This window comes from Alligator mississippiensis, chromosome 3, assembly GCF_030867095.1.
Source record: "Alligator mississippiensis isolate rAllMis1 chromosome 3, rAllMis1, whole genome shotgun sequence".
NCBI lineage: Eukaryota > Metazoa > Chordata > Crocodylia > Alligatoridae > Alligator > Alligator mississippiensis.
The window spans coordinates 303258850-303311477 of NC_081826.1; the positions used below are offsets into that span (position 1 = coordinate 303258850).

The window sequence follows — 52628 nt, forward strand, 5'->3', positions numbered from 1 at the left end:
GGCGGCTGCGGGTGCCCCCTCGGGGAGGGCGGCTGCGGGTGTCTCCCGCGGGGGGGGGCGTGGGGTGGCTGCGGGTGCCCCCTCGGGGGGGGCTGCGAGTGCCCCCGCGGGGGGGGTGTGGGGCGGCTGCGGGTGCATCCCGGGGGGCGTGGGGTGGCTGCGGGTGCCTCCCGCAGGGGGGCATGGGGCGGCTGCGGGTGCCCCCTCGGGGGAGGGGGCATGGGGTGGCTGGGGGTGCTTCCCGGGGCGTGGGGTGGCTGGGGGTGCCCCCCCGGGGGGGGGTGCAGGGCCAGTTGGGGGTGCCTCCCCAGGGGGCTGGGGGGCAGCTGGGGGTGCCCCCCCAGCGGCTGTGGTGCCCCCCTACATCCCAGGGCAGGGCAAGCTGCTCCAGGTCCCTCATCCAGACAAGAGCCCCTGGGGGGGCAGTGGTTGGTGCCCTGCACGGCAGGAAGTGGGCCCTGGCCCTCCCCCACGCAGGACGGCCTGTACCCTGGAGCTGGGCCAGGGTGCTGGGGTGTGGAAAGGCTCCGGGAAGCTGAGGAGGAGTTTCAGGTCAAGAACAGTATTGGAGCCAAGAACACATGGGGAAAACCTGCGAGGGGCACAGACAGGCCCAGGGCCCCTGCACCCCGTGCCTCCCGCCCCCGGCGCACGCGGCAGCAGGGTGCAGCCAAGCCAGGAGCTCCCCTTGCCCGGGAGCGACCACTGCCCTCCCCGCACCCTCGCAGCTTGTGGTGGGGCTCAGTGAAGGCCTGGTGCTCCCGCTTCCTCCAGCTGTGACGAATGCTGCCGGCAACGTGTTCAGGTTCTAGGACAAGCCACTACGGACATCTGCGGATCCTATCACAGATGTCACCCAAACCCTGCACTTCTTGCACGGTTCCCAAACCTGCCTGACAATGGCTTTCCATGCCTGCGGTTTGGCCTGGCCTTCGGCTGTGGCTTCACCTGCTGCTTCCCCAAGCCCAAGGAAGGCCACGTGCCCAAAAGCTCGTCCCACGCAAGCTCTCCCTCACCACAAAGCCTGTCTGGGCGATGCTTGTGGTCTGGCACAGGCATTAGCACACGTGCTCCTTGCTTCCACCCTGGATGGCGTCCACAGCGGGGGTCTAGAGCTCTGAAGAGGGGTGCAGGGGCCTGGTGCATCAACGTAGCACACCGTTTTCTCCCAGTAAAGAGAAGCAATGGGTGCTGACGTGCTGGGGCCCAGGGCTACCTTACCAAGCTTAAGATCAAAGCAAAACAAAATGCAGTGTTAGTGGCACATAGGGGAGCGGGCTGGATTGTATGTTACATTTAGGAAGTGCGGCCAGCTGGGCAAAGATAACATTGTGTTGTGATTGTTCCAGTCAGAGCAGTGACATGCACTCCCCTTCCTGATCCTTAATACAAAAGCCCCAGGCATGTGTTACTGAGCTTGACTCTGGCCAGGGATATCTCACACCTGGCAACAGGCCCTTTTTCCTTTCCCTTTCCAACCTGGCAACTGTTTCTGACAAACAAGTTACCAGCCAAGCACAGTCATACAGAAAGTGACAGCAACCAGGAGTGACCCCTCCATGGACTTCCAGTAAGAGGAACAGCCTACATCCAGAGGCCTGGAAGGGCCAGCAGGGTCCTGTAACCCCACTTCCCAGTCCCCCCAATTGTGCCAGGAGCTGTCCCAGCTGCAGGGCTCCAGTCCCTGCATGCAACAGTTGTGGGCCAGTCAGACCTGGGTGCTGTGCTGCAGCTGGCAGCATTGTCCTTCTCTGTTGCTCCCCCAGATCCTCCTCGGGGACCCTCCCCAGGGCAGCACTCCTTCCCCAGTGCTCAGCAGCACTTAGCATCATCCTTCTCTGTCACTCCCTCAAATCCTCAGGGCACCCTCCCTGGGGCCACACTCCTTCTCCAACTCTCAGCAGCAGAGACTGCCCCAGTCCAGCTGTGGGTGCAGGGACACGGCTCCCCCCAGCCCCTGTGGGCCCAGGAGTTCCCTGCCTCCAGCACTCTCACCTGGAGGCTCCTCTCAGGCAGGAGTCACCCAGGCACCAAATAAACCTTGTTGAATGTGAAGTGTCCCAGGCGCATGGGTCACTTCTGGATGATGCCGTGGGGTGTCGCTGGCTGTGGCGCAGGCAGGCACATGGTGCTGGGCTGGGTGCAGGGGAGCCGGTGGGAGCGAGGCCTGCAGCACCTGGTGGAGCAGGACTGATGGGGTCTCGTGTCTGTAGCCATAGACACAAGGGGCATGGCCCCAGCTCATTCTCGGTCCCCTTCCTGGAGGCCTCCTGGCGCACAGCCTGGGGGCTGCATCCACATCTGCACACGTGCCAGCGCTCCCTGCAGCAGGGCGCTCAGCGCCAGGGAGCATCCAGCATCTCTCCCAGCTGCAGCCCAGCTAAGAGGCATCAAACAAACCAGGGCAGGTTCGGCCCTCGCCTCCCTGGCTGGGCCAACACGGAGCAGCCCAAAGCCCAGCCCAGGCCCTGCCCACACTTAGCTCTGCCCCTCGTGCACCCTCTCCCAGAGCAGCCTCCACACCCGTGAGCCTGCCCCCTCTACCACCTTGCTCTCCCTCAGCTGCCCCACCACAGACACCTTTGCCCAGGGCCCATCCCTACTCACAGATGCCACCCTCAGACTACGATCAGCCCACCCAGAGAAGACCCTGCCCCCAGACCCCCATGCACAGGCCTCCAAGCCTCACAGCACAGGTGGTCCAGCAGCACAGCTGAAAGCTGCTTCAGCCCAAGACCCCCAGGGAAAGGACCCTCCCCGGGCCGACAGTGCCCATGGGGCCTCTGCCCCCAGCTCCGTGCTCAGCTGCCCACTCTGCTGTTCCAAGGTGCTCCTGTCCCTGTCCCTGTCCCTGGCCTTGCTGTGGGGGCAACAGGTTCTGCCCCAGGGCTTCCTGAATTGTTCTTCCTAAGTGACCACCAGATACACATGGTCTTTGCCTTATGGGCTAATTGCATGGCTATGTTCGTCCACTGCACCATGCCCCGTGCCTCGCCAGGGGCATCCTCATGGCTGTTCTCTTTCAGTTAACCCCCTTCTGGGGCGTTCACCGAGAGCCCAGAGAGTGACAGCCCTGAGGGCTTCTCCCACAGTGCTCAGTGACATGTCCCTTTCCTTACACACCAGGCCAGGCAGTGCACTGCTGGGCGGCCTCTGCCACGGCCCGGACATGGTGGATCCTTGCACCGCCTTGTGAGACCTGCTTCCCATGACACAGCCTTTCCCATCTGGGGCTCATAGAGGCAATCCTCATCATTTCCCCACAAGCATTTTCCGCAGGCATCAGAGCAGTCCCAGTCTGTCCCCGAAGGGCTTCCCGCAGAGGCCTTGCTTGTGGTGACAGCGGGAGCAAAGATGGCTCCTCCTCTCCGCATGGCCCCTCATCCAGCCAATGAGCGACAGGCAGGAGCAGTTCTGGTCCTAGGACCTGCTTGTGAGAGAGGGGCTGGCAGAGCTGCTGGGCAGAGGGGCCGTCTGCGGCAGGCTGCTGCAACCAGTGTGGGGCAGGACAGGCCCTTCCTGCCAGCACTGAAGGCTGGAGTCAGGTGGCAAAGGCCCACGGTGGCATGGGAGTGTGGGGCGGCTGGAAGCCACTGCTGGGGCGTCTGAGGGCAGGGTCAGCCCTGGGCTGGCTGGCAGGTGTGAGGGGTGGGTTCAGGTGGCTGAGATGGGCCCTGATTAGGGGCAACTGAAGGGAGACAGAAAGGCGGCGTGGGGCCCAGGGAGCAGGGGGCACATGTGGGGCTGCCAGCACGGGGGACAATGAACTGACTGCAGCACGGATACCGCAGCGGGCCCGGGAAGGGGATTGCACCCACTGGAGGTCAAGGGTCAGGGCCTGGCCCGGGCAGGGGAACAGCCAGCTCTGGACGGGGTGGTAAAAGTGGGATGCTGGCAGCAGGTGGAGTGCGGGAAAGCTTTGGGTGGAAACCAGCTGCGGCCGCGTCCACAGTGTTTACAGTCCAGAGAGACAGGTCCTTGATCCCATCCCCCAGGAAGGACATCACTTGGAGTTGGTTCTCCAGTCCTACCGAGCCCCAGACTTCATGTGTCCCTAAAGCACGACCTGCAGGTCCACCAAGCCTCTTACCGAAAACAGCTCATTCCTGGTTCCTGGGGAGGTTGTTCTGCTAATGAATAGCACTCTGCTGCAAATGTGTCTGACATCTGGGGTGAATTTACAAATGACTCCAACCCCGTGTGAAATGGGCATGCTGCCACCCTGGAGAGTGAGCAGTGGTGAGTGGGCAGCAGGGGAGACTAACAAGCACATAACCAGGGGAGTTTTTTAGTAGAAAAGGTTTATTTGGCATCCAGGTCCAAGTGGTCATACAGGTCAATGCCTGCCTGGGCCCTGAGCTGAGAGAGCTGGAGGTGGGCAGAGATGGCTGGCACCAAGCGCCATCTCCACATGGATTGAGAGTGGGAGCGGGTGGGGCAGGGGCAGGAGCATGTGGAGCTGGGCTGCAGAGATGAGCCCACGAGGGGGAAAGGGAGAAGGATGACAGCCCTGGCAAAGAGAGATGCTGCTGAGACAGGCCTGGAGCAGCACCACAGGGGGCATTGGAGCCCTGGAGCTGCCACGTGCATGAAGTGAGGTGGCGCAGTCAGGGCCCATGGGATGCTCCCACTCCCTATGGCCAGACCCAGGTGAAGAGGTTGGTGCCAATCCTGTGGGGAAGCAAAGTCACAGAGTTGGTGCAATTTCCTGGGGGGGGGGGGGGGGGAGGGGCATAAACTCGGTCAGGCAGCCAGGGCTATGGGGTAGCCACCCCGCCCTGCCCCTGCCCACATCCAATCTGCTGCAGGTGCCCGCGTGCCGTGGCTCAGCAGGCCCCTCCACACAGCAGTGCCAGGCAGCTGTTGTGGGGCAGGCAGGACACCTGCGGTTGCACAGGGAGCAGCTGCTGGTGCCAGGAGTGCAGTGGGGAGAAGCTGTAGTGTGGAGGGGCTGCCCTGGTGAGGGGTGGCTCCCCTGCCCTGTGCCCCCCGCCCCCAGGGCCCAGCGGAGCAGACATGGAGCTGCTGAAGCAGCACCGAGCACAGCAGCCTGGCTCCGGCAGTGCAGCCCAGGCCGTGCGGGAGGTGCTCCTGGTTCTGGCTGCGAGTGTTGTCAGGGACTATGAGCCCAGGGGCTCTGCCAGGCTCCTTCCCCATCTCCTGCTTGTGCTCCTGCCCACGCAGCTCAGGGTAGGGTCAGGAGGGGACCACAGCAACACCACATCCATCTACTCTGGCCGAGGGCCCTTCCCAGCCCCCACTGCCCCTGCCCGCAAGCCATGGCCCCCGGGATCCCTGCCCAAGGAGGGGCCTGCTGCTCACAGGGTTGCGTTCCAGTTGTCCTGGCTGGAGCCGACCTTCTTCCGCAGCAGCCGCACAGTCTGCAGAGCCTCCTTCCCCTTCTTGTCCACAAAGCACTGGCCCACGAAGACGGTGGTCGAGATTGTGGGTGGTGGTCAAGTGAGCGCTCTGTGTAGGCTCTAGCTTCCCCTCCATGCTGGCCGTGCCAGCTGGGTATGTGGCTGCTGGCTAATGTCTGCCCAGGGGTCTTGCCAGGCCAGCATCTGTGGCACAGCACAAAGAGCCAGGCTGCGGAAGGGTGGGCAAGGGCCCTGGGCAGGGAGGGGACTGCTGGATGCACCACTGGGCCTGGAGCTGGTGCCAGGTATGGGGTGGCTGAGAGAGCCTGTCAGGATGAGGAAGAGGAGCCAAAAGGGGTGACCCAGGCAGAGGGGAAGTGGAGGCAGGAGCTGGGTACTGCCCAGGGCAGGTGGATGGATAGAAACCTTTGCACTGGCATGGGGCTGCCCCGGCCTTCCCACCCCACTGCACATTGGGCCATGTACTGGTGAACGACCAGGTGACGGTGAGCCCAAACGTCGGCTGCTCCAAGTTGCCTATCTGCTGGCTGCCTCTCGGGGGGACACACTGATCGGCTTGTCTGCACTGGAGACTTGGGTAAGGTACATGCCGAAGATTTTCCCAACATTGTTTATAGCCATGGTGTTCATTTCAGAGTCCAGGTCGCTCTGCCACCGCCCGAGCAGGGAGCACTGCGGAGGAGGGCTGCGGTCAGCAGAGGGTCCAACTCCTGAGCGAGGGCATCACCCCAGAGCCCCCAGCCCTGGGGACCAACCCAGAAACCAGGAGACAGAGGACAGGGGTCCTGAGCTGTGCAGGGAAGTGCCTTCTGGCATGACCCATTCCCTGGGTCTGTCCCGTTTCAGACAGCCCAAAATCTGTGCAGTCGCCTCCACAACCATGGAGCTGCTGAGGCAGTCAATACCCAGGTGTTGCGCTGGGGACATTGCTCTGATGGAGCCTCTGCCCAGCTGGTCCTGAGATCTGGGGAGCTCTCAATGGGTAGGGAAGGGCATGGGGGGCTGAAGAATCTGCCAGTGCACTGGTCTGTGCAGCGTACCCCTTTGCAAATCTGGGTCTGGCACATCCCACCAGACCTCCTAGATGGTCAGTTCATTGCCAGGCCCATCGCATGGCCCCATACACAGCTGAAACACTTTAGGCTTGTGCCCAAGCTGTCTGTGGTGCCCTGACCTCGCTTGTGGTGCCCAGACCTTGCCACAGTCACAGCCACAGAGCATCCTAGCCTACCTGTTGGGAGTCCTTCATGCTGAGTTCACACACCCCAGAGCCATCGCTGCTCCTGCCTGTCGGGGTGACTGTCCCTGCCCAGGCAGGCAGCAGCTCAGCCCGGGACTCTGGGGCACAGATCCTGTGGTACCCTAGAGCAGAGCCCCTGCAGGGGGGCAGGTCCCAGCCCCTTCCCCTCCCCAATCCAGCCCTGCCGAGCCCCGCCACCCTCTGCTGTGGGCTCCAACCTCTAGGATCTCCCAACAGTGCGTGCTGCAGCATCTCAAAACAGTGCAGAGGAAGCATGAAACCCCTGCTTCCACCAGCACTGCACCTGCCTGGTGAGTACCTTGTCATTTAAAGGGATGCTGAGGGTCCCCATGGCCAGGGCCAAGGCCAGGACCAGGATGAAGCCAATGCTCTGCATCATTGCTGGGAGCTGGAGCTGCTTGAGGGATGGTGAGTCTCTGCAGGCTGTTACCTGTCAGCACTGTGCTCCTGAGGGAGCCCTGGCACCCAGCTTGCTGGACTTACAAAGGACTTTTTCTATTCTCCTCCCCGCCCCCACGCACACACACATCTGATCTACTCAGAACTAAGCACAAAAAAAGTTGAATAGGTATCTCAGGCCATACATTCCCTGGCCCCACTATGGGAGGCCTATTTAAAGTTGATTGACTAAAACTCGGTTGCCCGGTTAGGAAATGCTGAGGCAAGAGATCGAGTCAGAGGGGGTACGGGCGACATTTGAACAATGGTTAGGGGCTCATCACAACATCCAGCCCGTGGGAGGCCTGACCACAAATGCTGCCATACTTTTCCCGGGATGACTGGTGGAAGTCCTCCCCACAATGTTTGTGGACACTCCAAGTCCTCAATCCCCTTAAGTCTGTTAAAAGACTACAGTAAGATCTGAAAGTCACGCTGAGCTGACAGGTAAAATACAAAACACTGATGCTGACTTCACAGTGCAAGCATAGCTAGGCCATCTGAGAAGAAACTATGTGGTATCCCTTCCAATATATCTTCTATATTCATAATAATTTCAAGCTGGCTCCTAGGTGTCTTGATGTTTTTCCTGGTTGTTAATCAGCTTCTTAAGATGTTCCAAACCAGATAACCCCTTGTCACTGAAAAAGATAATTCATTTAAATTGAAACTGTTTATATAACAGGATTTTCCCTGTCAATAATGGCTTGAGACCCCCTTGATTTACACAATTAAAAGAATACTTTGAAGAGGCTGGGCTAAGAGTATAAGAAAGCTGTAAAGCACCACACAGTGTGTTTCAAGAGAGAAATCTCTTTGACACCACCGCTGTTGTTCTCAAGCATCTGGGAGAAACAGATCGCATCTTCCCATCGCCTGCTAAACCTTCAACGATTGTGCTGGGAGCTTTGCCTGTCAACAAAACACCCACGTACCTTGCAACAGGGAGATCCCAGCTCGTGCTCTCTCTTTTTCTTTTTCTCTCTAGGCACAGCTTGCTGAACCTGAATTTTATTAGTTAAGCTTGAGCTAGGTTTCCCCAAAATACTCAATAAAATCAGAGTAATATTGTAATTGTTTTTGTTTGCTTTCCCTTACATGGTTATTACTACTAGTACCATCATAAAGTCCATAGACTTAGCAATGAATAATTTTTATACTCAAACTGGTGGTAACTGGGTGAATTTGTCCTTCTCTACTTTCCCTTCCCCACTCGCTCTGCAGAAACGCTTCTTTTACCTAAGCCAAAGATCCCTGTGAAGCCCAAAAGTACTGTGGGATCCACTCATCAAGAGGCTACCACTACTAGGACAGTTAGGGCAAAACATTGGGACATGCTGAGTTTGAGACATAAGGGGATCAGCTTGTATAGGCTGATTGACCCCATTTGGCTCAGATGTGCCCCAATGACCTGAATGCTGGCCCATGAGGGTGTCAGCTGGACACCCAGCCGGATTCAGAGGGATTCTGTTCACCTGTGTGCTTGTGTTCGACTGCATTTTATTGTTGCTCTTATGAACTGATTCTTGGCATATGAGGGTTTCAGCCTGTCCATACTGATCAACCCGGCCGGGTCAGGCATGTCACATTAATGTGTGTGTGTGTATTTGACTGATTTCATGCCAGGAGGAACCCAGCCCCATTGAAACTGAGTCCTGCAAGATAGCTCCATGGAGGGTGAGGACTTGCAGAAGGGAGCGATACAGCTCCGTATAGAAACACAAGTAACACAAGCAGCGCATTGATAGCATTACAAAGACCCACGTAGAATTACATTGCCAGCCATGCAGTCCCGTCCTGCATCCCTGCACCCTCGGGAACGGGCAGCCAGGCGAATGGGGCCCAGGCCGTAAAGGGGGCAGGAGACAAGGGCGCAGCAGCAGGACCCCTGGGCCCAGCAGAACATGGCAGGCAGGGCACAGATGCATGGTGGGTCAGAAAAGAGACATGAGACAGGTTGGCAGGCTTGTCTTTTATTACTCCCCCTGAACAACAACATGTGCATGTATCTCAGCACCCACCGGGCCCCCAGCAGCACAGAGCAGCTGCTCCCCGGTGCCAGCTGCGGAGATGCAGGAGAGGGGGCAGCAGCTCTGCATGTGCCGGACCAGCTCCCAGCGCTGCCCCGGGCTTCTCCCCACATGCACAGGTTGCTCCTTGTAGTCATGTGGGAAAGGTCTCTGTCAGGTGTGTACAGGATGGTTTCTTGTCTCCTTCCTCTCCAGGCTGCATCTTTCACTTTGGTTTATGGTCCTCATGGTCAAGGCTGGAGCACAGCTGGCAGCCAGGCAACGGAGCTAGTGCAGAGCCCAGGCTGATGGGATGGCATGTGGGGTGGGTCTGCACCCCTAGTACAAGAAAAGATGGAGGGGGCTGGGATACGTGCACGTGAGGGCGGAGGGTGCAGTGCCGGGGTCTGCTGCTTTCCTTATGCAATGCGGGTGAAGACGTTGCAGCCGGTCCTGCGAGGAACACCAGCATCAGGAGGACGGAGCCGGCAGGGGCCGTGCTCTCAGTGCTGCATGGCACGTGCAGGCAGCATCAGCCGTTGCAGGACCGTAGCCCCCAGGGAGGCCTGGTCCCCAGCCCCTGCTGCCTGGCACTGAGGACCGCTGCCTGGGGGAGCTCCTCGCCAACGGCCTGCCTGCCAGGGCGCCAGCACCCCAGCCCAGGGCCATGCACCACGGGGGCAGCGCCCACCACACCACAGCCCCAGACCCACGGGGCCCTCGGCCAGGCGCTCCCCAAGGGGGGCTGGGCAAAGGCACCAGAGAGCAGCAGGACCTGACGCCTCCCCACACAGCTCCAGCCTGCAGGACAGGGCACGGGGATGCCTGGGATGGCCCTTCGCACCCCACAGAGACCCAGAGCCATGCCTGCCCCACTCACCTGGTCGCTTTCCAGTCGTCCTTCTCGGAGCTGACCTCCTCCCTCAGCAGCCACATGGTGCGCAGCGATTCCTCCCCGCTCTTGTCCACGAAGCACTGGCCCACAAAGACGGTGGTCGAGTCTGTGGGCAGTGGGCAGCTGAGCGCTGTGGGCCCCGCCGTGGGCTCTGGCTCCCCATCCACGCTATCCGTGCTGGCCGGGCACGTGGCTGCCAGCTAGCATCTGCCCGGCTGGCACGTCTGCAGGGGCCACTGTTGTCACCCCAGGTGTGCCCGGGCCAAGGGTCGGGCTGTGGCCAGCCCTAGCGATGGGGACGGATCGTGGGGAGGGTGGGAGGCGGGCAGGTGATGCGGGGCCATCCCGGTGCAGCCTGGCTGTTCCCAGGCCTCTCCTGCTGTTCCAGGCCAGGGCAGAGGGCTGGAGCCCGTGCCCCAGGGATGGGCGAGGGGGAAGGGGAGAGGGTCTCCTGCAAGGGCAGCCACTGGCTGAGTGCGGGGGAGAGGGCAGGGGAAGGAGAGAGCAGACGAGGGGCAGGGCTGGGGCTGGAGGCTGCCCACCACGGCTGCCAGGCACGCACCTGAGAAGCTCTTCCAGTTGACGGTGAAGCCGAAGGTGGGCTGCTGCTCCTCACCATGCAGCTGCTGGGACCCACGCAGCAGCGCGGGCCGGATGGGCGCCTGCGTGGCCGACACGGCCGTCGTGTACTCGCCGGAGAAGCTGCCGTCTGCTTCCACGTCAAAGATGTGCACCTGGGAGCCCAGCTCGTTCTGCCACTGCCCGGACAGGACGCACTGCACGGGAGCACACGGGTCAGCACAGGCTGCACACAGCACTCACAGAAGCGGACCCCCTGCCCAACTCCCCAGGGTTGGCGCCCAGCACAATGGGGCAGCGAGAAGGCTGGCACAGCTGACCTTGCAGGGCCTTGTGAGCAGCTTTGGCACCGGGCTTCCTTCTCGCCTGGTGGGCTCATCCTTGGCCGGCTCCTGCCCCTCGCAGAGTTTTTCACCCTCTTGGCAAAGTGACTTCTAAAAGAGCAAAAGAAAACCCAGCTGCTTCCTTGGGTCAGCAGAAGCTGCAAAGGGCAACCCGGACCCCCCAGAGCAAGCACCCGGCCCCAGGCACCGCTACCCCCACCTTCTTCCATGATGCCACTCCCAGCGATGCCAGGCCCAGGGACAGGGCCAGCGGGAGACGAATTTCCCTCATCATTTCTCCAGCGTCTGCAGGTGCTAGATGTGCTGGCTGGTCCTGCTGCAGCAGGGTTGTGGCTCCTTCCTTGCCATTCGCTCACTCGCTCGAGATAGCTGGGTTGTGGGGGAATGAGCAGTCTCTCACGGGTGCTGCGGTGATGCTAAAAATGGTGTGCCCGGTGTCACAGTGAAACTGAAAGGGAAACAAAGTTGTTTCTGCAGTTGTTTATTAGTCATTTCTTGGAATTCCTCTTGTTTCCCAGCCCTGCCGACTGCTTCCAGTCCAAGCTGAAAGCCCTGACTCAGGAATGTTGTCTTAACTCAGGCAAAAGTGAACTCTGGTGTGGAGATGCATAATGGTGCCAGCCTCGATGCTCAGGAAGGCAAGAGTTTGTTCAAACTACTGCCAGCTGCCAGTGTCTCCTCAGGCACCTTCTGTGAGGACCACAACACTGGCAGCGCTGAGGGGGAGCCTCATCACTCCTCGTGCGCGAGGGGCCAGGCTGTGACCACGCTGCCCCAACCTGGGACTGTCCCTGCACCGGCCCCCTTTCCTCGGGTCAGCGTCTCCCTGGGTGCTCTCCGGGAGGACCCATGCCGGGAAGGGGCAGGACCAGCGCTGGTCTTGGCCTTGGTGCAGAGGCAGCAGGTGCCTGCAGCGTACTGAGCGAGGAGCAGGTGAGGGGAGGCAGAAGGGTGGCATGGGGCCCAGGGAGCAGGGGGCACATGTGGGGCTGCCAGCGTGGGGGACAATGCACTGGCTTCGGCGCACGTACTGCAGCGGGGCCAGGGTGAGGGTGGCACCCATGGAAGGTGAAGAGTCCGGGCCCGGGCCAGGCAGGGGAGCAGCCAAGTCTGGGCGGGGTGTTAGCAGCGGGATGCCGGCAGCAGGCAGAGTGCGGGGAAGCTTGGGGTGGGAACCAGCTGCAGCCGCGTCCGTCGTGTTTACAGCCCAGAGAGACAGGTCCTGGATCCTGTCCTCTGGGGAGGGCTGAGCCCTGCCCCTGGCACCCTGCTCTTGCCTGGCCCCACTCCGCACCTGCTCGGTGCGGAGCAGCTCCCCCGGCTCCGCCTGGCCCTGCCTCTGCCTCCGAGCGCCGCCAGGGGCACTGAACCCCATCCTGTCAGCTCCAGCCCAGGTTTCCCATCTGTTGAGATCCGTCTACATTGCTTTCTGTCCTCCAGCGTGTTCACAGCCCTTCCCCATGCCGCGCTGTGCTGTGCCCTACACAAACTTGCTCCAGAAGCTTTCTGTGCCAGCGTCCACACCATCGATACACAGGATGAGCAGCCCCGGGCCCAAGACAGCCCCTGTGGGGCTCTGCTCGAAGCCTCCCGCCATCCTGACATGGACCCAGTCAGGATTACCCTTTGCTGGCAGCCACTGAGCCAGCCGTCTCTCCCCCTTACAGGACCTGCGTCCCACCTACACTTCTCCAGTTCACATATGAGAAGGTCATGTGGGACTCTGTCCAAACCTTTCTGAAGTCCAGGTACACGATGCCCACATCGGGCCCTTGATCCACGGCATGCCTTCTTGGACACAGTAGCTACTGTGTCCCGGGAGATCAAGTTTCTTGGACACCGTTTGTTCTTAGCTGATGTGCTGCAGCAATATGACACAATTTGGGGGGGTTGCAGCACTATGTTAACCAGTTTAAGATCAAAGCAAAGCGAAATGCAGTATTAGTGGCATGTGAACAAATGGGCTGGATTATAAGTTTAGAAACCGCAACCAGCTAGATAGATAGTCAGAGGATGTTGTGTCATGACTGCTGCCATCAGACCAATTTAGTGCACTCCTCTTACTCCAATTTCTCATACGAAATCTCGCCTTCATGAGCATCCAGCCCAGCACCCTTATACATCTCTGCACCGGAGTTCACCTTCACCTGCGTTAAAACGACCACACCTGGGTCAGGGCTTTCACCTAGAACTGGAAGCAGCTGGCAGGGCTAGGAAATACACCGCGACATCTGCTACATGCACAGAAAGGAGAACTGCATGAATGGACCACAAAGCCCTTTGAAAAGGAGGGAGAGTCGTTAGTGCCTGCTGGGTGCAGAGCCATGGGCAGGGACTGTGAACGCCATCACCTCCTCAGCCGCTGCCCCCGGCAGTTGTGTTTAAGTTTGGATGGAGCAGGAAGCAAAGGGGGTGATGCCCCCACGCCGGGTCCTCCTCTGCCTGCGGGCGAAGGGCAGCAGGTGAACAGAGCCGCCGGACGCAGACGCAGACGCAGACGCAGGCCTGTCCCAGCTGACGGCACCACCCTGCTCCTGTCTCCAGACAGTTGCCCTGGCCCTGGCTCGGCCCTGCCCTGCCCTTCTCCCTATCACTGTCACTGTTGACACCAGGCACTCAATATCCAGGATGTGGGCAGCAGCTGGGCAACGCATCAGACACTTCACTTGCAGGAACTGCTCCTTCCCCCGCAGCCCAGCTGTCCCGAGAGAGCGGGAAGGACGGAGCCGCCCTGCTGCTGCAGCAGGACCAGGTGGCACGTCCGACACCTGCAGATGTTGGAGAAATGGTGAGGGAAATCCGCCTCCCGCTGGCCCTGGCCCTGAGCCCGGCATCGCTGGGGGTGGCATCGTGGAGCAAGGTGCGGGTGGTGGTACCCAGGGCCGGGGGCCAGGCGCTTGCCCTGGCGGTTCTGGGTCACCGGGAAACACCTTGTATCTGGGTCCATGAAGGCAGTTTTCCTTAAGCATTCCTGGGGATAACTGTTCTTCTGGCGTGGTTTAGTACCCACTGAGGTGTTAGGGCTTGAAGCCCACTTTATGGAAATAGGAGGCTCCCCCCTAGCTTGCTCGTATGGCTGAGGGCAGGCAAAACTTGGGGGCACCTGAACCCCAAGCCTTCAGCCTTGGGCCTGAGCATAGGATGCCCGCCAAAAGACTTTGGAAGTATCTGAAGGCCCTAGGGGGGTGGAGGATTTTTGCCAGTTGTAGGGTCATTTATGGATCTGGACTGACTCACGGATTTGGACTTGATTTGGCTGGGAACACGAAAGATTTCTTTAAAAATAAAAAATAAAAAAAAAGGTGTGGGTCCCACTTCATGGCTTCTGCTGACCCAGGGAAGCAGCCAGGTTTTCTTCTGCTCTTTTACAAGTCGCTTTGCTAAGGGGGTGGAAACCTCCATGAGGGGCAGGAGCCGGCCAAGGATGCACCCGCCAGGAGAGAAGGGAGCCCAGGGCCAAAGCCTCCAGCAAGGCCCTGCAAGGTCAGCTGTCCCTGCCCTCCTGGGTGCAGCGCCTCGCCGGTCTGGCCTCCCTGCGCTGCCTTGGGCCAGGCACCCGGATATTTCCAGCAGAGCCGTCCCGCAGCCGGTTCCACGGAGCACCCTGCTTCAGGCGGCTCACAGGGGGCACGGGTCCAGCATGGGCACTTGCCCCTGCCTCGTCCTGCTGGACACAGGGCCTGGGGCGGTGGGCAGGGCGGCCTCTCCTACGGGCACCGCTTGTGGCCCGTGCTGACCCGTGTGCTCCCGTGCAGTGCGTCCTGTCCGGGCAGTGGCAGAACGAGCTGGGCTCCCAGGTGCACATCTTTGACGTGGAAGCAGACGGCAGCTTCTCCGGCGAGTACACGACGGCCGTGTCGGCCACGCAGGCGCCCATCCGGCCCGCGCTGCTGCGTGGGTCCCAGCAGCTGCATGGTGAGGGGCAGCAGCCCACCTTCGGCTTCACCGTCAACTGGAAGAGCTTCTCAGGTGCGTGCCTGGCAGCCGTGGTGGGCAGCCTCCAGCCCCAGCCCTGCCCCTCGTCTGCTCTCTCCTTCCCCTGCCCTCTCCCCCGCACTCAGCCAGTGGCTGCCCTTGCAGGAGACCCTCTCCCCTTCCCCCTCGCCCATCCCTGGGGCACGGGCTCCAGCCCTCTGCCCTGGCCTGGAACAGCAGGAGAGGCCTGGGAACAGCCAGGCTGCACCGGGATGGCCCCGCATCACCTGCCCGCCTCCCACCCTCCCCACGATCCGTCCCCATCGCTAGGGCTGGCCACAGCCCGACCCTTGGCCCGGGCACACCTGGGGTGACAACAGTGGCCCCTGCAGACGTGCCGGCCGGGCAGATGCTAGCTGGCAGCCACGTGCCCGGCCAGCACGGATAGCGTGGATGGGGAGCCAGAGCCCACGGCGGGGCCCACAGCGCTCAGCTGCCCACTGCCCACAGACTCGACCACCGTCTTTGTGGGCCAGTGCTTCGTGGACAAGAGCGGGGAGGAATCGCTGCGCACCATGTGGCTGCTGAGGGAGGAGGTCAGCTCCGAGAAGGACGACTGGAAAGCGACCAGGTGAGTGGGGCAGGCATGGCTCTGGGTCTCTGTGGGGCGCGAAGGGCCATCCCGGGCATCCCCGTGCCCTGTCCTGCAGGCTGGAGCTGTGTGGGGAGGCGTCAGGTCCTGCTGCTCTCTGGTGCCTTTGCCCAGCCCCCCTTGGGGAGCGCCTGGCCGAGGGCCCCGTGGGTCTGGGGCTGTGGTGTGGTGGGCGCTGCCCCCGTGGTGCATGGCCCTGGGCTGGGGTGCTGGCGCCCTGGCAGGCAGGCCGTCGGCGAGGAGCTCCCCCAGGCAGCGGTCCTCAGTGCCAGGCAGCAGGGGCTGGGGACCAGGCCTCCCTGGGGGCTACGGTCCTGCAACGGCTGATGCTGCCTGCATCCACTCTCACTGACACTGGGCTTCCCCACAGGACCAACTCCAACTTTTTCACCCGCATCAAGTGAGCAAAAAAGCAGGACCCCAGCACCGCAGCCCCTGCCCCCTGTCCCCACAGTTCCACATGCATGCGACCCAGCCCCGGGGCTCTTCCTCCCATGCACACTCGGCCTGCATTCGTCCTAGGGGTGCAGACCCCCTCCCATGCCATCCCATCAGCCTGGGCTCTGCACTGGCTCCGTGCCTGGCTGCCAGTTGTGCATTCAGCATGGCAAGCACCCGCGCTACCTCGCACTGTGGGCTCGGGCAGTGCACTTGTCCACTCTTTAGCTTGAAGATGCTCGGAGCACCGAGTGGTGCCACTAAGTGCCTGGGCTGTGGCTGTGCTGGAACAGACACGTCTGCACACAAGGCTTGTAGGTAAGTTGTTAATGAGCAGCCTTGACTGTGAGGACCATAAATCAAGGTGAAAGACGCAGGCTGGCAAGGGAAGGAGAGAAGAAACTGTCCTGTGCAGACCTGGCAGAGATCGTTCCCGGATGACCAAAAGAAGCCCCTGTGCATGTGGGGAGAAGCCGGGGGCAGCACTGAGAGCTGGTCCGGCACGCAGAGCGGCTGCCCCCTCTCCTGCGTCTCCCCGGACGGCACCGGGGAGGAGCTGGTCTGTGCTGCTGGGGGCCCCGTGGGCGCTGAGATACATGCACGTGTTGTCATTCAGGGGGAGTAATAAAAGACAAGGCTGCCAACCTGTCTTATGTCTCTTTTCTGACCCACAGCGTGTCTGTGCCCTGCCTGCCATGCTCTGCTGGGCCCAGGGGTCCTGCTGCAAGTGGGGCACAAGTTACAGAGTTTGTCCCTGGCTGGGGATCTCTCCCTATGTGGACATCTTGGACTTGCCCACAGGTCCCTTTCACTTTCTCTTTTGCTGTTTGTCTCCTGGCGGCTGTTTCTGAGAAGCAAGATAATAGCAAGGACAGTCATAAAGTGACAGTAACTGTGAGTGACCCCTCCATGGACTTCCAGTAAGGGGAACTGCCCACGTCACAGATCCCAGCCACACCTGCCTGGCAGGGGCATAAAAGGGGTCTTGCAGGGAGCCCAGGCATAGGTCCCTGCCTGCAGACTCACCAAACCCACAAGCAGCTCCAGCTCCCAGCAGTGATGCAGAGCATTGGCTTCATCCTTGTCCTCGCCCTGGCTGGGGTGACCCTTGGCATCCCTTTAAATGACAAGGTACTCACCAGGCAGGTGCAGCGCTGGTGGCAGCAGGGGTTTCATGCTCCCTCTGCACCATCTCAGCCTGCTCCAGCATCCACCGCCAGCGGATCCTAGGGGTTGGAGCCCAGAGCAGGGGGTGGTGGATCCTGGCAGGGCTGGATTGGGGAGGGGAAGGGGCTGGGACCTGCCCCCCTGCAGGGGCTCTGCTCTAGGGTACCACAGGATCTGTGCCCCAGAGTCCCGGGCTGAGCTGCTGGCTGCCCGGGCAGGGACAGTCACCCCGACGGGCAGGAGCAGCGATGGCTCTGGGGTGCGTGACCTCAACGTGAAGGACTCCCAACAGGTAGGCTAGGATGCCCCATGGCTGTGACCGTGGTGAGGTTGGGGCACCACAGATGAGATCAGGGCACTACAGACATCTTGGGCACAAGCCTAAAGTGTTTCGGCAGCGTGTGGGGCCATGCAACAAGTCTGGGCTGGTGGGATGTGGGACGCAAGAGGCCTGGTGAGATGTGGGATGTGCCAGACCTGGGTCTGCACATGGATGCGCTGCACAAACCAGTGCGCTGGGAGGTTCTCCAGCCCCCCACGCCCTTCCCTACCCATCGTGAGCTGCCTGAGGCTCAGGACCAGCCGGGCAGAGGCTCCATCAGAGCAATGCCCCTAGTCCTTCGCCTGGCCTTTGCCCTCCTCAGCAGCTCCATGTCCCTGGAGACAACTGCACAGATTTCGGGCTGTATGAAATGGGACAGACCCAGGGAACAGAGTACAGCCAGAAGGCGCTTCCCTGCACGGCTCAGGACCCCCGTCCTCTGTCTCCTGGTTTCTGGGTTCGTCCCCAGGGCTGGGGGCTCTGGGGCGATGCCCTCGCTCAGGAGTTGGACCCTCTGCTGACCGCAGCCCTCCTCCGCAGTGCTCCCTGATCGGGCTGTGGAAGAACGACCTGGGCTCGGAAATGAACATCACGGCTGTAAACAACGTTGGGAAAATCTTCGGCACGTACCTCACAAGGGTCTCCAGCACAGACAAGCCGATCGGTGTGTCCCCCCTGAGGGGCAGCCAGCAGATGGGAGACCAGGAGCAGCCGACGTTCGGGTTCACCGTTGCCTGGTCGTTCTCTGGTACGTGGCTCTGCATGCGGTGGGGTGGGGTGGGCTGGGGTGGGGAGGCCGGGGCAGCCCGTGCCAGTGCAAAGGCTGGGGTCCTTCCGCCCGCCCTGGGCAGCACCCAGCTCCTGCCTCTGCTCCCCCTGCCCCCAGGTCACCTCTTTAGGCTCCTCTTCCCCGTCCCAACAGCCTGTCATAGCCACCCCATGCCTGGCACCAGCCCCAGAGGCGCACCCAGCAGTCCCCTCCCTGCCCAGGGCCCTCTCCTGCCCTGCCACTGCCCGGCTCTTGGTGCTGTGCCGTGGAGGCCAGGCTGGCAGGACCCTGCAGTCTCTGGTCCAGTCCAGTCCAGTCCCTGCTGTCACGGGCACCTCGGCAGATCAGCCCTGCTGCCAGCTCACCTGGCTCCAGGGGTCCGTGCCCCGCTGCTCCACCACCCCACAGCCCCTTCCCTGCCCTCCCACTTGCACCCACCCTGGTGCGTGGTGCTCGTGGCTTCCCAAGCAGCTGCGGCCACACATGCCCCGTTGGACCCCAGGAACCCCCTCCTCCCTGCCTGGATCCTCTCCGTCCGGGTCCTGGGACGCTGTGGTCTTGGCTGCAGCAGCATTGGCTCTCGTTCCAACCTCTGCCTGCCCACAGACTCAACCACCGTCTTCGTGGGCCAGTGCTTCGTGGACGACAAAGGGAAGGAGACTCTGCAGACCATGTGGTTGCTGCGGAAGAAGGTCGACTCCAGCCAGGACAACTGGAAAGCGACCCTGTGAGCATCCTGGGAACCATGGCTTGGGGGAAAGGGAGGGTTGGGAAGGGCCCCTGGTCAGAGCAGGCGGACGTGGTGCTGCCGTGGTCCCCTCCTGCCCCTGCCCCTGCCCCTGCCCCTGCCCCTGCCCCTGCCCTGAGCTGTGCGGGCAGGAGCACAAGGAGGGGATGGGGAAGGAGCCTGGCAGAGCCCCTAGGCCGTGGCCCCTCACAATTCTCACAGCCAGGGCCAGGAGCAGCCCCCACACGGCCCAGGGTCCACTGCCGGGGCCAAGCTGCTGCGCTCGGCACTGCTTCAGCAGCACCGTGTCTGCTTCGCCGGGCCCTGGGGGTGGGAGGCACGAGGCAGGGGAGCTACCCCTCGCCAGGGCAGCCCCTCCATGGTGCAGCTTCCTTCTGCTGCATTCCTGGCACCAGCAGCTGCTCCCTATGCAGCCGCAGGTGTCCCGCCTGCCCCACGGCATAGGCCTAGTGCGGGCACCTGGGCTCCCTGCTGAGCCACGGCACACGGGCACCTGCAGCAGGTCGGATACGGACAAGGGCAGGGCTGGGCAGCTGCCCCGCGGCTGTGCTGGGAGCTGGCAGGGCTGGTGTGTGGCTCCCATGGGAAATTGCAGCAGCTCTGTGCCTTTCCTTCCCCACAGGGTCGGCACCAACCTCTTCACCCGGGTTTAGCCGTAAGGAGTGGGAGCATCTTGCGGGCTCCAACTGCGCCTCCTCACTTCGTGCCTATGGCAGGGCATCAGTTGGACCCGGCTCCCCAGTCTCGCCTCTGCACCCCGGCTCCACGCACCCCTCCCCTGCCCTGCCCTGCCCGCTCCCACTCTCACTGCACGTGGAGACAGCGATTGGTGCCACCAGGCTCTGCCCACCTCCGGTGCTTTCAGCCCACAGCCCAGCCGGGCATCCACCTGTGTGACCACTCGGCCCTGGGTGCCAAATAAACCTTTTCCACTGAAAAACCTGCCTGCTTGTGTGCCTGTGAGTCCCCGTGCTGCTCACACTCCGCTGCTTACTCTCCGGGGTGGCGGCGTGCCCACTTCACACGCGGTTGGAGTCACTTGTAAATTCACTCCAGATGTCAGACATATTTGCAGCAGTGAGTGCTGTGCATTAGCAGAACAAGCTCCCCAGGATCCAAGAACCAGTCGCTTTCGATAAGAGGTTTGTGGACCCGCAGACTATGCTCTAGGCAGACACGAAGTCCAGGGCTTGGTAGGACTGGGGAACCGGGTCCAACTGATGCCCTGCCTGGGGGACGGGATCGAGAACCTGTCCCTCCGGACCAAAAACACTACGGACACAGCCGCAGCTCATTCCCTGCCAGAGCTTCCCCGCTCTCCGCCTGTTGTCAGCACCCCTCCCTTGCCGCTCCGTTCAGACCGCGGCTGTTCCCCTGCCTGGGCCAGGCCCGGGCTCTTGGCCTCCCGTGGGCACGATCCCTTTCCTGGCCCCGCTGCGGTACACGTGCCGTAGTCGGTGCATTCTCCCTCGCGCAGCCAGCCCCGCATGTGGGACTGCAACAGGGACATGGGGCTCCCAGTACAAACCAGGACGAGACTCACTGAAGCAGCCCTGGACAGGTGGCGAGGTAAGAGATGCTAGCCAGAGAGCAGGAGGCAGGGGGAGGAAGGAGCTGCTGAGCGCTGGAGGCCAGGGGTGCCAATGGGCAGAGCCAGGTAAGGGCTTGCTCGGGGAGGCAGCAGAGAAAGGGAAAGGAAAGCGAGGGTGCACAGTGGTGGGCAAAGTCCTGGGAGGAACTGAGGCCTCCCACAAGGAGGGGGAGAGACAGTGGGCTAGGAAGCCCGGGAGCGAGGGGCAGTGCAGTGAGGACCCAGGGGTGGGTTACCGGGGCGGGCTTCATCTGCCCTAGGAAACCGGCTGTAGGACTTAACACGGGGTTGTAGGAGTTAAAGACTCGACACGGGGTTGTAGGAGTTAAAGACTCGACACGGGGTTGTACGAGTTAAAGACGTGTACCTTTTTTTCCTTCTGCGCCCCGAGGTGTGCGTGTGTGGCATTAATGTGGGAGCTGGGTTTTCGGTTTGTTTTCTCATTGGAGGACCAGAAAGGGACTAGCAGGGGAAGCTTGGGGGGCCCAGTCGTGCTGGAGAGGCACGGAGAGGCTCAAGCCTGCCGTGCTGGGCCCAAGCTGAAAAATAGCCAGAGGCAGGAACCAGGGCCAGGAGCCCCGCGCCCAGCTCAGAAACCCACAGGAAGGGAGAGGGGAAATCTGTCTCCTTTCTTAGAAATCATAGAAAATGAGGGCTGGAAGGGAGCTCGGGAGGTCACATCCAGTCCAACCCCTGCTCGAAGCAGGACCAGCCCCAACTACATTATTTCAGCCAAGGCTTTGTCTATCTGGGTTTTCAAAACCTCCAAGGATGGAGAGTCCACCACCTCTCTGGGTAACTTGTTGCCGTGCTTCACCACCCTCCTCGTGAGAGAGTTTTTCCTAATATCCAGCCTCAACGTCCCTTGCTGCAGCTGGAGCCCATTGCTCCTTGTCCTGCCATCTGCCCCCACCGAGATCAGTCCAGCTCCATCCTTTTTTGATCCCCCTTCAGGGAGCTGAAGGCTGCTATCGAATCCCTCCTTGGTTTTCTCTTCGGCAGACCAAACAAGCCCAGTTCATAGGTTTCATAGGTTTCATAGGCATTAGGGCTGGAAGGGACCTCGGAAGATCATCGAGTCCAGCCCCCCGCCCAAAGGGCAGGATGTCAGCTGGGGTCATAGGATCCCAGCAAGATAAGCATCCAGTTTCATTTTGAAGGTGTTCAATGCAGGCGCTTGAACCACCTCCGGTGGCAGGCTGTTCCAGACCTTGGGGGCTCGGACAGTAAAGAAATTCTTCCTTATGTCGAGCCTGAAACGATCTTGTAGTAGTTTGTGACCATTCGACCTTGTCATCCCTTGGGGAGCTCTGGTGAACAAACGTTCCCCCAGATACTGGTGCTCACCCCTGATAAACTTGTAGGTGGCCATCAGATCACCCCTGAGCCTGCGCTTTTCCAGGCTAAAGAGCCCCAGGGCTCTCAGCCTGTCATCGTAGGGTCTGCTTCCCTGACCCCTGATCATGCGCGTGGCTCTTCTCTGCACTCTCTCAAGCTTCTCCACATCCTTTTTGAATTGTGGAGCCCAAAACTGGACGCAGTACTCCAGCTGTGGCCTCACTAAGCCCGAGTACAGGGGGAGAATGACGTCCCGGGATTTGCTGGAGAAGCATCTGTGGATGCAAGCCAGCGTTTTGGTCGCTTTACTAGCCGCAGCATCGCATTGCAGGCTCATGTTCATCTTGTGGTCAACGATGACCCCCAAGTCTCTTTCTTCCATAGTGCTAACCAACATAGCACTGCCGAGCCTATAAGGATGCTGCGGGTTTTTCTTCCCAAGGTGGAGAACCTTGCATTTATCAGCATTGAACACCATCAGATTCTCGTCCGCCCACTTGCTGAGCCTGTCCAGGTCAGCCTGGATCACCCGCCTGTCTTCTGGCGTGGATGCTTTGCCCCAAAGTTTGGTGTCATCGGCGAACTTGGCCAGTCCGCTTCTGACTCCAGTGTCCACATCGTTAATGAAGATGTTGAACAGTATGGGTCCAAGGACAGAGCCCTGGGGGACCCCACTGGTCACAGGACACCACGATGAGTGACTTCCATCAATTACTACCCTCTGGGTCCGACCACGGAGACAATTTTCCAGCCAGTGGATCGTGGGGGACCCAAGGCGACAATTGGCCAGTTTCTCCAAGAGACGATCATGGGACACCAGATCGAAGGCTTTTTTGAAGTCAAGATATATGACATCAATCTCATGTCCCTTGTCCAGGTGATAGGTCACCTGGTCGTAGAAGGAAATGAGATTGGTCAAGCAAGTCCTACCCGCAACAAACCCGTGCTGGCTATCCCTTAAGATGTTGGCGTCGGCCAGTCCATTAAGGATGGCCTCTTTAATAAACTTTTCTAAGATCTTCCCCAGGATAGAAGTCAGGCTGATGGGCCTATAGTTAGCCGGATCCACTTTCCTCCCTTTCTTGAAGATAGGCACCACGTTGGCCTTCTTCCAGTCTTCGGGCACTACTCCAGAGCGCCAAGAGTTTTCAAAGATCCGCGCTAGAGGCTGGGCTATGATGCTCGCCAGCTCCTTGAGTACTCTGGGGTGAAGATTGTCAGGGCCGGCTGACTTGAAGGTATCCAGCTTCTCAAGATGTTCCTTCACAAAGTCAGCATTAATGGAGGGCAGGGGATCACCCTCACCCGGACTTCCCGGCCCTGTAGCGGGCACGGGCGTCCCATGGGGCTCATGAAAGACCGACGCAAAGTACCTATTTAATAGGTTGGCTTTTTCCTGGGCGTCAGTTGTCAGTTGCCCCATCTGGTTCAGCAGGGGTCCAACGTTGCCCCTGCTTTTCCTCCGGCTTCCCACATATCTGAAAAAGGACTTTTTATTGTCCTTGATGCTCAAAGCTAGCTGGAGTTCAGTTGCAGCCTTGGCTTTCCTGGTCAGCTCCCTACAGGACCGGACCAGTGCAGAATAATCCTCCTTGGAGGTGACTCCCATCCTCCATCCTTTGTAGGCCTTTCTTTTTAGCCTCAGGAGGTCTGCTAGGTCCCTGGAGAGCCAGGGGGGCTGCTGTGCCCTCTTGCTGCCTTTCCTCCGAGATGGAACAGACTTAGTTTGTGCATTGAGGATCACTCCCTTGAGGAGCAACCACTCTTCTTGAACTCCCCTCTCCCTGTGGTCACAGTCCCTTAGGGCCTCACTGACAAGCCTCCTGAGCTTGTCAAAGTCGGCTTTCCTGAAGTCAAGGACTTGCGTGTTGCTGACTGACTTGCCAGCTTTTCGGCGGATGGTGAAGGTGATCAGCTCGTGGTCGCTGTCACCCAGCTTCCCATCGATCACTAGGTCACCGACTAGGTCCTCCCCAGTAGCCAGCACCAGGTCGAGCAGCGCTTTGCCTCTCGTTGGCCCATAGACTTCTTGAGTCAGGTAGAGGTCATCCATGCATGAGAGGAAGCTCTGCGACCACTCAGATTTTGCTGAGCGATCCTCCCACGAGATGTCCGGGTAATTGAAGTCACCCATGACAACCATGGTCCTGGAGCAAGCTGCCTCAGCCAGTTCCTGGGCGAACTCCTGGTCTAGCTCAGGACTTTGGGTGGGAGGTCTGTAACAGACTCCCACCATTGTGTCCCCTGTGCCGTGTTCCCCACGGATTTTAACCCAGAGGGTCTCCAGCCGTCCACCCTGGTCGCCAATATCGGCTTGCAGGGACACGTAGCTTTCCTTAACATAGAGAGCTACACCCCCGCCCCTTTTCTCTACACGATCCCTCCTGTACAGGGTATAGCCATCTATCCCCGTGGTCCAGTCATGGGTGGAGTCCCACCAGGTCTCCGTGATCCCTATGACATCATAATTGTTTGCACTGAGCAGGAGGATGAGCTCCTCCTGCTTATTCCCCAAGCTCCTGGCATTTGTGTACAGGCAGGCAAGTGCCCCCCGGGGGGCTCCTTCCTTGCCCACAGATTTTACCAGGGCTGGGGCTGGGGCGGGCTCCCTTGAGTGCCGTGATCCGCTGGCTTTGCAAGGATTGCTCAGCGGGCCAGCAGTGGCGGTAGTCTCCCCGTTCCCTTAGCTTCTCCTCGCAAGTCCTGCCCCCAGCCCCACAACCATTTTCATTGCCCCCCGCTACAATCTCTACAATGTGTTCACATCCTTTCTTCTGTGGAGGGCACAAAACTGGACCCAGGACTCCAGATGTGGCCTCACCTGTGCTGAACAGAGGGGAAGGATCACTGCCCTGGACCTGCTGCCAATGCTCCTACCGATGCAGCCCAGGAGGCCGTTACCCTTGAGGATCTGCTCCATGATTTTTCCAGAGACTGAGGTGAGGCTGACTGGTCTGCAGTTTTCTGGATCCTTTTTTTTCCCTTTTGGACAGCAAAGAAATGTTTCATGTCCAGCCTAAAACGGTCTTGGAGGAGTTTACGACCATCGGTCCTCGTTATCACTTGGGGCGCTCTGGTGAACAGATGTTCCCCCAGACCCTGATGTACTTATAAGCAGCCACCGGGTCCCCTCCGAGCCTGCGCTTTTCCAGGCTGAAGAGTCCCGTGGCTCTCAGCCTCTCATCATAAGGTCTGCTCTCCTGCCCTCTGATCATGTGCATGGCTCCTCTGGACTTTCTCAAACTTCTCCACGTCCTCCTCGAATTGTGGAGCCCAGAACTGGACGCAGTACTCCAGCTGCAGCCTCACCAAGGCTGAGTACAGCGGGAGGATGACATCCTGGGATTTACTTGAGAAGCATCTGTGGATGCAAGCCAGCGTTTTGTTTGCTTTACTAGCTGCGACATCGCATTGGTGGCTCATGTTCATCTTGTGGTCAGTCATGACCCCCAAGTCTCTTTCAGCCGCGGTGCTAGCGAGCATAGCACTGCCGAGCCTATAAGCCTGCTGCAGTTTTTTTCCCTGAAGTGGAGTACCTTGCATTTTTCAGTACTGAATGTCATCAGGTTGTATCTGCCCACTTACTAAGCTTATCCAAGTCAGCCTGGATCACTAGCCCATCCTCAGGTGTGGACGCTAAAGGCTGCCAGCCAAAGGTTTTGGAAACATCTGAAGCCCCAGGTGCGGGTGGGGGATGTTTGCCAGTAGTAGGGCCACTTATGGTTCTGGACTATTGGATTTGGAATTAGTTTTGGCTAATGTGGCCTTGGATACAAATTATAAATTAATTAATTAATTAATTAAATTTTAAAAAACCCTCTCCCTCTCCCAGGATGCTAAAGCGAGTAAGCTGCTAGAAACTTATCTAGATATCTAGCTTACTGTAATATAGAAGTGTTTTCAAACAGCTGCTATGTTGGCACAGTTTGCTCTGGGTTATTCTTTGATATTTCTCTAACCTGTACCCTTCCCCAAGCCTTACCCTCTTTAACCAATAAAGCTTTGTGGTACATGCATGAAAGGGTTTGGGCACACCTTTTTATTCCCTTGGGTCAGCAGACTAAAGGAAGCTACTTTTTGTGCTTCAGGCTAAAAGAAGCACCCCAAGTTCTCACAGTGGGTCAAGCACCCTCAAGGTCTACCAGGCCTGTGTACCCCGAGGGACACAGGGCCCGCACAACGTCCAGACCCTGGGTGGTGGCAGCAGTCACCCCGGGCTTGTGGGTGTGCTCCAGGAAGGGGGTCGGCCAGACGCGAGGTGCCCGGGGGGGGCACTTGGAGCTGGGTAGGTGGGTGGGCGCAGTGAGGTGGGTGGCTCTGAGTCGGGGCGCCCCCTCCTGGTCTGCTACATCTTGCATCCAGGTGTCAGTTCCTAGCCCCATACAGCAAGGGCTCCCAGCCCGCAGGCTGCTGCCCGGTGCCAGACTGCAGAGGGCTGGTTGCCGGCCCACACGACGGTTGGCTGCCAGACCAGAAGTGACCCCAGGCTGGCAGATTGGCAAACTGCGGACTGGAAGTGACCGGCATACTGCAGACCGCCAGCCGACCTGCATTATGCCAGTCACTGCTGGTCTGCGGTTTGCTGGTCCTCAGCATAAAGTTTGGGAACCCCTGCCAGTCGGGGTGTGTGGGCACATGTGCACAGGGGTAGTCTGTGATGTCACAGCGGGGACAATAGCCATGCAGGCACGGCCGGGAAACACGCAGCAGACTGTGCAGCGGCTTGGCAGACACGTCCAAGTCCCCAACCGGACACAATGCCCAGCAGGACCTGGGTGGGGAGGGGCTCCAGTGACCCCTGCAACTTCCCTCTCAGGACTCAGCATCCCTCTCCCGTGTCCGCCCTGCCAGCCTGCAGTGCCTGCAGCACGGGGATGAAACCCTCTAAGAAACCCAAAGACCTTGCAGAGGCTGCAGGCCCTGCTGCAGAAGGGCAGGAACGGTGGGGCTGCCCCACATGAGGGCAGGAGCAGTGCTGGAGGATCCCCAGCATGAAAGGGGAAGGCAGTGATGGCTTGTAGGTGGGCATCTGGGGGCAGGGTCTGCTCTGGGTGGGCTGGGCATAGTCTGAGGGTGGCATCTGTGGGCAGGGGTGGACCCTGGGCAGAGGTGTCTGCAGTGGGGGCAGCTGAGGGAGAACAAGGCAATGGCAGGGGCAGGCTCACGGGTGCAGACACTGCACTGGGAGAGGGTGCGTGCAATGGGCAGAGCTAAGTGCAGGAGGGACCTGGGCGCGTCTTTGGGCTGCTCCATGCCGGTCGGACCAGGGACTATTTGATGTCCTGGTCGCAGCGGGAACTGCTTCAGATCTTAGGGCCGTCGATGGTCAGCCGGCCAGCGGTCGAAAACGGCGTCCGGTGCTACTGCGCTGCTCCGGACAGGTATTGTCAGTCGTCCGTTGAAGAAAAAAAAATCAGGGGCCGCCACTTACGTTGGGGCACCTGGGCGCCAGAGGATTATCAACTAATTACGTGGGACAACAAAAGAGAAAACAGGGTGTGCACATGAAGGTCATAGGGCCAAAACGAGTGCTCCCCCAGGGGACACCGAGCAGAGCACCCCAGGCAGCGCTCACCGGCTCACAAACTGCGGGAGCTCGCCGGCGGCTGCTGCCCAGTGGTGCTCTGCCCGGACACGGGCGCAGAGGACACCGAGGAAAAACGCCCCGAGGTCTCCGGGAGCCTTCCCGGCCAGAGCCTCCCGCCTGGATAGCCAGATGACGAGCTTGGCCAGAGCCAGGAGGAGGTTGACCAGGAGGTCCCGGGCCTTGGTGGGGCGACGGATGGGGAGTGCATAAATCAAAAGGTGCGGGGAGTATTGCAGCCAGAACTCGAGCAGCAGGGAGAGCAACGAGGTGAGGGCTGAACCTGCCCTGGTTTGTTTGGTGCCTCTTGGCTGGACGCTCCCCAGCGCTGAGCGCCCTGCTGCAGGGAGAGCTGGCACGTGTGCGGACATGGGTGCAGTCCCCCAGCTGTGTGCAGGGAGGCCTCCAGGAAGGGGGCTGGGAATGAGCTGGGGCCATGCCCCTTGTGTCCGTGGCCACAGACCCGAGTCCTCATCAGTCCTGATCCCTGGGTGCCGCAGGCCTTAGTCCCACCCGGCTCCCTTGCACCCACGCATGAGGCTGGGACGTTTCATGTTCAGCAAGGTTTATTTGGTGCCCTGGTGACTCCTGCCTGAGAGGAGCCTCCGGGCAAGGGCGCTGGAGGGGGGAACTGCTGGGCCCACGCAGGGGCTTGGGGAGGGAGGCCGTGTCCCTGCACCCACAGCTTGGGCTGGGCTGGTCTCTGCAGCTGTGCACTGGGGAAGGAGTGTGGCCCCGGGGAGGGCCCTGAGGAGGATTTGGAGAGCCACAGGATGATACTGCCAGCTGCAGCACGACACCAAAGGCTGATGGGCCCCAAAACGTGCCATGTGGGGCCTGGGGCCCTGCAGCTGGGATAGCTCCTGGCACAGCTGCGGGGACTGGGTATGGGATTACAAGACCCTGCCCGCCCTTCCACGACTTTTGTATTCGCTCCTGGTGAAAACGTTGGTGCCGACCCTGCAGGGAAACAAAGAGCCCCTGTGACGTCTCCAGCAGGGCTGCGTGCCCGGAGCTGCCCGGTGCAGGGAGACGCTGCACTGCCGGCCCCTCTCCCTCCATGCCAGGTCTCGGCAGGGCCTAGGCAGAGCCTGGCAGCAGCAGCTCCGCACCCACGCCCCGCGGGTGCCCTGTGCTGGTGGCAGCGTGCAGCAGCCCTTGTCCCCGTGCAACTGGGAGCTCGCAGGTCGGGCTCAGGCAGTGACCTTGGGGCCGGCAGCAGGGTAGCTGTGGGCACCCCAGGTCAGAGCTGCCCCAGCGAGGGGTAGCCCTTGCCCTGTGCCCCCCACCCCTGGGGCCTGGAGGAGCAGACATGGAGCTGTTGAAGCGGCTCTGAGATCAGAGGCCTGGCTCCAGCAGCACATCCCGGGTCGAGCAGGAGCTGCTCCTGGCCCTGGCTGCGAGAGTTGTGAGGGGCCACGGCCCAGGGGCTCTGCCAGGCTCCTTCCCCATCCCCTCCTTGTGCTCCTGCCCACACAGCTCAGGGCAGGGGCAGGGGCAGGGGCAGGAGGGGACCACGGCAGCACCACGTCCGCCTGCTCTGGCCGGGGGCCCTTCCCAACCCTCCCTTTCCCCCAAGCCATGGTTCCCAGGATGCTCACAGGGTCGCTTTCCAGTTGTCCTGGCTGGAGTCGACCTTCTTCCGCAGCAGCCACATGGTCTGCAGAGTCTCCTTCCCTTTGTCGTCCACGAAGCACTGGCCCACGAAGACGGTGGTCAAGTCTGTGGGCAGGCAGAGGTTGGAACGAGAGCCAATGCTGCTGCAGCCAAGACCGCAGCATCCCAGGACCCGGACGGAGAGGATCCAGGCAGGGAGGAGGGGGTTCCTGGGGTCCGACAGGGCATGTGTGGCTGCAGTTGCTCGGGATGCCACGAGCACCACACACCAGGGTGGGTGCAAGTGGGAAGGCAGCGAAGGGGCTGTGGGGTAGGGGAGCAGTGGGGCACAGACCCCTGGAGCCGGGTGAGCTGGCAGCAGGGTTGACCTGCCGAGGTGCCCATGACAGCAGGGACTGGACTGGACTGGACTGGACTGGACCAGAGACTGCAGGGTCCTGCCAGCCTGGCCTCCATGGCACAGCACCAAGAGCTGGGCAGTGGCAGGGCAGGAGAGGGCCCTGGGCAGGGAGGGGACTGCTGGGTGCGCCTCTGGGGCTGGTGCCAGGCATGGGGTGGCTATGACAGGCTGTTGGGATGGGGAAGAGGAGCCTAAAGAGGCGACCTGGGGGCAGGGGGAGCAGAGGCAGGAGCTGGGTGCTGCCCAGGGCGGGCGGAAGGACCCCAGCCTTTGCACTGGCACGGGCTGCCCCGGCCTCCCCACCCCAGCCCACCCCACCCCACTGCACACGGAGCCATGTACCAGAGAACGACCAGGCAACGGTGAACCCAAACGTCGGCTGCTCCTGGTCTCCCATCTGCTGGCTGCCATGCAGGGGGGACACACTGATCGGCTTGTCTGTGCTGGAGACGCTTGTGAGGTACGTGCCGAAGAAGTTCCCAGTACTGCTCACAGCCATGACATCCATTTCTGAGCCCAGGTCGTTCCGCCACTGCCCGATCAGGGAGCACTGCAGAGGAGGGCTGCGGTCAGCAGAGGAGGCGCTGCCGGGCTGACCCCAGCCGAGGGCCGCCAGCGCTAGAGACCAACCAGAACCCTGCCGGGAAGCTGACGCTGATCCCGCCAAGCAGATTTTGAGGGGTTGGGGAGAAGACGGAATCTCGCTTTCTGGTTCCTGCCCCCAGCGCAGGGCGCTGTCAGGACCCTCTGCCCCTCTGGAAAGCTTCTCTCCACAGTGACTTTGTCAGAAGAGAAAACTTTGGTCTGAGTGGAGCCGGCACTGGTCCCCAGGGTGGCCATGATGCCCCTGGCAGCTGCTCAGCCCTTTCCTGCTCTGCCCTGTTAGTTCGCTCTGCCCTATACTCGCCTGCCACGACTGGGTGATAGTGTGTAAAAGAAGGGCCTCACCTGACATAGGGACTCAACCTTCCCGGTCTCAGCCCCCTTTTTCTGTTGCTGGTGCCTGCAGCCCAGCCCCACTGTGCCAGACCTGGCTTCTGGGTCCCAGCCCCGTCCCTGCCCCGCTCCAGGCTCTGCTCCCTCCCTCTGCCTTGAGCCTGTCCCCAGCAGGGCCCAAGGGCGACTACATGCCCCTGGGGCACTAATGGGACCTCCAAGAAATGGCCCCTCACAGTCCCTTCCACAACCTCCAGTATAATGTAAGATGCAGTGAGCAACTGCGAAGCACAAACCCTCCCTTCCGGGCCAACAAACAGCAACAAAAGGAAAACAACATGCCACTGCTTTACAAACAGGAAAATTAACACCCCCCAACCCCCCATCAGAGTAGGTAAGCAAACACCCAGGGCAGCCCCTTGGTACCAGCACAGCTCCCAGCTCCGACTATATCCCCTGTGAGCTGTCAGGGTGAAGCTGGTAGCTTGCTGGTGGTCCTCCCAGCCGGGAGCTGTGTCCCCTGGATCGCCCAGGGCCAGCCTCCCTGCTCCGGATCAGGGCCGGTGTTTATGTGGCTCCCTAGTCCCATCTGCCCTGGTATCCTGCCTCCCAGGGCTGCCAAAGGTGGTTTCTGCTTTGGCTGCTGGGGCAGCTTCAGGGAGGCTCCTTGCTGCCAGGACCTGTGGGGTTTCTATGCAAGCCCCTGGCCTCTGATGCTGCTATTGCTGCTGGGCCTGTGGAGTTTGCTTGAGTCTTTTCCCCACCTAAGTCTGCACCTGGGGCTTGCCTGGCCAGCCGTCCCGAAGTTTACTTCCCCTTCTCAGGAGAGGAGGCTGACGGTGGCTGCGGCAGTAGAAGGGACAAGGGCTTGTAGCCTGTGAGCAACGGGGCTCAGTGCTCATGCCCTCGAGCTGGCAGGGCCCCTGGAGCAGCCCCTCTTTCATTCCCGGTGTGGGTCTGTCCTGAGCGTGTTGTGCAGGGGGCCAGGGCAATAGGGCAGGGTGCTGTTGCCTCCTGTGCCTCTTGGCATGTGCCCAGATGCAGAAGTGGGGATGGAGGTAGGTTGCAATCCCATTACCGTGCTGTGCGGTGTCAATCGGCACGTGCGTGTGCTGCACATACCCGGCAGTGGTGCCTGCTGGCGCGGCAGCTGTGTGACTATGCACGCACATGCACTGCTGTGAGTCCCAGAGTAATCAGAAGGATGTTTCAGTCTCCATAGCCAGGCACTCAGAGCATCCTTCCAGCAGGCAGGAGGCCAGTGTTCATGGCCCTCCCTTGTCCAGAGCCAGTTTCAACCTCTGTCTCTAATTTCCCAGCCTCTTGCTTTCACTGTGCTGCAAGTCTTTCACACCCTGCCCCTTTCCAGCCCTCCCTTTGAAGCTGATGGACAATTCCTTGCACTTAACAGTCACTGGATTCAATGTGGTATTAGAAGTGCACGAAGGAAGTTTCTGCCCCTTGGAAGGGTCCTGCCCTGACATCTACCCCGCCCATTGTGGGTGTCTGCAGAGTGTGGGTACCTAGTTGCATGCCTGCCCAGCCAGTGCCTAGCCTCCTGAGCATCCACACTGTGTGGATACTAGAGCATCACAGATTGCAAACTGTGCAGCTGAGTGAGTGTCCCTCTCTTGGATGCACAAAGGGAGCAGGATTCCCCTGAGAGCTCAGTGTCATCACAGAGACCTGCCCCCCGCCCCCCAGCCATCCCATGGGTGTTCCCAGTGCCTCACAGCTGTGCACACACACACACACACACACATGCTTCACACTGAGGTCACACACCCTGGAGCCGTCACTGCTCCTGCTCCTCAGGAAGACAGTGTCCCTGCCCGGGCAGTCAGCAGCTCAGCGCAGGTCTCGGAGATCCCGCCGTGCCCTCGAGTGGACCCCTGCAGAGGGGCAGGCCCCAGCCCCTTCCTCTCCCCGCTCACAGCCCTGCCAGGTCCTATCGCCCCCTGCCAGGACCCCCTAATGCTGCAGCAGCTGAGAACCTCCCTCTGCCCCCCACGCTGCACCTGCCTGGTGAGTACCTTTTTACTTAAAGCGGGGCTAAGGGTTGCCCCAGCCAGTGCGAGGACCAGGATGAAGCCGATGCTCCGCATCATCATCATCATGGCTGGGAGCAGGAGCTGCCTGAGGGCAGGTGAGTCTCTGCTAGGAGGGACCTGTGCCCAGGCTCCCTGCCAAACCCTTTTATACCTTCCCCCTGCCCCCCACCTCAGGCAGATGGTGCTGTGCCCTCTGTGGTTTTTACCTGCTGGAAGTTTGCAGCAATGACCACATGCTCCGAGTGTGGTTTTCTTTGCTAATATTTTATTTCTTAAAAAACAACCCAAAACCCGAGTTTCCGGGCTGGAAAGAGGAAGTGTCAGGGGCCCAGAGCCGGGACAGAATTGTCTATATATGGGGAGGGTGCAGGGCCTGGACAGGGCGATCCCTGGGCAGGACTGCAGGCCTCCAGTGGGGCTGAGCCGCAGCTCTCTGCTCATCGGATTCACCGTGCCAGGGCAGGCCAAGGGTCCAGGCTGCTCCCCGCTCACCATCGCCTCCAGCTGCCTGAGCCGTGCACCCTCTGCTCGGTGCTTTTCCTCCTGGCCTCATGCATCACCCCGCTGAGCTGGCCAGCTGGCTGGCACTGCTGGGTGGCTGCCACCTGGGCCTGTACAGTGCACTGTGGTGGGATTTTGCCCCAAGCATCTGGGTAATAAGCCCAAGTAAGTGGAAACTCTCATTGGTGCATAGTGTTTTGAAATGAGTGGCCTTGCTGACACCTGGGGCGGTGAGTCACAGGGCTGAAATGCCAAGGCCACTGGTTACACCCCGGGCAGGAAGGACAGAGACACCGTTACCTGCCAGAGGGACTGACAGCTGATCCGTGCGCACGGACAGGGTGCTAACGGGCAGAGCTCTGGAGGCCAGGCCGGTCGGTGGGAGTCTGCTAACAGCCACCAAAGAAACCAGTGAGCAGGAAGCTCCAAAGCGCCCATCTAACATGCGGGAAGAAAAAGTGTGTTGCTATGAAGACCTCCGTCTGAGGGACAAATGCTGATGTCTCCAGTAGCAAGTAGTGAGACTTATCTGGAGCTCTTCTGAGCCTTGTTATGACAGATAAAAATGAGCTGATCCCTGGGCTGTGACCTGCTGGAATCAAGGGACCAGGATGCTGCAAAGAATGGGAGGGTGCAGGTATCTTTGGATGAGATCACTGATGAACATCTCTTGTCGAATGGCCCCATAGCAACGGAGGCTGTGCTAGCCTAGATTTAGTCCTGGCAAGTAACAAGGTCCTTCCAGAGGGCATCATGTTGGAAAAGGACCTTGGGTCACAGGCTGATACGCTTGATGTCAAAGCGTGGACAAGGAGAGGTCTGCAGCCTTCGGAAGAGCTGCATGGAGAGCCTGAGGTGGGAGTCCAGGCCCCTCTGTGCAGCTCTCTCGCGGCATAAGTGCCGTTTTTGGTACTTGCACACAGGTAGTGATTCTATTACCCCGGCCGTGAGGATGCCCAAGTGTGCAGGCATAGCCTGTCCATGCACAGGAGGCTACGTGCCAGCCAGGAATACACACGTCCACCTACTGTGGCCTATAAGTCACAACAACCCAGCCAGCAAGAAATCCTTGACTAGTGGGAAGAGGGGAAGGGGCCTCCAGTCTTTCAGCCCCACCACAGAGTGGCTGTGGCACCAGTGCAGAAAGCTGGTGCCCGCTGCCCAGGTTCTGGACCCACTCCTCTACCCAGTGCTCAGACCAGCACCCCTCTGATGCGTCGGCCAGCATTGCAATCACCGCACCCGGGTCTGCATTCTCCAGCGACGAGGAGGTACGTGAGGCTCGGAGGAAGAGAATAGAGCTCCATGGCCAGGCTTGAAATCTGCATTTAGGTGCATAACGGGAAGTAGTCTTCCACCCTAAGGAAGCTAGCTGAGGAGGTTGGCTGGGTTTGAGACCTAAAGGATTTTGACACAGAAGCAGTACAGAATGACTTTAAGGAAGAAGGGCAGATGCTGTCCAGCATCCACAGCTTTTGTCCTGAGTAAGAGGGGAGACTTGGGAGGGAAGGGTTATGGAGCTGCACAGATGAGCGAGCACCCTAAACAGGACGTTAAGAGCAAGCTGAGGGGTACAAGCAACAGAAAAAGACACTGAGCAGTGAGGAGAGATCTTCAGTAGTCAAAGAGCGGAAGTAAAATGAGAACAGCCAAGTCTCATCTGAGTCAGACCTCGTAAAGGCAAATAAAACCAATAGAAAAAGGATCTGGTCCTATAAATGCAAAAAGACTCCAGAGGGAGGAAGTGGGGCTGCCCTCCACTGAAGGTGGGGTGGAGACTATGGATAATGTGGGAATGCCCCAGGGCTGAAGAGTGCTTTGCCTCTATCTTCAGTAAGGACAAAGACATAATCCAGGATAAGGTTTGAGCACCACCTGGCTGTGAGGACGTGGTTATGGGTTTACCACATCTGAGGTACTGTGACAGAGTCAAGGAGGACCTGGGCAGTATCCATCCCAAACACCAGAAGAACTGCCACGTGAAGGAGAAGATCCTTTACCAGGGATCTTCAGAGTCTGTCAGCTGGAGGATAGCACCCTATGTGAATGGAGCGTTGCAAATACAGTGCCTATCCTCAACAAAGTTAAAAAGGGGGACCCAAGCAATCACAGGCCCATTTTTTTTGACAGGTCTGTAGTACGTAAGGTCATAGAACAGATGGTGAAGAGCAGAATAAGTGCAGATGTGGAGGCAAACAGAAAAGGAGACAGTGCAGAGCAACGTTATCCAAGTAAGATCATGTCAAGCCAATCTGGTATCTCCTTATGACAGGATAAGTGACCTTTTCGACAAGAACAATTCAATTTTATTAAGATTTTTGCCACTGTCCCTCCTGAGAAACTATTCCCTGAACTGGAGAGGGCGGAGATCAGTTATTCCTGTAAGATGCATAAAGAGCTGGCAAAAGGGTCATGTTGAAAGGCGAGCAGCATTTGGTTGGGAAGCAGGTATCAGTTGTGTTCTCTAGGACCCATCTTCTTTAACGGTGCCTTTCTGACCTTGATAGGTGTATGCTTATGAAATTAGTGATAACCTAAGGCTAGCGGGAAATTGCTAATAATGAGGAGGATTGGATTATAATACAGGAAGAGTTACCTAACCCTGTGAAGTGGAGCAATAGAAACGGTGCAAAGTTTATGTAATGAAGTGCAAAGCAGTGGTTTCATCTACCAGGGTCTTAGAAACCTCCAAGGATGCAGATTCCACCTGTTCCAGTGCTTCACCACCCTCCTCATAAGAAAGTTTTTTCTAATATCCAATGTAAACCTCCCTTGCTGCAGCTTGAGCCCATTGCTCCCTAAGCTGCCATCTGCCCCCACTGAGACCAGCCCAGCTCCATCCTCTTTGCAGCCCCCCGGCAGGGAGTCGAAGGCTGCTGTTCAATCCCCCTCGGTCTTCTCTTCTGCAAAGTCAATCAGCCCAGGTCCCCCAGCCTCTCCTCACAAGTCATGTGCCCCAACCCCTAAACCATTTTCATTGACCTTCAGTGGACTGTCTCCAAAGTGTCTGCATCCTTTCTGTAGTGGGGGGCCCACAGCTGGACACAGGACTCCAGATGTGGCCACACCAGTGCTGCATAGAGGGGAAAATTGCTTCCTTCAATCTGTTGGCAACACTCCTACCAATGCAGCCAGTATGCCATTAGCCTTCTTGGCAAAAAGGCAGGGGCCCCTGCAGGCGGTCACCACTTGCCACCCCGCCACCGACACAGCTGGTGGCGTCTGCAGACAGTCCGTGATCCCCGCTGGCCACCACCAATGGTGCCACCGGTGGATGTGGGTGGTCACCAACCCTCGGTTGGCACTTGCTACCCCCCGCCCCCCACCGACAGCACCGGTGCCGTCTGCCGGAGCTCCCCCGCTTACTGCTGCTGCGCTCCTGCTGCTCCCGCTGCCGTGCCCCCCCAGCCACCAGGAGCACACGCCGTTCGTGCAACAAGGGCACACGGCTGGCTCATGTTCAGCTTAGTAACCCCCAGGACCTTTTCTGCAGAGCTGCTGCCCAGCCAGTCAGCCCCAGCCTGCACCAGTGCATAAGACTGTTCGTCCTAAGTTGAGGACTTTGCATTTATCCTTCTTGAACTTCATGAGATTAAAGCAAAGGTGCTTTTTATTTTATTTTATTTTATTTTATTTTATTTTATTTTATTTTAAGTTGTTCTTTATTATGTGCTTAAAGGAAGCTATTTTACCTATTATCCACATTTGGGAAGCTCATTTTTTTCAAAAGAATTCTGTTAAATGAACAGAGACCCTTCAAAGTATAGCCATGCCCTTTGACAAATAACATGAATTAAATGTTTAGTTATCTGATAGGTTTGAAGCTTGGCGTCATTGAGAAGGTTCCTGTTTAGTCTCTTGCTGCCCTTCCAGATGGGCCTTTGCACTCGGACAGTCTGGCAGGGGTGGACGGATGGGTCGTGGGAGGGGGCCATGGCCCCCAGGTGCCGGCTTCGGGGGTGCTGGCCAGGTCCTTTGGAGTTCTTATCAGGTGACGTGACTTGTGGGGAGCGCAAATGCAAGCACTGGCCTCCGGGCCACGGTTCATCACTGCAGTCTGGTCTTGTGCCCACAGTATTGTCTTTTGTTTCAAGACACAGAGGCTGCATCTACACAAGGTGCTTACTGCGCAATAGGTCGTTACTACTGCGCGGCAGTGTTGCAGGGCACGAACCATGACACAACGCTAGTGCACAATAATAACGAGCTGTTGTGCAGGGAGTCCCCTGTGCAGGAACTTGCTCGTGCAAGTACTACATGACTGTGCAGTAGCAACTGCGCAATCAGCATCTCGCGTAGACACAGCCAGAGCGACCCAGTCTGGAGAAGGGATAAACAGCACAGCTGTGAAATAAAAAACACTGTGTACAGGGTCTGGCTATCAGGGTCCATTCGGGCTGCCTTTCAGGGCCAGGAGTGAATCTCTTCCCTTGGTGAACGCTGCCGGCACCTGGGCCGGGGGCTTTGCGGTCCTTGAAAGGCCACGCTCAGGCTGGGTTTGTAGCCGGGGGCACTGCTGCTCCTGCTGGTTCTTGGAAAACGCAGTCTCCTGGCTATAGGGTCTGAGTCGTGCCTTCAGGGTCAGACCCAGTGCCACACTGGGGCCAGAGAGAACATGTCCCCTAGATCAGATTAGCACAGACTGGGGCGGAGCAGCACGGGCAGGGCCTCTCCTTGGATGACCTGCACACAGGCTACCCCGCCGCCCTGTCCGCGCCATAGCAGGACGCTGGCAGTGCCTGCCTCCCCCCGTTTCCCTGTGCCACACCGGGGCTCCTGGGGCTCCTCGTACTGAGCCTTGCAGCTGTGCATGACCCCGTGACGTGGCGCATCTGCCCGCATGGGTCTGTCTGGCTCGGGCTTTCCCTGTCCTGGCAGCGTCAGCAGGGACACAGGAAAGGCTCTGAGCAGACGGACCAGGCTTCACCCACCTGTAAAGCACAGACCAACAGCACAAGCCAGCGCCTCCCGGTCTGTGCTTGGCGGGATGCGGTGACCCGGGGTCCGTCCCAGCCGGGGGGCTCCAGGGGAACATGCTGCCTCTCTGGGGCTGAGCAGACGGGCCGGGCTGAACCGGATGCAAATGCCACCCAGGGAAGAGCTCGCAGGGGCTCACTGGATCCAGGGGTCACACGTGCAAACAAGTGCTGATTTCAGGTGTGGTCATAGGAGCTCAGGTATAGAAATGACTGATGGGGAGGTACTGGAGGCCCTGTCAAGACACTCCAGAAGGCTAGACTTTGTTTTCTTAATCTGAATGAGAGATGCGTCTTAATTGTAATGACTCCAGGGCTAGTGACACAATCTCTGTTGCCTATTTTGACCATTTTTTGTTTTGTAAACTAAATATATAACCCAGCACATTAGTTCACATTCCAGTAAAGGGGCACTTGTTTTTGCTTTGACATTAAGCTGAATAACATAGAGCTGGCCCCATCAGTGACGTTTCTAGTGACATTTCTAGTCTCTCTTTAACTGAAGAAAAATGTGTGTCATGCTCCACGTGAGGATGCATCACACTGTCTGCACCCCCTTTTTAAAGCCCTCGGTCCGCCCGTGGTAAGGGGGTCAATGGTGCTGTACCCTGCCAGGTGGAAGCCACAATGCCACAGGGCTCTGCCCCTTCCTCATCCCATCCTCGCCCTCATCAGGGAGGATGGTAAACGGTATCAGACCCACGACTGATCCTGGGGAGCTCTTGGCTTGACACAAAGCCACTGATGACTGTGCTTTGAGCACGTTGATCCACCCAGGCATGCACCCACTCAGTGGTAGTCTCTTTCTATGTCCTGTTTCTTAAGCCGCCTGATGAGAGCGTCCAGGGAGATGGGGTCGGGGCCTTTCTGAAGTCGAGGTGCACCACGTCCCCTGTCCGGAGACCCCACAGCTTGTCGTAGCAGGAAATCAGCCATGCCTTGCTCTGGGTGAATCCGCGCCGGCTGCTCCCACCACCTTGCTCTCCTCCAGGTTTCCTGGTACTTACTGTAGCTTCTTGTGGATCTCAGGATCAGAGTGCCTGGCCTGCGGTTCCCCGGATCCTGTGTCTTTCCCTTCCTTGAAGCTGGGCATAACATTTCCCTCTTTCCAGGCCTTGGGGACCTCACTCAGCCTCCGTGGCTCTTGAAGCACCCGTCGCAGCAGCCGAGGGCACCCAGCCCTGCTAGGAAAGCCTTGGGGCATCCTTGCTGCCTCCTGCGCATCTCTGCCAGCCGCTAGCCCCTTCCCAGGGCTCTTCCTTTGCCTGGCTCCATCTCTGCAACCTTAAAGGGGCCCTTTGCCATTGCAGGGGCTTCTGTCCCAGCACTGTCCTGGTGGCTGTGCTGGGCAAGAAGAGGCCTCGGCCGGCCAGCGAGGAAGTCAGTGATGGTATGGGAGGCAGGTCAGTGCAGCCGCGGCCCCCTCCCCGAGGCACGCCCACGTCAGGGAGCAGGTACAGAAGTGGCCGTGAGATTGCAGTGGAGACGCGCTGGAGTAATGCCAGTGTTTGCTGGGTGGGTGCCTGGGGTGGGGGGCTCAGGGCCTCTGCACCCTTCCTGGGGGCCAGGACAAGGCAGCTTGCCTGCGCTGAGTCAAGGGGCTATGGACCCTTGGGCTGCAGCAGCATGAAACCCACCTGAATGTAAGGATGTAGCCCAGCGCGGGCAGGGCCATGGCACCTGTGGGAAGGGGCCTGGGGGCTGGTCTGCTCCACCCCCACAGCATGGGCAGCTGCCAGGGAGCAGGGAGGCCGTGTGCCCTCACCAAGCCGGGCACAAGGGGCCACAGCCCTCCTGTCACAGGCACGAGAGGTGTGACCCCAGCTTGGGCGCACCAGCTAGTACTGGGGTGCCGCACGCTCCAACCACCTGCGGCCCACGGCTGCAGGGCCAGAGCCTTGTCGTAGCTGCAGCTGTCCAAGGAGTAGCAGGAAGCCAGGGGTTTGCTTGGTGATGTCTCGCTGTGCAGCTGGGAGAAGCCGGACCAGCTCCAGGGCGCACAGCCCCTTCCTCTCGCTGTTGACACGGGACACTGAGCCCACACTCCATGCAGCGCTGCTGGGTCTCCTGGCCCTTTCCTCTCCCCACACCCCAGCTGCAGGTATCAAATACCCATCGCGACATCGACACCATCCGTCAGTTCTGAGAACTGCGGGGAACGCAGGCTCAGCCCCACTCAGGTTACAGCCAGTCGCAGCCCTATTTAGACGGGCTGCGTGCAGAGCCCTGGGCACAGGCACCGGGTGCAATGGGGAACAGCGGCCTGGCTCTCCTCGCCCTGGCGTTGGTGACCCTCGGCACCACGGCACACAGAAAGGTACTGGCGCAGCACGGGAACTGGAAAGATGCAGGGGAGCCATCCAGGGCTGGTGCAGGGCCAGGCCACTACGTCCTGCCCCCTCCAGTGCCCTGTCTCCCGTGGCGGGCAGCCAGTGCCCCCCACACGCACCCTCTGAGCCCCAGGGGGATGGGGCCACTGGCACCATCGTCACGAGGACAGGGGCAGCAAGGCAGGCGCCAACCCCCTCCAGCTGCATTTCTTCCCATGGATTCTGCCCTGAGGAAGCTCAGACTCGGGTCCCCCATGCTAAGGCTGCTCCGCTCCTGGATGCAGCGAAAGGGGAGCGATGCTGGCTCCCCACAGAGGTGCGAGCTGGCCTGGAGTGCCCGCAGCCCCGGGGTGGGGGAGCCAGGGCAGGTCTCAGATGGACGCGGGGCAGCACCCGCTCCCCATCAGGCCAGCCCTGGCCTTGCCACCTCTGCACCTGGCAGAGCAGGAACCCGTGGGCCAGAGGGCGGACAGCACTGCTGCCCCGGGGCCCTGGCGCCCGGCGCTTGCCTCCTGCCCCGGACCCAGCAGCGTCAGCCCCTGCAGAGCTGCATGTGAGGCACCGCCCCAGCTGACCGCTTCTGCCCCTCCAGTGCCAGCTGCCAGGGCTGTGGCAGAACGAGCTGGGCTCCCTGATGGAAATCCACGAACGGAGCAAGGACCAAGAGCTCGTGGGCAGGTACCTCACTGGCGTGACGGCCACGACCAACTGCATCCAACAGGTGCTCCTGCAGGGCTCCTGGCACGGCCCGGCGCGAAGGGTGCTCCCTACCTTCGGCTTCATCGTCACCTGGGAGAAGTTCTCGAGTAGGTGCCGCGCGCCGCGGGGGTGTGGGAGGCTGGCACTGGCACTGGCACGCAGGGATCCAGCGCGTGCTCCCGGCTTCGGCTTTGCCCATGCTTGTGCTGGAGGCGGTGACACGGGCAGCGAACACGGGTGATGCTGGTGGCACCATTCCCGGGCACAGGGCAGCCCTGTGGGAACCGTGGAGAAGTCGGGTTTCCTTTTCGGAAACAGTCTTCCTGGCCTGGGGGAGGTGTGGGCTGGTGGCGGGTCTGTGGGGTGATGGGCCCCGGTTTGTGCCTGCAGCAGGTTGGAGCCAGCAGTTGTTCGAGGCTGTGATGCGACCAGCTCCCCTCCGTCTCGCTTGGACCGAGGGGGGCAATGGGCAGGTCTGGGAGGCAGAGAGGAGGTGGCAGAGCCCAGGCCTGGACGTGGCTTGTCTGTGGGGTCTGGAGAGGCTGCAGGGGAGGATGGTGCAGGGGATTTGGGAACGGCCTGGAGGTGTGAGGACTCCAAGCTGCCTCCTTCCGCCCTGCGTTGCCTCCCACGTGGCCAGGCACATCCACGTGGCAGGCGCTGCAGTTATGGCAGTGTGCACGGCCCCAGTAAGGGGATGCCATGGGCGGCAAAGCCCATCTTCGGGCAGGCAGCGCAGCTGCCGGGGCTGCACAAGCTGCAGGCAGGCGTCTCCCAGCCTCTGTGCCCCGAGCGCAGGGCCAGTGCACTGACAGTCCCGGGGCCTCGCAGAGAGAGGTGCTGCCAGGAGCAGCAAGTGGCTCTTGGTGAGGCCGTGGCAGGAGCACGGTGCCCTCCCTCTGCGGGCACGTGGCATCCTCACAGTGCACGATCCCTCTGACAGCCCCGGGCTGCTCCCGGAGGCCCCTGCACCAGGTTCAGCAACAGGAGCCTGTCTGCTGGCCGCAGGCTCCGGGCAGGGCTCCGCTCTCGTGTCGGGTAGACCAGGGTAAGCTTGGGGCTGTTTGGCAGAGGTAGCTAAGGGTGTGCCAGGCCAGTAGTGCCCAGCAGCTGGGCTGAGGGAGATGGGGGATGAGGAACTGGGACCGAGCCAGGCAATGTTACAGGCGAGAGCACTGCGGGATGAGGGCGAAGGTGGCACCAGGGGTGGGAAGCGCGTTCGGTTCCAAACCGGCCACGTCTGATTGAAAGAGGAGCTCTGCTGCCCAGGCAAGCGCTACAGCTGCTGCATTGCACCGTCGACTGACAGAAGGAGCAGTTTACCCCAGACCCCGCTGCTCCCCGTGGGGGTGACCCCGCTCCTCCCCTTCCTGACCCAGTCTCGGCCTGTGGGATGGGGTCCCTACAGTGAGCGTCGTGTCTGGCGCTGGGACCTAGATCTCCACCAGGCTCAGGCCATTCAGTTGCTTGTGGTTTTGGCCAAATCCACTTGCTTCAGTCTGACGCTGGGTTGATTCCCCCAGACTCGACCACTGCCTTCGTGGGCCAGTGCTTCATGGACGAGAGTGGGCAGGAGACACTGAGAACCACGTGGTTGCTGTGGGAGGAGGTCGAATCTCCAAAGGACGACTGGAAAGCAATTAGGTGAGACCCTAAGATCCCCTGCCCACAGGAGCAGCCCCTGGCCTGCGGGAGCCCTGCATGGGGCCGTCCCACAGGTGCTCAGGGCAGCAGAGATGGCTCGCCGGACACCGAGGAGGTGACGCACCCCCGTGGCCCGGTGCTGCCGGGCCCTGAGTCACGGACGGGAGTAGCCCGGGATGGAGAAACCGAAGAGGGTTTGTGGCGTGCCTGGGACAGGCAGGAGCAGCGTGTGCAGCCTCCGCACGGGGTCTGGGCTGCCCCTCAAGGTCCCTGTGGCCCCGAGCCGTAAGGCCTCGGTCCGTGCCTGGCCAGCGGCTCCTCTGTGCTTCCCCACAGGGTCGGCACCAACGTCTTCACCCGCAGACCGAATCCAGGCCCGGGCCACATCCTGGACATCATGACTCCGTCCTGCGAGTTGCCCCCCTCCGAGGCGCAGTGAACGCGCTCCTGCTCTCAACCTGGAGCCGCCCGGCATCTCCTGCGTCCTCGTCTCCATCACGCAGGGGCTGCTGCCGGCCACAGCCACCTCCTCTCCTCTGCGCCCCGCTCGCTGCGACCCCTTCCCCGACTCACCGCCGCGCCCACGTCTGCGTCTCCCCAGGACAGCTCCAGCTCTGGCCGCAGACGCGTCTGCTGTCACTGCTGCTCTGGGCTCTTGGGCTTGAGCTCCTGCTGAGCCCCGGCTTTCCCCTCCCTGGACTCTCCCCCGTGAGCCAGGCCCTTCCTGGGACAGCCACGGGCTGGCTCCCATCCTCAGCCTGTCCCCGACGGCAGAGACCAGCCCAGCTCCCTCGTCCTCCCCGTGGGTGCTCGGGGCTCTGTTCTGCTGACCTCGCGTCGGCCCTGCCTGCGCCATCCTGCACGGTGCCAAGTAAATGGGTTTTCTAGTGGGGGACATCATGTGTGTGATTTTAAAGGGTTCCTTATCTAGGAGCTCAGGCCTTCGTGGCACCGGATCGATGCTGCAATCGGGACGGTCCAGGAAACGTGTGAGGGACGAGAGCTGGTGTGAATCGGGAGGCCCTTAGAGGAGCTCCCGAGTGCTGTGCGTCTGTGCACGGGTCACTGGGCAGGGCCCCGGTGTCGCCCTGCTGCAAGCAAGACCCCCATCCTCCTTCTCACCGGGCCTCCAGCAAGTTGGTCACATCCGCAGCCCCTGCTGTCCGACTGCGCTGCAGGGTCCTGTCCTCACCCCGTCATCCCCTTCCTGGGGCCGTGGGGGCTCAGCCTAGATGGCCACGCGCCCTGTGAGGCAGCCCAGGGCCCCAGCCCCGTGCTCCTGATGGTGCTGGAGGACTGGGGTGTCCGCTCTCTGGGGCCCTTCCCTGGGGAAGGAAGGACTCTTGCCCAGCCTCTTCGTGTTGGTGAAAGAGCCCTTCTGTCCTGGTGCTTTCTCCCAGCTGGACACGAACCGGTCAGCACTGACCAGTAGTCGTCTCATGGGAGAGCCGGGCCGCTGACCCCAGAGCATGTCTGGCCTGAGCTCACTGCCTGGCTCTCTTCTGCATCCCCTCTGGCCGCCACATCCCTCCTCAAACATGCGCCTGCGCCCCAGGCCTGCACGTGGTACCGCCGTGTCGGTCCTGGCAGCGCTGCCAAGTGCAGCAGAGTCCCTTCTTCGCTGCAGAGGGGCCCTGCATCCACCGTGCCCCTGGGAGCTGCTGTTGCATCGCGAGCGCCTCCACGAGGGATCTGCGCTGCAGGCGCGCGCAGGACAGAGGGGCCCGAGCCAGCCTGGCTCCAGCCACTGCGGCAAAGCAGGGAGCTCCGTGCGTGCCCTCCACACAAAGGGCAGGGAGCCAGACATGCCACGTGCAGACAGCGCCGTCGCTGTGCTCGGTGCTGCGCAACCCTCGTCTGCTCCCTCCCTCCCTCCCACCCTCCGCAGCCGCAGCCCTCGACTCCAGACCAAGAAGTGTCCCGCCAGATTACCATGTTTCTGCAGCTGACTGAGCGTGTCCAGTCCTGCAGACCCTGCGTGTTGCTATGTGAGCAGCCAAGACGTTTTCCCCTCGGGGTCTTTGCTACCTTGGTCCAATAGATTCGTGACCCCACTGCTCCCAGTTGGGAGCAACCCACCCCGGTCCCCCCCACTCCAGGCAGAAGGTCCTGTCTCAGCCGTCCCACCCCATCGTCTGTCTGACCCGCACTCAAGCACCCCTGTTGATGGAGAGTCACGAGTCCTTGCTGACTGCTCCAGAGAAGGGCCTGGGGTCAGCTTGATTCACAGCCTCCAACTCTAGCACCAAAACAATATGTTCCTCCAGGAGACCCTGAGCTGGCAGCTGCCCCTGGGTCCAGGACCTGGATGGAGATCCACTGCAAGCAGGGGTGAGGCGCTGAGCTGGACAGAGGCTGTTTGCTGGGGGTGCTGGGTGCCGTGTCCTTGTGCATTCAGGAAACGTCCAATTGCTGCAACAGGTGAAAGTGCTGGTGGCGCGAGCTGTACAGGTACGTCCAGGCAGGGCACTTCCTGGGCCAAGGCACGCGGGGAACATGCTTTCCTTAAGGAGCCCGTGGCACTTAGGATCCTGCGGACCGTCCGTGCAGGAAGTGCGGGGAAGGAGCGGTGGAAGAGGAGGGCGCAAGGACTAACCCAGCGGCCAGGGATGGACAGACACTGCCCTGCTATAGCACACACCTCCCCCGCATCTGGCTGGCAAACAGTGGCTGGGCCATATACTGTCACTGGACTGTAGGAAAGGTGGGGTGGGGGGGCATCGTTCGTCTGCAAGAGATGAGGTCCAATTCTGCACTGTGAGCGAACAGCACAGGGGAAATACCATGTGTCTGGGTCCAAGAAAGCAGTTTTCCTTAAGCCTCTGGGGGATAACTGTTCTTCTGGCGTGGTTTAGTACCCGCCGAGGTGCTGGGGCTTAATGCCCATTTTATGGAAATGGGAGGCTCCTCCCTAGCTTGATCCTGTGGCCGTATGGCTGAGGGCAAGTGAAACTTGGGGGCATCCGAACTCCAAGTCTCCGGGCTTGGGTGTGCACATAGGATGCCTGCCAAAGACGCTGGAAATATCTGAAGCTCTTGGCGGGGATGGAGGATGTTTGCCTGTTGTAGGGCCACTTGTGGTTCTGGACTGACTCATGGATTTGGACTTGATTTGGCTTGGAACATGAAAAAGTTCTTTTAAAAAAAAAAAAGCATCACTGCTGTGGATCCCCGGCCCCGCAGGCTGGAGCTGCCAAGGTGAGCTAAGTAGGAATGGGGTAGTATCTCTTTAAGCAGGTTGGACCTCTGGGTGCGTGTACACAGTCAGTGAATGCACTTTAGGTAATGACCATTAAATTTAGTACCTCCATTGTGAGGGACTAGAAAAATGTGCATTTCACCTGCTTTAACGCGCATTTGCTAAAGAGCACTTTTTTGTGTGTGATGCTTTAATGGGCATTAAAATAGGCTAATGTGCATTAAAGTGCACATGTAGACACACCCATTGTGGTCTGGTTTAGAAAGCAGTCAGAGTGGCAGTGCGTGTGTGTGTGTGTGTGTATGTGTGTGTGTGTGGCTGAGCTTTGCATGTGGCATGTAATCAGCAGGGATCCTGGTTTTCCGTGATAAAAAAATCACAAATTCTCTGATAAAAAATTGCAAATTCTCTGATAAAAATCCCAAAATCCATAGTTAAAATTAAATGTCCCCCTACAGCCCCACTGGTGTCCCTCACTTCCCCCCATGGCCCTCCAGCCCTGCTTGTGCCCCGCAGCCCTGCTGGAGGGGGCCCCAGCTGCCAGGGCTACGGGGCCAGGGACCCAGGTCCGCAGCATCCTGCGCCCAGCAGAAGGCAGCGGCTGCTGCAGCAGGAGCAGGAGCAGGAGCTCGAGCCGGCTCCCCCCGATGCCTGCCTGCTGCAGGCTTGGGCAGGGTCGGCTCCCAGTGGCAGCATGCAGTCCCGGGGGACGGGGGGACCCACGCCCCCCAGATCTGTGTGGGGGGTGGGGGCAGGGCGGGGGTGTGCTGCCCCCAGGCACACAGAAGAAATGTGGCCAGGGCAGCACGGAGCTTGCAGCAGGGCAGGCAGCTTTCATGCATGGCCCCACTGTGCCCTGCCGCGCCAGCTGCACACGCTGCTCTCCAGAGGGCCTGGGGGAGGGCAGCAGGGTGGGGAGCGCAGCATTCGCGACTCGGGGTTTGCAGCTGGGTAGGGTTGAGGGTTTCCTGCCCCTTTTGCATACAGCTCTTGTAGGCTGGAACTCAGCCAGCCTGCAGAGCTCTTTGCAAAAGGGGGAATCCATGGGTTTCTCTTCTAAAAGGGAAAATCCGCATTTTCTCTGATAAAAATGGGAAATCTGTGGTTTTCTCTGTTTTTCATGGGAAACAGAAATCCCGGATCCCTGGTAATTAGTGAGGTGCATCCAGCCCCCGTGATGTTAGGATCCTTAGGACATCTGCTCACTCCAGCTTATTCAAGGAGGGGTAGTTAGCTGCGCTGGCAGAAGGCAGGGTTGAGATGCACCTTATAGACTGACTAAATCAGAGAGGCATTTGTGAGTCTGAACTCCCGTCGTCATCAGATCCTGTCATCTCTCCTGGCGCACCTCTGCCTTGGTCTGCCAGGAGCGCCTCTACCTGCCTTCTGCCCCTGGCCTGTCCCAGCTAAATGCTTGTGTGACCTATGCCTGAAAACCTCCCTGGATGGGGTTGTGGCAGAAAGCCACCTTTGTTTCTCCCTCAAAACTCTGCTTTGTGACAATTGTGATTAGGATGGGCCCAGCAGAGACACATCCTTACCCTCTCTCTTGCGGTAACCTGAGCTGGATGCATTCCTGAGGGAGGGGGAAACCTGCTCCCGCTGCCTACCTGACAAAAGAGGTGCGGTCCCTCTGGTCACCCGAGTGGGGGAGGGAGAAGCCCCTGCTCCTCAGCCCAGGTGACCAGTGATGCTGTTTAAATTGGTCGGCTAGGTGCCAACACTGCTGGCTTCTCTTGGACTGGGCTGCTGGGTCAGAAAGGCGATATAAAGGGCCTGGTCCAAGGAGAAGGAGGAGAGAAGCCATTTTTCCAGCATGGCACAAGCATCAGGACACAGGGAGAGTCTGATCCATGTGAAACGTTCTCTCTCTCTGGAAATCTCCGAGCCAGATCTCTACCGTCTTCTGAGTGATACTCGTGAGCGTTTCTAGAGAGCTAGTCAGCTCCCAGTGATGCATTTGCGTATCAAACGGCTTCCTCAGCCACACTGTTTTGCTCAGTGGTAATCCTTCGAAAGTGCTCTACCTCCTACCCTATTCTACCCCTTCCCTCTGTAACCAGTACAGTTCTCCTTTGTGACTGGTGTAGGAGACTTATTGAGGGGTGGGTTTAGTTATGCCTAGGAGGCCCCTTGGGTCTGAGGACTGAGGGAGACTATCCTTTTTGGCCCCCGACTTGGGGAGGAGCCCCATGTGCTTGTATTGGGTCGAGTACCCGTAGGACTATTAGGCCTGTGTTTCCCCGAGGACACAGGACCTAGAAGGTCCCCTCTCGGGGTGGCGGCAGCACGTTACCCCCGGACTCTGCGGTGGGGCTCGAAAGGGGGTCTGCCGGGGCTTAGGCGCCCCTGGGGAGACGCGTGGAGCCCGGCAGGTGGACGGGCGTGGGGAGGTGGGGGGCTCGATGCAGGAGCTCCCCCTACTGGCCCGCCACAGGGGTCGCCCCAAGCCCCCAGGTAACCCACTCCAGGGCTCCACTGCTCTCCCAGACAAAAATGATCCATCTTCCTTTTGCTGGTTGCTTCTGGAGCCAAGAGGGACTTCTACCCCTCCCTGCCCCCATCTACTGCTACGTGTATCAGGATCAAAGGGTGTTTGGGGGGATTTTTTGGACTTTTTCAGCAGCTGGGTGTTGGCTGCAGCCTGGGCTGGGGATGGGATGGGGCTGGGCTGTGCCAATGCTCCTGCTGGCACCAACCCCACAGGGTCCTGGCTGGAGGGTCTTGCCCCTGCGCTCAGGCTCAACCCGATGCTGCACTGGGGCAGGAAGGGATTTCCCCCTGCTCAGAATGGTCCACGCTGGAGGGGTTTCACTTTCCTCTGCAACAGGAGCACAGCCCTGCCTGGGGTCTCAGGAGTGTATTAACCCACTTTGCAGCAGCAGGACCCCGTGGCCCCCTGCTTTCCCAGGGGCAGGGGCAGGGGTGATGCCTGGGGCTGTGCCAGGGTGATGGTGTCGTGCTGCTCCAATCTTGGACACAGGGTTTGTTTGGGCTGATCCTGCCTCAGGCTGGGCTTGGATTAGACATGACCCCCCAGGTCCCTACCAGCCCCACAGCTCTAGGAGGCTATGACATGCATCCCCATATGCAATTAGATTTTTTTGCAATAATCTTACACTTGCAGCTCAGTCAACATGTGATTCCCCTGTTGTGCTCAGGTCCTTTTTATGCAGTACTGCCAGCTGTTCCCCACTTCGTGTCTAGTCACTTGACTTTGCACTTGTCTTTACTGAACTTCATCCAGGGTTTCTGAGATTCTTTCTCCAATTTATTCAGGGCCTTGGGAACCCTAGTCCTGTCCTCCCAGACGTCTGCTGCTTCACCCAGCTCTGCTCCGTGTGCACCCTGTTCCACCTGCCACGGTATTCATGAGGGCACTGAGCAGCTCTGGGCCTGAACAGGGCTGAGGCAATGCCTCCCCCCACTTATACATGGGCCACCGATGAGGCTCTGCCAGCACCCTGCTGGCTCCTGGTCGTGGGTATCAAATACCAACAGCAACGTCAACATCACTGGCTCCAGCCCTCCTCGGGTTACAGCCGGCCCTGCCGCTATATAGAGGGGCTGGGCGCAGAGCCCTGGGCACAGGTACCTGGGGGAACTCGCTTGGTGTCTGCACACAGCTCAGAGCAATGGGGAACAGTGGCTTCTCGCTCCTCACCCTGGCATTGGTGACTCTAGCTGCTGCGGCACAGGAAAAGGTGCGGGGGCACGCTGGCGTGGCGTGGCATGGCATGGCGCAGAGTGGAGGGGTCTGTGCTGCCCTGGGCTGGTGTGGGCAGCGCCTGGGGGCTATGCTCACTCTGCACATGTACACGTGGAACTGTGTGGCATGAAGCATGATTGGGGAGGCCGCGTGCCGGGCCTGGTGTCTCAATGCAGAGAGCAGGTGCCAGCACCAGTGGGAGAGCACGAGACCTGAGCCCAGCAACCTGTGTTGGGGCAGCCAGCTCAGAGCCTCCGAGGCAGTGGGGCTCTCGCCACTGAGTGCTGCTACCCTGGAGCCTCCTGGGTGAGCGCAGAGGGGCAGGGAGTGCAGTCCAGCAGCGAAGCTTTGGCACAATCCTCCCAGTGAAGCAGGGGGGTGATGCTTCCCTTGCCTCCTGGGGTGTCTCCGTGGCCCTGGCCAGTACCGGCGGCTGTGCCAGGGGCTCTGGCTCTGTGCACCAGGCTCCTGCAGGTCGTGGAGCCCCTGTGGTGCCAGTGGGAGGGTCCGGCTTTGCCACGTGCTCGGGTCAAACCCATCGCCAAGCCCAGCATTGGACTGATAGGGTCACGGGGCAGGGGTTTCCCTCCCTCTGCCCTGAGGGAGAGGCCGGGTCCCTTCCCAGGGCCATTTCAGCGCCTAATCCAGGGAGTCTCCCAGGGCTGTTGGACTCACTTGCATCGGGTGCTGGTGGCCACGGCAGGAGTGCAGGGCTGGGAGCGAGCTCTGTGCCTCGAGCTCCAGGGCTGGTCTCTCCTGCTCACCCCGTCCCTCCCGTGCCAGTGCGCCCTGTCTGGGACCTGGACCAGTAGTCGGGGCTGCCGGATGCTCATCTTCGAGCTCAAAGATGGGGCCTTCTCTGGCTTGTACCTGCCTCAGAAGGCAATGGTCCCCCACAATGATGTCCTGGCATCGCCACTGCGGGGAGCCCAGCACGACACCAGCTACAAGACCCAGCCCAGCTTTGGCTTCACCGTGCACTGGCATTTCCGAGGTATGGGGCCCAGCTGCCTCTGGGCTGGGGCATGCAGGGCAGGGCGCTGCTGCTGGAGATGGTCCCTTTGCCTGCTCCATACCTGCAAAAGTTCCTCCCTCTGAGCCGGTCAGTCTCCGAGATGCCACCTGCCCTGCAGGGCTGCAGATGGATGCAGCTGCCCCCTCGGCACGCTGCAGCAATGGCTCCTGGCAGGGCAGGGCAGCGTGCCCGGCAGCCCCCACCTCCTCCTGGCCCATCACGCCCGCACATCGGAGGGCATTTTGCAGAAAGTGCTTTCCTTCACGGTCCAGCGGCCAGGCTCCCACATGCCGTGCGTGCAGGTGGCCACATGCAGCTGGGCCATGCCGGCGGAGCAGGGTCTTGTCCCACAACCCTTCCCGGCGGGAGGCCCCGGACGCCCCGTCACCCTTTGCAAGGAAAGTCCCTGGCACTGGGCTCACTGCTGTCCCCACCGGGCCCCGGCCCGGCCCTGCCTGGACGTACCGGAGCCTGGACTCGGGGGCTGCGTGGGGAAGCACGAGCCCCTGGGCACCTGCAGGCTGGGGCTGCGGGGGCTGGGGCAGGGGCTGGTGTCACCCCCCCACACACACACAAAGCCGTGCTGAGGCCTCCGTGCGCCCCGGCAGAGTCCCCGGCAGGAGCGACGACCGCCTTCGTGGGCCAGTGCTTCGTGGACAGTGATGGGGAGGAGACGCTGAGGACCGCGTGGCTGCTGCGAGAGGAGGCTGCTGCCGCCAGAGAAGACTGGAAAGCCACCAGGTGAGATCCCTGCCCAGGCCCCTGGCCCCTGGCCACAGCGCTGCTCGGGGCAGAAAGGCGGGGACTGGGCCCCTGACCCTGGCTGGAACCGGCTCTGGCCTGACCTCCTGGAGCAGGTGTGGTCAGCCGGGTGGCACTGGGCATGGCCACACGCGTGCCCACGCCTCCCCGCCATGGCCATGGGTGCTTGGGGAGCGCAGGCGGCCGTGCCTCCCCGTGCACACGCCAGAAGCACCAACCGCAGCCCCGGCACGGCCCATCACTACGGCACCGTGCCTCCCCGCAGGGTCGGCACCAACGTCTTCACCCGCGTCAAGTGAGGGAAGCCGGGGACCTGAGCAGCGACGGTGCAGGAGTGCTGCAGCCCCGCGGAGCCAGGCTCAGCACCAGGGCTCTGGTCCCCAGATCCTGAGCCTCCCTGAGCCTGTCTCCATGCTGTCGGGGCTGCGCTGGCTGCAGCGTCTCCCTCCTCTCTGCCTCCCCCCAGCACTGCTCCTGCCCCCACGCGCCGTGTCCCCGCGTGGCGATGGCCCCAGCCGCAGACATGTCTCGTGTCACTGTTGCTCCGGGCCCAGGGCTCACACTCCAGCCCGGCCCAGCCCCACCTGCCCCAAGGGTCCCGCATTCCCCCCATAAACCGAGGCTGTTGGGGGTCACCCGGTTTGCTCCTTTCCTCACCTGGCAGCAGAAACATCGCCATTTCTGGGGCTCTTGGCGACATCGGCACCAGGCCTTGAATAAACGCATTCGGGTGAAGCCTCCAGCTGTGCTGTGAGTTCCCCCTACGGCCCCGCTGCACCTTGCCCTCAATGGGGGCCTGGGCTGGGCACGACCATATCCCTGCCCTGGTGAGCGCTGAGCCCAGGCCCTTCCCTTGCCGCACCAGCCCTCTGTTTCTACGGGGAGAGGTGGAAAGGCCGGAGCAGGATCTTCCACAAGCAGCAAGGCCTTGTCCCTGCCGTGGCCACTGGCCCAGGGCCTTGCTCCCTGAGGACCTGCTGCTCCAGGACCTCCACCGGCTCTTCTCCCCCCCTCGAGCCCCGGGGAGGTGCCTGCTTTCCCAGCTGGGGTGCAGCACCCTCCTCCCGCAGCTGCCAAGGCAGTAGCAACAGGATTTGGCCCCTGGCCCGGAGCATCCTCCCAACGCAGTGGGGTCCTGCGACCGACGGCCGGGATGGGACTGTTCGTCCATCCATCCATACGTCCGGGGCCTGCGTGTGCGAGCCCAGCAGCTCTGGCATGTGCTGGGAGCAGGTGCAGCCACCCCCCACGCGAGCACGGGTACAGTCCGTGCTGCAGCCAGGCTCTGTTACCATCTGGCCGCCTGCCCCATTCCAGAACAGGTCACGGTGCCCTGCCAGGGAGCCCAAACCGGAGGC

General features: G+C 60.3%; 6 protein-coding genes across 7 annotated transcripts; 4 read left to right on the forward strand and 2 right to left on the reverse strand.

Moving 5' to 3' along the window:
• Nucleotides 1-9045: 9045 nt before the first annotated feature.
• Nucleotides 9046-11494, reverse strand: LOC132249173 (avidin-like). The gene is made up of 5 exons (XM_059723511.1): nucleotides 11107-11494; nucleotides 10884-10997; nucleotides 10547-10760; nucleotides 9970-10090; nucleotides 9046-9542 (listed from the first exon to the last, which is right to left on the reverse strand). The coding sequence occupies exons 1-5, from the start codon at nucleotides 11179-11181 to the stop codon at nucleotides 9509-9511; spliced, it is 558 nt and encodes a 185-aa protein (XP_059579494.1). The 5' UTR covers nucleotides 11182-11494; the 3' UTR covers nucleotides 9046-9508.
• A 2198-nt stretch (nucleotides 11495-13692) lies between these two features.
• On the forward strand, nucleotides 13693-15639 carry LOC132249198 (avidin-like). The gene is made up of 3 exons (XM_059723565.1): nucleotides 13693-13767; nucleotides 14663-14876; nucleotides 15333-15639. The coding sequence occupies exons 1-3, from the start codon at nucleotides 13693-13695 to the stop codon at nucleotides 15455-15457; spliced, it is 414 nt and encodes a 137-aa protein (XP_059579548.1). The 3' UTR covers nucleotides 15458-15639.
• Nucleotides 15640-16739: 1100 nt separating this feature from the next.
• On the forward strand, nucleotides 16740-19865 carry LOC102566814 (avidin). Of its 2 annotated transcripts, none has more exons than XM_059725426.1 (4): nucleotides 16740-16806; nucleotides 17942-18149; nucleotides 18777-18897; nucleotides 19541-19865. In XM_059725426.1, the coding sequence occupies exons 2-4, from the start codon at nucleotides 17984-17986 to the stop codon at nucleotides 19569-19571; spliced, it is 318 nt and encodes a 105-aa protein (XP_059581409.1). In that variant the 5' UTR covers nucleotides 16740-16806; nucleotides 17942-17983; the 3' UTR covers nucleotides 19572-19865. The 2 variants fall into 2 exon arrangements, with proteins under 2 accessions (XP_059581409.1, XP_059581408.1); XM_059725425.1 differs by lacking the exon at nucleotides 16740-16806 and adding an exon at nucleotides 16872-17043 and having other exon boundaries at nucleotides 19541-19864.
• Nucleotides 19866-27979: 8114 nt separating this feature from the next.
• LOC102566578 (avidin) lies at nucleotides 27980-32528 on the reverse strand. The gene is made up of 4 exons (XM_059725427.1): nucleotides 32418-32528; nucleotides 29791-29998; nucleotides 29033-29153; nucleotides 27980-28391 (listed from the first exon to the last, which is right to left on the reverse strand). Exons 1-4 carry the CDS (start codon nucleotides 32499-32501, stop codon nucleotides 28325-28327), a joined length of 480 nt encoding a protein of 159 aa, XP_059581410.1. The 5' UTR covers nucleotides 32502-32528; the 3' UTR covers nucleotides 27980-28324.
• Nucleotides 32529-40072: 7544 nt separating this feature from the next.
• On the forward strand, nucleotides 40073-43480 carry LOC102566422 (avidin). Its single transcript, XM_014610348.3, has 4 exons — nucleotides 40073-40229; nucleotides 40835-41048; nucleotides 42465-42585; nucleotides 42922-43480. Exons 1-4 carry the CDS (start codon nucleotides 40161-40163, stop codon nucleotides 43022-43024), a joined length of 507 nt encoding a protein of 168 aa, XP_014465834.1. The 5' UTR covers nucleotides 40073-40160; the 3' UTR covers nucleotides 43025-43480.
• Nucleotides 43481-50154: 6674 nt separating this feature from the next.
• Nucleotides 50155-51253, forward strand: LOC102566185 (avidin). The gene is made up of 2 exons (XM_059723566.1): nucleotides 50155-50577; nucleotides 51117-51253. The coding sequence occupies exons 1-2, from the start codon at nucleotides 50319-50321 to the stop codon at nucleotides 51251-51253; spliced, it is 396 nt and encodes a 131-aa protein (XP_059579549.1). The 5' UTR covers nucleotides 50155-50318.
• Nucleotides 51254-52628: the final 1375 nt, after the last annotated feature.

Excerpts from the sequence above, each read along its gene's own strand:
- LOC102566422 (XM_014610348.3), top strand. The coding sequence starts at position 40,161 with ATGGGGAACAGCGGCCTGGCTCTCCTCGCCCTGGCGTTGGTGACCCTC. Across the intron at positions 40,230-40,834 it reads GCACCACGGCACACAGAAAG|TGCCAGCTGCCAGGGCTGTG; the intron begins GTACTGGCGCAG and ends CTGCCCCTCCAG. Across the intron at positions 42,586-42,921 it reads GACGACTGGAAAGCAATTAG|GGTCGGCACCAACGTCTTCA; the intron begins GTGAGACCCTAA and ends GCTTCCCCACAG.
- LOC132249173 (XM_059723511.1), bottom strand. The coding sequence starts at position 11,181 with ATGATGAGGGAAATTCGTCTCCCGCTGGCCCTGTCCCTGGGCCTGGCA. Across the intron at positions 10,761-10,883 it reads TGCTCACAAGGCCCTGCAAG|TGCGTCCTGTCCGGGCAGTG; the intron begins GTCAGCTGTGCC and ends GCTCCCGTGCAG. Across the intron at positions 9,543-9,969 it reads GACGACTGGAAAGCGACCAG|GACCGGCTGCAACGTCTTCA; the intron begins GTGAGTGGGGCA and ends TGTTCCTCGCAG.
- LOC102566185 (XM_059723566.1), top strand. The coding sequence starts at position 50,319 with ATGCTCATCTTCGAGCTCAAAGATGGGGCCTTCTCTGGCTTGTACCTG. Across the intron at positions 50,578-51,116 it reads CCTGCTCCATACCTGCAAAA|AGTCCCCGGCAGGAGCGACG; the intron begins GTTCCTCCCTCT and ends GCGCCCCGGCAG.
- LOC102566814 (XM_059725425.1), top strand. The coding sequence starts at position 16,972 with ATGCAGAGCATTGGCTTCATCCTTGTCCTCGCCCTGGCTGGGGTGACC. Across the intron at positions 18,150-18,776 it reads CGTTGCCTGGTCGTTCTCTG|ACTCAACCACCGTCTTCGTG; the intron begins GTACGTGGCTCT and ends GCCTGCCCACAG. Across the intron at positions 18,898-19,540 it reads GACAACTGGAAAGCGACCCT|GGTCGGCACCAACCTCTTCA; the intron begins GTGAGCATCCTG and ends CCTTCCCCACAG.
- LOC132249198 (XM_059723565.1), top strand. The coding sequence starts at position 13,693 with ATGGTGAGGGAAATCCGCCTCCCGCTGGCCCTGGCCCTGAGCCCGGCA. Across the intron at positions 13,768-14,662 it reads GGGTGGCATCGTGGAGCAAG|TGCGTCCTGTCCGGGCAGTG; the intron begins GTGCGGGTGGTG and ends GCTCCCGTGCAG. Across the intron at positions 14,877-15,332 it reads CAACTGGAAGAGCTTCTCAG|ACTCGACCACCGTCTTTGTG; the intron begins GTGCGTGCCTGG and ends CACTGCCCACAG.
- LOC102566578 (XM_059725427.1), bottom strand. The coding sequence starts at position 32,501 with ATGATGATGATGATGCGGAGCATCGGCTTCATCCTGGTCCTCGCACTG. Across the intron at positions 29,154-29,790 it reads CGTTGCCTGGTCGTTCTCTG|ACTTGACCACCGTCTTCGTG; the intron begins GTACATGGCTCC and ends GCCTGCCCACAG. Across the intron at positions 28,392-29,032 it reads GACAACTGGAAAGCGACCCT|GGTCGGCACCAACGTTTTCA; the intron begins GTGAGCATCCTG and ends GTTTCCCTGCAG.